Below are 72089 nucleotides of genomic sequence, written 5' to 3' on the forward strand. Positions count from 1 at the left end.
AGCTCAGCACCGGGTAAGTTCTGGTGCCATGGAGGTGGGACACACAGGGACACCTGTGGGAGAACCTATCAAAAGCCTGGGAGTGGGAGGGTTGAGCCAGTGAAGGTGACAAAGCACCTGAAACTTGGGGTGCGAATGCTGCAGTGTGTGATGCTGTATGCCGTTTTTTGGTTTTTTTTTTTTTTTTTTTTTTTTTTTTTTTTTTTGGCTTTTTTTCCCTTTATTCCCCCTCAGGCCATAACATGATGCCATTTTGGACTTTCCCTCCAGTATCCATGGCAACCAGAACAGAACAACACAGTGGGTACACAGGCCTGTGGTAATGCTATGAAGCTATTAACACTCCCTAGATGAAGGAGAGGCTCAGGAAAGCCTCACCTGAGATTCTCCCTATTGTGCCTCCAACCTTCCTCCGGTTGGAAGCAATCTTGGGAGACAGCAGAGTGTATAGGAAGTGGAAGGTTAATTGAAACTGCACCTGCATAATACAGTTTCCAAGAGGTCACCCTTCATGATGGGTGGGACTTTGCACTGATGCTGCTTGCTGTCCTTGCCGTATGTAATCCTTCACTTGTGCTCTATCAAGAAAAGCCCAAGAAATGCACTGCTTTCACCAAGATGAACTTGGATGAATTCTTACTCTGACTGTCGTTAATGGCCATTTGGGACAAGTAGATACTGTTTGCTTGTTCCCAGGGAAAGGTAAAGTAACAACACAACCTTCTGTACAGTCTGGGAGGCACAGGGATGCCTTGAGATACCTAATAACTGTTAGCTGGGGTCCAGGTCCCCTGCACTAAGTCCACATTTCATAAAACTGATTTTTTTTTTTGAGAGTGTTCAATGCTCTGGAGGACTGCATTTCACTATTTGGGAGAAGGATGATTGCAGCCCCTGTGTGGACCCAGAAACACCATGTCCATGTCAGGAACCACCATCCATCACAGATTGATAAATGACACATCTTGGAGTAGAAATGTAGCACCCTCTGTTTTGTTAGAGCAATTTGGGACTGGGGAGGGGGGCACATTGGCATATTAAAATCATGTAAGGGAAACCAAGCTAAGAACTTATCGGATACAAGAGACCAAGGAAGGGTACACCCTCCTTACCCAGCCCCTGTGAAATGATGGACACCCAACACTATCATGCTGTGGCCCATTTGATATATTGTGTATGTTAAGGATAGAGAACTGTCCCTGATTGGCCCCCACTGTTGGTATTGCCTACTCACTACCTGTCCATCTACCCTTTCACCCATCTAGATCGGACCCTCCATTTCCTGCTCTCGGACCCTGACTTGATGATTTCCACCTGGCATCTGGAACTTTGCTCTCAAACCAGCAGTTCCCTCTCAGCATGGCCTGATTTGTCATCAACGCAGACTCTCAGCCCACTTGCAAAATCTCTTGAACCTTGCTGCAACCTCTTTAACTTGTATTATACAAACCACACATATGCATACCAACATATTTACTATGTGACATGTGATATGAAAGTTGGTATTAGTAATGAAGATTAGAATACAAGAACCAGCATTCACCTGAGCCAGAATCCCAAGGTAGGTGGAGATTTGCCAGATTTCTGTCCCTAAAGCTGCAGATTCTTGTGAGTCTATTGTGATTCAATAATCTCTGACACGGTGGAAAGAAACCAGTGTTCTCACCCCTGTTGCTGGCATGGTACTCTCAGGGCAGAGGGCCACTGCTGGGGAGAGAGCTGCTTTGATGCATGGAGTGAATTTTCGATGGAATGGGTTGTCTCTTTACTCGGTCTCCAGGCTGCAGCTGACGGGAAGCTGAGAGTCTGGGGAATGAATGGGTGTGTAATGTTTACATTTTCAGAGCAGGCTGGTGGACTAGGATAGCATACAGCTTTGCTGCAAGGAACACTTGACTTGGGGCGTTGGCACTTAGGAAGCCTGGCCCCAACTCAAAGCCAGCAACTGCAGAGATGGGAGGGACCTTTGCTCCCAAGGTCCTGTTACTCCTGCAGTAAGTGGGGATTGGGGCTTTAGGTTTTCTTTGTCTTAGGTTTGCTTCTTCCCCACCTGTGTATCTCAAACATCTCACAAAAGAGACATGGGCTGCCCAGGTCGGGAGCACAGCCATGACTCAGTTAGTACTCTATGTAAAACCATAGTTTAGCTGGAGATTCAGGACTGTGTCTGGAGTAAAGGATGAGACCTTCAGGTCAGCTTAGCCAACTGAACTTTTTAAAGTGCTTTTTCTTTTTAGAATTATCACAGTGGTTAAAATATAAACACCACAAACACCCTTGGGGTTTCATTTCTCATGGCATCACCCAGGAGGCAATGTGGGCTGGGTGTGTGATATGCAGTTAGTGTGAGGAATGATGGGAGGTTGTAAAGATGTATACAGTTGTTCACCGAAGCCCATGTATGAAGAAACCACACTCATCTATTGGAGTTTCAGAAATAAATGTGCTACAAAATGCACAGAATTGCTACTGTTTACTTCTAGGTTCATTTTTGTGTCTTCTACTCCCACTTACCAGGATTTTCTTTATGAAGACATTGGGAAGGATTTGTATTAGACTCTATGGCTTTCATATAATAAAAGGGAGGGATGTTGGAAGGGCACTGGTCAGATTAATGTTTTAAGTGAAGACTACCCTAATGCAAACTGCCACCACTTCAGGAATTCTGCCAGGCCTGCGCACAAGAGATCACAGCTGGGCCTGCTGACTACCTTCCTTCATAGAAGGTGGAGGTGGCAGGGTCTGAGACCCTCACAACAATATCCAGTCACCCTTCCCTATGAGTCATATGCAACCCTGCCCTCATTACACCTGGTCCTCAAGGAGGAGCCAGAAGATATTGGTAGGGAAGGGGTTGTATCTGCACAGCCATGAGGAAGCAGTCATCAGTACTGGGTGTATACCTTCCAAAATCATCCATGCTCCTGCCTGTAACTGTTGCCCATTGCTCTGTGAGTAAGCCTAATAAACTCACTGGTTCCTGTCTTGGGTTTCTATGGTTGTGATAAAGCACAATGATTAAAAGCAATCTGGAGAAGAAAAGTTCATTTCCCTTATTGTACCATCTCACGGGTCCTCATCAAAGGAAGTGAAGGAAAAAGCTCAAGCAGTGTGGGGTGCTGCTTACTATCTTGTCCTTCACTGTTTCCTCAGCCTGCTTGCTTGCTTTTTCTTCTCCCTTTTTTTTTCTCTTAATGAAAAGATTCCCTTCTCACACAATATATCCTAATTATAATTTCCCCTCCCTCTACTTCTCCCAGTTTCTCCCCTCCTCATCCACTCCCTTTCTCTCATTAGAAACTATCATATAAAGTTAGACATGGCAATCCAACAGGAGGAGAAGAGTTTCAAGAGCAGCCATGATATATAACCATAAGCAAAACAGAAACCTCTCTGTGCATGCAATTTTTTTGAAGTCTATACAGTGACAATAATGATCTATTTTCATAGGATTTCTATGAAGATTAGGAGAATTACAAGCTTAGAACAATGGTTGATGCATCGTGTATAAGTTGAAGGCATGACCGCTCTGCAGTATGGGTGCATATTGTAGGTATGAGAGAACAGTCAGAGGCATCTGGAAGAGTCCAGAGCAGAGAAAGAAGTAGACAACATATGGCCAGCAGACTAGATATGGCCAGGGCTATCTTGCAAGAGGGGAGGACAGCAGGGATAACAAATAGAGAAAGCACAGTGGGAGAAGCCGGAACAGAGCACACTGGAAACTGAGATTAGCAGAGTTATAAGGAGAATGAGTACCTGGGGCGGGAGAAGTCCGTGAGCTGAAGAAAGTTTGGTTGCTGTTAGGGTAGGGTGATGAGAAGGACTAGGATGCTAGCATCAACTCTGAAATGTGTAACAGATGCTTGTGACACTGAGGGAACTTGGAGGCCAGCATGGGCTTTGATATGCTGATAGGTGCCACAGATAGCCATATGTCCCTTCTGCCAGAGGTAAGGGGAATACTTCCTTTTGGTAGAAGGGAACAGGTTTCACAAGATCCTGAAGCATGCTTGCTTTTATTTAACTTTCAGAAATCCTTCTATAGTCCAGGTTGAGCTCATTTCTGCCTTTTGGACTGTCTTTTGGAGTTTGAGGAATTTCAGTTTCCTTTAAACCTAATGCCCCCCCCTCTCTCTGTGTGTGTGTGCGTGTGTGTGTATGTATGTGTGTATTCTATTTACTTTGAAATTTAATCCATATATCCTTTGTTGTTTTCACATATATCTTTTGGTTGTGTTGTCTCTTGTGGAATTAATGTGGTTAACAAATTTGAGTTGGTGATGGCTAACTTCTGTGTATCTATTAGCTGTGGCTAAGAGATACAGTTTGAAATTCATACCCATTGAGGTAGCATAAGTCTACAGCATTCTCTGGCTTGTTTTTGCTCATAAATAGAATCTAGCCTATACATGGAACAGAGCCCTTTTTCTACTAGCTGGCACATAAGGTGACATTTGAAGGGTGCTAAGACCCGTGCGTGTCAAACGGCTTCTGCTACCCACCACATCCTGCTGCCAACATCAGCTATCCCATCCTCTCCATGCCCTGTGTTGCCCACTAGACTGCAATGACCAAGTTGTACCCACAGTTCAGGGCAATTGGAAGGTACTGCTTCCAGAAGGGTGGCCATGACCTGTAGAACTCACACACACAAGTTCACTTTCCAAAACCTTTTCATTCCAATTCCAATATTTTCATGTGCACCTTGGGGGGGGGTCTTGGTAATATTCTCACCATTTAGAACTGAGGAGAGAGGGTGAAAGAGTTGACATTCATCTTTTGCTGAGCAACCGGTAACCATCCAGTAGTGTCTCCACTGGGGCTCAACATGGAGGACCCAAATGTAGAGACATTTACCATTTGGCTTCAGCTTCACTTTCTTCCCATCCCTTGAAGGGTAGAAATTGGGTTTGCGCTTTCTGGGTCCTAGAGTGACTGTCATGCTGAAGGGATAGTGAACTTCCCAGACAAGTATGGAGAACAGCTGAACCTCAGAAGGGGCATGAGATGGAAGAGGGTAGCACTTCATGGTTTGAATGACCAAAACGTAGACATCCAGTTCTCAACCATGATAACAATGACAGTAAGGAAAGGTGGGCCCTGACAACAGGTGCCACTTCCAGGTGAACCCTGAAGAAGACTAAAGGTGCAGCCCATTGGGGTGGGGCAAGCCTTAACAGTCCCACAGCCCATGAACCTGACCAAACTCCCCAGGTACTGCGCTGCCTCCCCATTGTCATTGGACTTGCTGATTATCCAAACACTGTCCCCTTCTACTCGCTGCATAATGCACCTAGTAAGTTATTCATCTTACAATGTGTTTTAGGACTGGAAAAGCCATAGAGAAATTTTAGTCCCACATGCTTCCCTAAACTGGCAACCAATATTGCATCCTTATTGGCCATTTGTGTTTTCCCACCATTCATCCTGGTCTCTCCCATTTTCTCATCCTAGTCTGTCTTGAATGCCTGCCTCCCGTCACACAGTTTCTCAGGAATACTGTGTTGGCAGAACATCCTTCCCAGCCCTCATTTCACAGCAAGTGGATGCCACTAGAAACTCTTTCCTCCACCACATGCTGTGAGGATGCACAACCCATCTGTACCCTGAAGCACCCTAGCTAGAGGTGGGCATGACATCCAAGCTCAGGTGGCTGAACTGTCCTTGGGCTGAGTCCTGGGGCAGGGAAAAAAGGAGAGTTCCTTCACTGGGCAGCAATGCTGTAGAGACAATAAAGACTTAACCCCAGCTCCTCTCCTTTCCCAGGACCCACCCACATTCTCCTCCTTGACTCTCTAAGTACCCGTGCTCCATCCCACCCCATATCCCCCAGGTTGCTTTGTCTTGCCCAGAGTCAATTTATGTTTCCAACCTAGGATCTCGTAATTGATATGATGCTCCAGACATATCAGAGCAAAATCATCTTTTCCCTGTATTCATGTAGCCTGGATACGTTAAAATGTCTGTTGTGTGCAACAGTGCCACAGTAAGGAAAAGCACAGGCCCTTTTTGGCTCTCCTGGATCCATGACTTTCTATAAACTTAGGGCAGAATGCTAATTAGATATCTCCGGCCCTCTGTGTTTCCATTTGATTTTAACAGCTTTTATGTCCCAGATTTGAGAAAGATGTACAATGAGCAAGTATTTATCTTCATGAGAATTTATGTAGAGTCTAGAACTTAATAAATTCCCCCGTGATGTTAGGCAGTATGTTCCCCATTATCTGATGAGTGCATATTAAGTCAGAATGAACAGGCTGGATGCTCAGTGTCGGAAGAGCTCCCTCATCGAGCCACTGCACCAACGTTGTGTGTGTTCCATGGTGCTTCTATTTCCCGGCAATAAAACACTGCGAAGCAGATGGATTGTGACTTAATGACTATATAAAGCACTATGGAAGGAATCCTTAGATAAAAGGTGCCCCTGGGCATTTTTATCACATGATGAGCCATTGAGGGTTATTACAGGACAGGTTTTATATTTTTAATATATTTAAAAGCTTTTTTTGACAACAAGTAAAATGAGGAAAACAAAGTAGTTTTTGAGCAGAACCCCATAAACAGTGCTATAATTACCTCCTGGCTTGAACTGTCTGTCCTGTTATAGTCAACCCATGGCATGAAGAATTTGAAAGATAAAAGCCCTCTTTTTTTCCCCTGAGCCTTGAATTTCAATAATCTCACTCTGATAAAGGAGCCCATGCCAAGCCAGTTTCTGTGATTTGAACGAGTTGGTGCCCTCATACGTGGATGGCAGAGCATTCATTTTTATATAAGCACCAGCCAGAATCAATGTCTGTTCTCAACTGGGTTGCTTTTTAGAGTGTCTCAGTCTCCAGGAACTACCCAAAGACACCAAGGTCATCTACTTACTCTGTGAAAAGAGCATCTCTCCTTTCAGTCATTAAAGAGAACACTATGGAAATAACCACAATTATGTGCAATGCACTTTTGGGAGCAGCAGTTTAGAATTGGACTTGGGTTTTATTTATGTCTGGCACTTATTAGCTATGTGGTCTTGACAAATTCCTTTTAGTAAGGCAAAAAGATACATAATTTACAAGCCACCATATGAGGAGTATCTAACCCAGTACCTAGTGGGGAATATATGCCTCTCTTCTAGCTTTTTGATGAAAGACTGTCTAACCTTCACATGATTCTAAAGCCCTGGGTTTTCGGACTATTCTCTTGGAGGTCAAATTAAGTTTATAAGATATAAAAGAGTTAAAATTTCAACTGTTGCTCAGGATGCCCAACAGAATTAACAGGGACTTCTGAACAGTTTCCTTACTCAAATCTCCCACTTAGGAAATCCATGCTGTAATGAGAAATAATGAGACCAAAACCAGAACCCAGGAAAGCTGTTCCCCAATCTGCTGCTCCAAGAGCTGCAAGTGAGAGCCAAACAAGTCCACAACCTTCTGCTGCCCCCTGGAGGCTACCTGTGGAAAAGAAAAGTCCAGGGCCTCACTCCTACAAGTGTTGGGGAGTGGAGGGGTGGGGGGATTTATCACCAATTTCCACTTACCAGATACTAATATGCATGTATATTTGGATTTTCTCATGCAGAAGCTTTATCTGTCCTTTTTGTTTTCTCTCCCTTTTTTTTCATTTGTCTTTCTGTGTTGATTAATTTTCTACGACTTGAGATACTTGGCTCCTTTATAAGAAATAACAAGAATTAAGAAGAGGTCATACTCTAGGAGGTGTAAATCAAAACCATGAGACACTGTTTTAAATGTGCTAGAATAGGGTTGATAAATGGCAGGTGCTGGTGAGGCTGGGGGTTTCTGATACTCCTGTATACTGTTACACCATTTGTAGGAACAGACAACAAACAATACACCACCAGCAGCAGCAGCAACAACAACAAAGACAACCAGTGGTTTTTTTTTCTATTCTACTTTGTCCACATACTCCATCTAAAACAAGAATAACAAAATAAATAGCAAGAATGGGTAACTACACACACATTCTAGCAGCAATGTTCACAGTACTTGAAGGCAGAGGAAGCCAAATAGCATCCACAAATGCAGATAAAACAAATGTGTCAAATCCACAATAGAATGTTACTCAGCCTTTCAAATGAAGGATGTTCTGGCATGTACAGTAGCATGCTCAAACTTTGAAGATGCTAAGTGACATTTACCAGCCCCAAAGGACAAGCATGATACATTTCTACTCATGTAGAATACTCACAGAAGCCAAATTCCTAAGGAAAAAAGCTGAAAGGCTGTCAGAGAGGATGAACTAGAACCAGAAAGAAAGGGCATAAAAAAGTGCTGAGTTTAAAAAAAAAAAAAAACAAAAAACAAAACAAAAACTTCTAATAGAGATAATAATTCCACAGAATGTCTGATTATGAGGCAACCCAATAACATTTTTCCATATCATCTTGAAATCAGTAAGGAGCATAAGCCACCCATAATCCATATCCACAGAATAACTGTGAGTCAGAGATTACTGTGAGTGTTGATTTGCATGGTTTAGGGAAATTAGCACCTGGAGACCAGAGCCAGTTCCAGAATCCATATTATACAACAGAACCAGGCAAACACAGGGGGTAAACTCTAGACTTGGGGAAAATATGTCCATACTACAGTTAGTCCAACCACTGGCTACAAAATGATGTATTTGTATTAGTCAGCTGTGCACTGCTGTGGCACACTGGAGGTAATCAATTTTAAAACAGAAAAGTTTATTTGGCTCATCATTTTTAGAGTTAAGTTCACAATTGATTGCCTTCATTGCTTTTGGGATTGTGATGAAGCATACATTGGCTTGTATGGGGATGTATAGAGTTCATAGGTAGAATGTTTGTGCTGACACAAACGTACAAGCACACACACACACACACACACACACACACACACACACTGAGGGGATGCTCAGGGTCTCACTAGCTCTTCAAGGATGTGTTTGTAATAACCAGATAACTTCCTAGTAGACCCCACCAGTCAAGGGCTCCAGTATTCTAGAACTGTACCAAGCTGGCACTGGCCCTTTAACACATCATCTTTGGGTGGTATTTGGGGTCTAAACTATAGCACAATGTGATGCTATTTATGGTAAATTTTAAAATGCATAATAATAGTTATAAATTAAAGGTAAAAGTCCATAGACAGTCAACTTAAAAGCCATAACAGTAAGGACAAATACTAAATCCTTCTCTGGGTATAAGGAAAATGGAATAAACAGGAAGGAACACACAGGTGCTTCCCAAAATACACATAGGTGTTTCATTTCCTTTAAGAAACATGAACCAAAATAGGTAAATTAGACTTTAGCAAAGTTTGGAGGACTATACTGGTTTTAATATACTTTATTTTTTATTTTTTTCAATGCTTTGTCGCATTTCATATGTATTTACATTTCTTTAAGATTACATATCAGTGCAGGGCAGCCTAGGGTATGCTTGGAGAAGAAAGGGTTTTCGAGTGAGGAAAGAAGTCAGACATTGCATTGCTGCCGGGCTTAAGACATTGCTAAAAGCTGGTCTCCATACACTTGATCAATTGAAGATACATGATACAAAGGCAAGGGTGTGATAGGATGGCCACTCGCCATCATGGAGTCCAGAGGAAGAGGAGAGTATGGAAAGCAATGCAAAGAACGCGGTGGTGGATATTTTGAGTTTGCAGTGTTGATTAACAGATGGTAGTCTTGGAAGTGGCTGGGACTATGAGCTTGATTTTCTGAGTGTGGGTAGGTAGGTTAGATCTTCAGAGTTAGAGGTCATAAAGGAGGTGATTGTCTGGGCCTTAGGTTACACTAGTTTGACATTCAACAATGCTCCATGTTTGCTCCTGGCATGGGAAGAGCATCCAATTGAGGTGTGTCAAAATGTGACAAATGTTACCTTCACTGATTTATTTAATTGTGTTTATATTTATTTAGATCTGGGAGAGATGAGATATTGTCAAGGTCCCAGACAATCTGTCCCACAAGCTTTCTCACCACAATGCCTGCCCAAAGTATAGCAGTGCTGAAGGCCAGCTCTGAGAGCTGGTCTCTTTGGAACTAGAATTCCCTAGCCTGGGTGAGTTACACAAATGCTGCTTTCAGAGTTGCCCTGTACTGGCTTAAACATGCTGGGTTTGCCCATCTTCTCATCCTGATAATTTCATCTTGGAATTCCTATCTTATCAGTGAAAGTGTGACAGTATGTCACACTTCAGAGAGACAGTAAAGAACTCACAGGGCAGGAGTGACACATAAGAAAGTGGCTATTGTGCCTTGTGCTCCTTTATAATATACAATGTATATATATTGGTGCAAAACTATGACTCCTTCTTAAAGGATATAAAAGAGTCTAGACAAATATGGATGACTTAAGTGAACCTGGAGAGCATGTTTTGCCATGAAGGAGTAGAGACAAACTTTTATAGCAATAATGGTCTCTCTCTCTCTCTCTCTCTCTCTCTCTCTCTCTCTCTCTGTGTGTGTGTGTGTGTGTGTGTGTGTGTGTGTGTGTGTGTGTGATATCACATACATTCACTAAGCTCTTTGGTGAATGCATGAGGAAAGCTGGTGACAGCGAGGCGCTTACCTGTTTTCTACAGGCTTCAGGCATTTTAGCATTCTTAGCCTTAGGGTCAGTGGAAGCTAGAGGCTTCCTAATAGTCACTGGGCTTGCCAGTCAGACAGAGGCAAAAGTAAGTGGATAGTAAGGGACTAAGGCAGCCCAGGATAATTTGGCTCTTATCCTGAAACATCCGATTTCTCTACATTGGCAATGGTGGTGTTCTACTCCATTGAGGTTGACTGTCAGCAGGATCTCTCACACAGCTATAGCTTCTTCAGAGAACTTTAGTTCTCTACACAGTAACACTCCACAGCTCTCATCATATAACCAGAACTGTCTTGGAGTGTTGCTGGAGTCCCAAGTGTTCTGAGCCCACCAGAATTACGTGCTCTTCCATATCAACTCATCTCAGAGTGACTGGCAATCAGGATAGCCCATGCTTTGCATTTGAACCTGAGTGTTTTGAACAAGAAAAACAATGGTGTGCTAAGAAACCTGAATAGTCAAAGACTCTCACTATACCCCTTTCTTTTCAAATTGCTGCTTTGTATTAGCTTAAAATTACAATAAAGTTTGTGATACAAAAAAAGGGATTGAAGGGGCAACTCATATTTCCCTTTCCTCCAATGTCTTTCTTACTTGCTAATAAAGTCAAACTAAAGGATATTGGCAGCGTGTGTACAAAACGGAGTGAATAAAATAAAAGCAATGCTTTTCCATAGGCAGAGAGGCTGTGCTTTAATCTGCTATTTTAGCCAGCGAATGCAGCTCCACAGTTACTGGCCTGATTCTCTGGCAACAGGCTGGCCACTCAGTCCCTGGACTGGAGGGAATTCTGTTCCCACATGCACTGGCTTTGTTGTTGCTGCCAAATATAGCTTTTAACTAAATCTCTATTGTTCTATTTGTCAATAAGACTCAGGAGTCAAAGGCTGGAATGAAAACTTGCTAGCTCAGAGAAGTTGAGTAGCAGCTAGCAGACCCTTCTCTCTTTGCCAGCATCCTTCCACTCTGCCAAAAAAAAAAAAAAAAAAAAAAAAACTCATACTATACTAAGAGTTGGCATTCTGGCATAATGCTGGCCCAGCCCCTGTCAGCTGGAAGGATGTGTTTGCCAGCATTCAGGCAAATACTTAGTCAGCCCAAGCACCCTATGGCTGTGCGTACTACATCATGTGCTGTGTGACTATGCCATGTTTTTGTGGCTGCATAAGGCTCTGGTAAGCAAACTCAGCCTGCCCCCCCCCTCTTCACCACTTCCCTTTCTCAGGTGGACCCTCATGGCTCCTCACTCCCTATCAAGAAGCTTCCATATGGGCTTGTTGTATTTCATGATTTGTTCTCGCTGCTGCTGTTAAACTACAACACTAAATCCCTCCCTATTGCTTCCTGTGTACCTCTCTAGTGTCTTACAGACACCCTCTGATGGTCTGTGGTTACTCTCTATCAACTAGTTGCTAATTTGGCCTCCTGACCCAAGGTTGATTTTATTTAATCAAAGTAAATGCAAGTCCCTCCTTCCTTAAAAATTTATCTTGTCAGTCAAGAAATAAAAAAAAAAAATGATTATACATGTCTTAATACATTATAACCCATAACATAATTTTAAAGAAACATACTGGCAATTTTTTTCCTATTTTTTTGAATGAAAGGGGCCACATTTTAATGGTGGTGTAAGCCCTACAGATCACATAGCTAGGTAGGTTTCTTTTTCTTCTAACCGGGACACACATGTCCCTCTTACTTATTTAAGCAACCCAGAGCTTTTTGTTCTTTCACAGTCACTAGTCTACAATATGTTGCTAAAGAAATGAACACAGTAGAGATGGAAACAGTCAGGGAGTAGGAGCTGACATTGGAGCACATAGTGGTTCAGAGAGGCTTAAACATCTTGCTGAGGTTTTAGACTGTGTGATGAGAATCCAATGTACTCTGACCCCACACTGCACAGTAGAGATGGACATGAAGTAGTCAGTTTCTGCACACTGGGACACTCTATCCATCCCCTCTTTCTCTTCCTGTCTGGCCTAAGACATGGCATAGGAGCAGGACAGAGAATCTGCCCTCATTCTCAACCTGAACTACCCACACTCAATCAATTACTGAATCTCCCTGCTTCTTTTCAAAGACAGACATTCTCCTATCTGCTGTGAGCCTGTCCTTCACTCCTTCACCCTCTGCTTAGCTGGGCTTCTACCCCGTCTCAAGCGAAGATACAGGGGACTTTCAGCAAGCAACCGAGACTGAAAACGTGATTGTTTTCATTATGGTATTAAGTCATGTCATCCCCATGAGACTGGGAACTATTTTGTACTTTTGAAGTCAGTCTGTGTGACCCTAAAATGTTTTTTTTTCAATCTATTCCAGCAGTGCAAGAATTTGCAAAACATCTAGCAGCAAGCACCATCTCAACTCCATTGCAAAGGGGATCAGAAGCTTCAGGGCTCCAGGAACCATGCTATCTCCCCCTGGTGGTTGAGATAATACAGCCACTTTCCCAGGTTTTTGATGTCCCCCCCCCTCCCATTTTATTCTCAACACGTCTGATACAAGATGTTCTCTTATAGATGAAATCTTTAAATTCATACATACAGTATTAGTCCATAAAGTGTATTATGTGTTCTCTTTGGTTCAATTGTAGGTGTTCATTCCAATATAGTTCTAGGGAACTATTTATTCCTTTGATTTTTTTTTTTTTAAGGCTGGCCCTAATGTAAAGATTCTGGGCTTCACTTTGAAAATTAGTATGGTGGTTCCTCATGAAAATGGGGATCAGTCTACCACAAGATCCAGCAATTCCACTCTTAGGCATATACCCAAAAGATGCACATTCATACAACAAGGACATCTGTTCTACTATGTTCATAGCAGCATTATTTGTAATAGCCAGAACCTGAAATCAAGAATGGATGGAGAGAATGTGGTACATTTACACAATGGAGTACTACTCAGTGGGGGGGAGAACAAAACAAAACAACAAAAAATAATGCAGTCTTGAAATTTGCAGGCAAATGGATGGGACTAGAAGAAACCATCGTTGAGTGGGGTAACCAAGTTACAAAAAGACAAACATGGTCTCAAATATGGATTTTAGACATAGAGCAAAGGATTGCCAGCCTACAGTCCACACGGCCAGAAAAGCTAGGAAACAAGGAGGACCCTAAGAGAGACATACATGGTCCCCTGGAGAAGGGGAAAGGGAAAAGATCGCCTGAGCAAATTGGGGGAGTGGGGGAGAGGAGAGGAAGTTAGGAGAAAGAAAAGGGAAGAAGAGAAGTAGAGAGGAGAGCATGAGGGAGCAGGAAAATTGAGTCAGGAAAAGAATAGAGGAGAACAAGAAAAGAGATACCATAATAGAGGGAGCCATTATAAGTTTAAAGAGAAATCTGACACTAGGGAAATGTCCAGAGAGCTACAAAAAAAAGACCCCAACTAACAATCTCAGCAATAGTGGAGAGACTACCTTAAATGCCTTTCCCTGATAATGAGATTGATGACTACCTTATATGCCATCATAGAGCCTTAATCCAGTCAGTAGCTGATGGAAGCAGAAGCAGACACACACAGCTAAGCACTGAGCTGAACTCCTGGAATCCAGTTGCAGAGAGGGAGGAGTGATGAGCAAAGGGGTCAAAACCAGGCTGGAGAAACCAACAGAGAAGCTGACCTGAACAAGGGGAAGCTCATGGACCCCAGACTGACAGCTGGGAAAACAGCATAGGACCAACCCAGATCTCCTGAATGTGGGTGTTAGTCAGGAGGACTGGGCAGTCTATGGAGCCTCTGGTAGTGGATCAGTATTTATCCCTAGTTAAAAAAAAAAAAATGGACTTTGGGAGCTCATTCCACATAGAGGGATTCTTCTGGACTTCATAGGTGAATAGGAAGGACATAAAACCCCCAGAACTTATGTCAACTATTCATGAATGTGTAGGTGTACATTCTACTTGGAGAAGTAGTCATTCCCATCAGATTCTTGGAGATCCATGATCTCTGCCAACGAAAAGGAATTCAGTTGCATGTGGATACAGGTAGAGAGCAAGAGCCAAATAGGTTCCTTGTAACCTTTCTTTTAAAAGCTGCCTTGAGTCACTTTGAAGGGTCTACTTCTTCAAGGAAGCAACTACAAACTACAGCTAAGTTATCTATCCAGATTAAAACTTTACAGTTACTTAACTATAAATGAATGACCTCGCCAGCCTTATAGATACTCCCAAGTTAAAGTCACAAATACACAAAACCTGTGAAGTAATTGAGCACTTTTGTAAATCAGATCTAATTAACTAAAGTTATATTGAATGGTAAAACCATCACCTCCTTTATATTTAATTAACACCGCTTACTTTAATTATTTTAATCTCTATAGAGCTTTCAGGAAATTGCTCATTTTTATCAAAAGAAGAGAGAAGCAAGGGTTTCCATTGTGATATAACCACTCTTTATGTTTTATAATGCTGAATTCTTGTTATAATTGTGTCAAACCCACATAGTATACACCATGATTTCTACACATAAAGTAGGTCTGTCAGTTGTAAGTAAGTAATGCTGACCATAGGGAGGCTGTTCATACATGGAAGCAAGAGATATATGAAACACCTCCCTCTTTTCTGTTCAATATTGCAGTGGGCCTAAAATTGCTTTTGAAATAAGATGTACTGATGAGGAAGGAAGGGAGGAATTTTTAACTTCACCTGATTGCTAAGAACATACCTTTATTAAATTTACTATAAAGAATGAATTTATGAAGACCTAGCTAATCAGTTCCAGGAACAGGCAGCACATAGCCACCTAAATTCATGGTTAAATCTCCCAATTGATAGAGTAAACTGCTGACAACAGAAACGTTTGTATTGACTGAGCACTATGGTTTGATTAAGTTTGCTCATTTATTTTATAAATCTGCTGTAAAACCATTAGGAGAGTTTTATTACTCAAATTATGAGGCTGAGTCAGAGTGGCCTTTAAAATCTATAAATTAATTAGAACTCTATTTCAAGAGCTCTGAGACTAGCCAGCCCTTTCATTTAATGAATATATTTCCTTTCTCTATTACAAATAAATTGTGATTTAGTTCACAATTTCTCCAGCTTGCCATCACTCACATGCATGGTACTTGCATAGATTAGCAAATATAATTACACATTTACTGTCCATAGTAGATGAGAAAAGCTTATATAAGCATATTATAGAAGAGACTGGAGGCAATAAGAGCATTCTGCACTCGGGGTGTGATTTAAAGCATGTCCAAGCAAAGGTGGAGTTCTGAACTGTCTTTCCTCTACATTAAATACTTTTTGCTTCACTTAAGACTTCATGGACATGTATGAGTTCTCCAGGAAAGCATGCTTGTAGGCTTTCTTTTCCATCTACAGCCTCATATGCCAGTTTGGCTTGCTGCTTTTTTCTAATTGCACACAAAACCCTAAGTGATGGAGTAAATGTAACTGGGGCAGGCTGACTTCCCTGCTTCTCTCCCTGGGTTGTTCCAAAGTTAGGTATAGGATCATGCCTTAAACTGGGAGGTGGATTTCCATCTTGGCACACAATAAGAAGCTATGAGTGGCTAGTACTGCCACCAAAGAGGGCAGGATGAAGAATGAGAAGAGCTGGCTCTAATGGCCTCTTGGGCCACTACATGTAGTTACCCTCCATTAAAACCTTAATTGTCCTTTTCATAAAAGCAATGACTTTCTATATGAGCAACATTTGTTTCTCATATAAGTTAAGAGTCTTGCTTTCTGACTTTTTGACCTAAAAATATCTTGAATTGTGGTTACGAATGTGTCTCCTTGTTTTGTATCTTAGTTCACAGGTTAGGCATTTTGGAAGTAATTAGGAATGGATGAGTTTTTCTGGGTTGCAGCCCATTAACAGCATTAAATGGCTTTATAAGGTATAGACAAACCTGAGCTGGCACACTTGCCACCTTGACATGCTTTGGCCTCTGCCATATTGTGACATCTCAAGAGCACCTGACATTTCAGGGCTGGGCATCTCAGTTCCCTGCAGCATGGTTTCTTTATAAATTTTTCCCCATGGTATTTGATTCTAGCAACATAAACTGGACAATTACACTCAGTAAGAGACAAGACACCCTTTCTTTTTTTTTTTTTTTTTTTTTTTTTTTGACACAAGATATTCTCAGCAAAACCCCAAATATGACCCCATAAACCAATATCATTGAGAAAAATTAACTGATAAGGAGAAACCAATTTCAGTCTTGTGTAATTTGAAAGAAGTACTTATTCACTCTTCTCTTACATTTTCATAGGAAAAGGAGACAACGGCAATTGGATCCCAGAACTCAGACATTATTTTCTTTTTTTAAACACATTCTAGTTCTTCATTTCAGCTTGACGCCATCCTTGCAGACTAACAGATCTTCTCCATTTGGAGATAATAAATCCACTACCTGTTCCAGAACTGCATCACAGCAGCTTGCTATGATATTTACAGGAGAGACTGTATTTACCTAGCTTCATTTACCCTGGCTATATCTTGCTGGGTCATGTTGCTAGAAGGAGCTTTCTCCTTGGTTCTTGTCTTGGAGGAAATAATTCAGCCAAAATGTATCATTTAGGCAGAAGCTCATTCAGCAGAAGAAAACAAAGTGATGTTGGTTGGAGCAGGCTGAAGCCAACTGGCGGCAGCAGCCCAATGGGCTCTACATTGTAGGGTTTAAAGATGCCCTTAGGATCTTCACAAGGCAGACAGCATATGATGCCCCCCCTTCTCATTCCACATCATGATGGACCAGGTCTCCCTGTTAGGGTATTTCTTTCTATCATCCTGTTAAAAAGCTAACAAGAGGAGTCAAAACCACAAAGCAAACGAGATTATTATGAAGAGAGGGTCTTTGGAGGATGTTGGTCCTTTGTGGGTATATGTTACAAGTAAGGTTTTTCCCCCAGCCTGGTCTCACTGTGGCGTCAGCCCCAAATAACACACAGATACCCTGTATTAGATGTAATTCTGTTGGCCAGTTACTTGTTTCTTATCGGCTAGCTCTGCCTTAAGTATTAACCCATTTATATTAATCTAAGTATTTCCACGTGGTCTCATCTTACCAGAGAGTCTGCTCTCCCCCATCTCTCCTTGTTGACTTCTCCCTACTACTTCCTCAAATCTCCTTGTCTCCTAGTCCCACCTATCTTGCTTTCCTATTGGCCAACAATGCTTTATTCATTAACCAGTATGAGAAACATATTTACAGAATGATATCTCCCTCATCTCCTCTTTTCTGTGCTGCAACGTGGCTAATAAGGACTTCCACTTAAAATTTAACAAAAGCTTAAAAAGGGTTTTACAAACAAAAGAACAAAGACAAGCAAGACTTCTTGCTAACATCATTTTTCTGGGTTGCACTTTGTTTTGTAAGAGACAAGCAAAGATTTGTGTGGATGCTTTAAGGGAGGTTTCCTGACTCAGCATAAGTGGCAAAATACCTCAAGGCTTTTAAAGAATTCTGCTAACAACTGAATGTTGTGTATGAGAGCTGACAATGACAGTGACCACATCTCCAAGCTGGCAACATGCTGCTGGATGGCAGCACAGACCAAGACAGTGAGCACAGCTCTCAATGCTGGTGGTAAAATAGCTGCCGCCATGTTGGATAGACCGAAGCTAAAACTGTGAATTTCATTTTATCAATGTTGTTGTTTACCAGATAAAAGACTTGTGGCCAGAAAAAGATACAAATTTACAGTAAAGACAGATTCACATTAAGAAAAAGCACTAAAGGTTTACAGTGTGTTCTAAAACATATGTAGGCTTGGGAGAGAAAAAGAATAAAATGGTTTTAAAAAGACAGAGAGGAGCTGGGTGTGGTGGCACAAGCCTTTAATCCCAGCACTCAGGAGACAGAGGCAAGCAGATCTCTGTGATTGCGAAGTAAACCTGGTATGCAGAGTGAATTCCAGGACAGATAAAAGTTACACAGAGAAACCCTGTCTCAAAAAGATGGAGAGAATCTGGATACTGTATGGTATATTGTCTTTGTATTGTTTGACTGCTGAGGAAATAACAACAACTCTTAAAACAAATGCTGCTGGATCAATCCAATTTATATATTTTAAAAATGCTTTGACTCTGAAATTTAAGTTCAAGGGCAAGTTACTGGGGAAAAGGATTTCTATTTTGGTTTCCACAGAAAATGAAAAGCTGTAGATTCCTTCCAGACTAATACGGTTTGATCAAGCCAGACCCCCTGAAGCAGCGTTCCTGATGATCCAACATTCAAAACAGCTTCAACAAGGCAGCCTTGCAGACTACAGCTAGGATTTCTGCATCTTCTTAGGATCCCCAATGACAGCACCCCCTACCAGCAGGAAGCAGTTTGGAAAGAACAATGCCCAAATTCCCAAAATTGTCTATAAATGTTTGTTTTCATTTATATGGGGTTGGTTATAAATGGTTAATGACCACACCCAATATTTTTAAAGGTAAAAAGGGAATTATGGTATAGATATGAATACTTTGTTTTGGAATGGATTTTCATTTATTGATACAATTTAAGGCCAATTTTGTGATATGTATATTTCTCTTGCTTAGGTATTGTGTTTATATAACTCATTTAGAAATGTAATGTATAATTTAGTACAGATTATAGATAGTTGCCTATGATAGTCAAAGCTTAGAGTTAAGTTAGTTTTTCAAGATACACAGAGATGTATTTAAGATAGGCCTTTCAAAGACCTACAGAATATGGCATTTAAAATTGTTTAGGGTTTTTCTTACAGTGAGACATAAATGCTCCTGGCAACACCACCTGCGTCAGAAAGGAATATGGACATCAAAGAAACACGTTATGAAGTTTACTTCCAATATGGCAAGACTAGCCATTTGGACAAGATACTGCTCTTGTCTGGACTGTTTGATGTTATGCTGTATAAACTGGACATGTAGGACCCACAGAAAAGTGACTGCTGATTCAAGATGGACATTGATACAGAGTTCCTGCTTCATGGAAGAGTCTGCCAGACAGTCTGCAGGACACAGAGCAAAATGACTGACAAACTTCCAATACAAGAAGACAGTTTAAAGTTTCCTGCTTTGCTGAAGAGTCTGCCAGACACACTATGGCCTATGGGCTGAAGATGGAAAATTACAGAAGAACTTCGGGTGACTGACCAGGCAGTGAGTTGTCTCTGTCATTTCTAGAATTTATATATTATCCTTCGGTGGTCTTTGAGGGATTTGAAGACAAATAGTTATGGTCATAGTTTTCCTTAGTTAGGATTAAAGATAAGGTACATATAGGACGTTAGACTCAAAAAGATAGGATAGATGATGAAATATTTTCTTTAATTCTTGCTAAATGTTAATGAACTAATTGTTCATTGTTAACTGTGATTCTTATTTGATAACTGTTGTGTGATATATTTTGTTATACTATGGTTAAAACCCTTCTTTTTATTTTAGACAGAAAGATGATGGGAGATGTCATTCTGTAAATATGTTTCTCTTATTGGTTAATGAATAAAGAATAAAGCACTGTTGGCCAATAGGAAAGGAAGATAGGAGGGACTAGGAGACAAGGAGGAAAGAGGAAGTAGTAAGGAGGAGTTAGCATGGGGAGACCTGGGAGAGCACAACACCAGCCCCTCTCCGGTAAGATGAGACCATGTGGAAATACTTAGATTAATAGAAATGGGTTAATACTTAAGACAGAGCTAGCCAATAAGAAACAAGTAACTGGCCGACAGCATTATGTCAAATACAGAGTCTCGGTGTGTTTATTGGGGCTGCCACCGCAGTGGGTCCAGGCTGGCAGAAAAACCTTACTTGTAACAGGTATACATGTGCAACAATTGAGAACATGCCCTGGTGTCTGGTTTCTGATGTAGTGGGAACAACCATACTGCAGCTTCAAGGAGATTTAGGTACCAAGGGGTATCTGACTGGAGCTACAGCTGCTGTTTACCATGCTTTTCTCACCCCTGATTATGTGCCTACTTGATCTCGCCTTCATCTCAGTAATGTGCTCATCTCTGTGATGAAGAGCCTGTCTCTTGTGATTGACAGTCCCAATAAAGCATCCAAGGAACTGGGGCTAACAGATGACAAGGAGAAGCAATTTCTCTAGTGGAAAAACAAGTAGTCTAAACTTTAAGTTAAGGGGTTCAGATTCACTACTTGTGCTTATCTCTGCTCCTTTCCAATATCCCACTAAGATGAAGGAATAAACCAGCTTAGGAAAATATGAAATTGGAAGTAGTATTAGTGGGCAAGAAAGCATGCCAGGATTTTGGAAGGCCGAAAACAAATGAAGGAACAGAAACCTGGGAGGCTCCTAATTGAAGGGAGCACCAAGGGCTGAACACACTGAGTGGGAAAAGATCCACATCGACCCAGAACCACAGGAAGAAGATATTCAAGAAGAGTAAGAACAGGCCACATTAAAAGGATTGGAAGCTGAGAGTGACATTGGATATGACTTAGTCAGAGGTTTTGCTAATTAGCGGACAGTAGAGTAGCTCCTTCAAAAGGACAAGGTAAGATATGTGTGACTCTCATAGTCCCCCACCCCATACACAGAGTACAGAACACAGTCGTGTGTATCTACGTAGAATACACTTCATACCTTTCACTAAAGAATGAGCCCCACAAAAATTAGGAGTGAAATCAAGTATGGTAGTTCATATATGTCATCCAGCTGTGGCACAAGAATTCTGAGTTCAAGGTCAACCTAAGCTACATAGCGACTCTCTGTTTAAGAAAAGAAAAATTGAAGTAAGCCTGGAAAAAGAAAACATAAAATCCGAAGGCAAGTAGAGCAAACCTGAGCAAATCTGAAAGAAGCTGAAAGGTGCTCCAGAAAGCTTGCTATGTGGTCCATATTGGAGTGAGATGTCTGGGAGACTGCCATTGGATGTCTTCAGGGGACAGAGAGGCTACTTGTTAAGACAGCTGAGTTTATGGAGCCTTTTGGTTGGGGATAGAATGGGAGAACTCATGGATAGGGAATGCTATAAGTGAAAAACTTAAGGTAAAAACTGCCAAAAATGTGAAATGTATCTTAGTATATAGTTTTACTAGATGTTGACTTGACTAAAATTAAGATGTATAATAGCTACTTTTAAATTTCTGTGACAAAATAACACCACCAAGGAAACTTTCAAAAGAAAGCATTTAATTTGAGTCTCAAGGATCCAGAGGGTAGTAGAGTTTATGACTATCATGTTGCAGAGCATGGCAGCAGGCAGGCAAGCATAGCATTGAAGCAGTAGTTGAGAGATTACATCTGATCCACAAGCAAAGGGCAGGCAGGGAGAGAATTAACTGGAAATGGCATGGGCTTTTGAAACCAGAAAGACCACCCCCGGTGACACACCTCCTCCAACAAGGCCACACCTCCTAATCCTTCCCAAAGAGTTCCAGCAACTGAGGATCAATCATTCAAATATGTAAGCCTAAGGGGGGGGGCATGCTCATTCAAACCACCTCATTTGGTATAATCCTAGCACTCTGGAGGAAGAGGCAGATGGATCTCTGTGATTTCAAGACTAGCCTGGTCTACATAATGAGTTCCGGACCACCAGGGCTACACAGTGAGACCTTGTTGAGAAAGAGAGTGGGGACTGATTTTGATTCTAGAGGTCAGGAAGATAGCTCATCATGTAAAGGCAGTGCAGCTTGATGACCTAAGCAGGATCCCAGAACCCACATGATGGTGGAAAAGAAATTGCTCCTTTAGTTTCTCTTCTGATTCTCACACACACACACACACACACACACACACACACACACACACACACACACACAAATTTGAAAATAATAAAAGAAGAGATTGAGTCTATCAGATGTCTCAAATTAATAACATGAGAAAATGGGAACTTAGGTTTTCATTTAGAAATATGGACTTGAAAATAGAAGAATCTGTTTTGTTTGTTTTGTTTTAAATCAATGTCCTTTTAGCCCAAGGACTTATTTGTCATTTTAAAAGCTTATTGATAGCTTTTAATTTTAAAGCTAGTTTTGTATATTCCTGTTTTTTATTTCATGAGTGTTTTAAAGTAATACAATCAAACATCAAAGTGATCAGTCAAAACCTATCTTTTCACAGCCATTTCACTCATCTGCACTAGATAATAAATCTCTGAAAATAAGCCATCCTAACAGACCCTTTCTATTAAAGTGTATGCAGGCATTATTGACAGTATCCAAGGACAAATGCTTTTGTTGATTCTAGCAGTGTCATTTAATCCAATGTATATGTCTGAAGTCTCACTCTGTGTTATGGGATGCTCTACTGTGTGGCTCAGAGCAGATTTGTGCAACTTCTGACTCTATGAGCAAAGCCCTGGGACACTTCACAGAGAAGAGGGTCCTGAGAAATTGCCTTCTTGAAATCTTGTGGATTTTTTAACCACATAAATCCTGGGTTTAAGAAATTGTACAAATAAGCCCCCAATAGACCAGGAACTTAGCTCAGAAAGTACTTCAAATCCTTCAGACAGAAGGAACTGCAAATCCTTTAGGTTTTATTAGAGAGCTTAAGAAGAGGGGATGTGTTTAAATCTGTGAATTACACTGCAGAATTAAATCAGCTTGGGAAATTCTTGCCACAGTGCTGTTCCCAGGGGAGCTCATTCATGCTGCCAACACTATGTCACTAGGAAAACATAGCAACTGGCCTTCCTTTTCCACCTTTGTCTCCTGCAGCATGGGCCCCAGAAGACTCTGAAAATGCACTGTATCTGGAAAAAAGTGAAATCTTTAGCCAATATAAGTTTTATACCATGTCTCTGAAGCTCAGAAGCAAGGCGGATGCTTGGCACATAGTGGCTTGTACAACAGCACAGTGAGGCAATGGCCAGTGCACCACTGTGCCATCTCTGTCTCTGCATCCCCATCAGGATGTCTCACAGTGTGCTCTTCAGTCATCTCTGGATCCTCTAAAATCAAATCAAGACTGCCAATCTGTGGGAGAACTTGTCAGTCAAATGACCAATAGCTTGCTTTTATGGTCTGTCACTCCTCCCATTTAAAACTAGGGAGATAAAATGCTTAGTCCCTCCCCTAACGTGTCTATATCTGGAGCATCCAGTTTAGAAGCATAGACCTCTGCGTAACACAGGTTCATTGACTCGTCATTTCTACCCTTTCATGATTTTATCCCCTCTGACCCTAGAACAGATGAACAGATCTTCCTGTTAAAGTGGGACACACACACACACACACACACACACACACACACACACACACACACACTTATCTACTCAGTATTCCTTCCAGCTGTAACATAGAGAATCTAAAGTATTTTCAGAGATCAATGGCTGGCTGGTGAGAAAAGTTAAGTGACTTGGGATTTTTGTCTGGTGGTTTTGCTTCTTATCTATCTCAATTGTTTTTTGTGAAAAAAAAAATATTATTTTTATACACAGAAAATAATGAAGACATTTTAGAGCATTAAAAGAAAGTAGAAAGAAGGTAGAAAATGATGACAAGTCATACTCCACTAAGGATGGAAGAATGATTTTCATAAACAGGGAATTGATGGGAGATGTCATTCTGTATATATGTTTCTCTTACTGGTTAATGAATAAAGCCCTGTTGGCCAATAGGAAAGCAAGATAGGTGGGACTAGGAGACGAGGAGTATTCTGGGAGATGAAGTAGAGAGGAGTCAAGATGTAGGACATGGCAGAAGTAAGAGGCCGGGACCCTTTCTCCCATAAGATAAGACCATGTGGAAAACTTAGATTGATAGAAATGGGTTAATATTTAAGACAGAGCTAGCCAATAAAAATGCTAGCAACAGGTCAACAATTTCAAAATTAATATAGCATCTGCATGTTTCTTTAAGCTGTGAAGGGCAGGGCAGTGGGACCTGCCAAGCCAGAAAGCTAATCGTAACAGGGAATGTGTTACCTGACTCAGAGAGGAGTTCTCACTCATTTAAGAGATGATATTTGCATTAAGATTCAAAAAAGCAAAAAAAGTAAAATAAAACTGGTTACCCTGGGGGAAAGAGATGAGTCATTCCAAGCAAAAAGAGCAAATGCAAAATTCCCATGGAGGGATAAATCTTGTGCAGCTGTGGAAGAGAAAAGCTAGCTGTGGTTGGAGACTCAAGGAGGGAAGATGCAGTGTAAAATCCCAGAGCTGGTAGGAATCCAGTCATGTGGGTCTTATGTCTCCAGAAAAGCACTGTGCATTCTGATTCCCAAAACCCACATAGATGACATGTGGATGTGGAGGTCCATCTACGATTCCAGCCTTAGCAGGCAAAGACGGGAGACCCTAGATCAAGCTGGCTGGGTAGATATCCCTGTCTTAGAACTCTGCATTTGAGAGATCATACTCAATGAATAAGGTAGAAAAGTGATCCAGAATGGTTCCTCACACCAACCTCTGGCACGTGAACACACAAGCAACATAAACTTCCACACATGCAAATGCAAAATGCATTTAAACACACACACAATGGAGAATTTTAAAAAGACACTGTGGGATGTGGGATCCCAGAGCCACTTTCCAACACACACACACACACACACACACACAGAGAGAGAGAGAGAGAGAGAGAGAGAGAGAGAGAGAGAGAGAGAGAGAGAGAGAGAGAGAAGACAACTCAGTCTGTTGTGTGGATTAGGGTACAGCTCAGGAAGACAGGATGAGTATTTGTACTAGACACCAGTGGGAATCAGGAGACGTGACTGTGTTTGTGCAGAGTTTGAAGCTAGATCTGCTAGCACTTGGAAAAGGGTAAGTTATGGGGAGCCAAGGTAATGAGCAAGTGTCCCTGTAACCAGAGATAGGAAGCCTTCAGAAGTTGCCAGGTGAATCTGACAATTAGGCCATTGGATAGACACAACTAGAGGTGAGAAGACTGAGGTAGAGAGAGATGAAGTTCTGATTATTAGGCACACTAGGGAATCACCTACTGAGAGACTAGAGAAAGAGAGAAGACCTGTGGACAAGACCTGCTCACTCAACTTTAAAAATCATGCACAGAAGAGGCTGAACCACCTGGCTAACCTGATCCTACTTGAGGACATTCATACTAGGTGTACTGTCTGGCTTTATGTCAACTTGGTACAAGCTAGGGTCATCAAAGAGGAGGGTGCCTCAATTGAGAAAATGCCTCCAAAAGATCCTGCTGCAACATGTTTTCTTAATTAGTGATCAATAGGAGAGGGCCCAGTTCATTGTAGGTGGTGCTATCCCAGGGCTGGGTTCTATAAAGAAATCAGGTTGAGCAAGCCATAAGGAGCAATCCCGTAAGCAGTACCCCTCCATGGCCTCTTCATCAGCTCCTGCCTCCAGGTTCCTGCCTTGTTTGAGTTCCTGTCCTGACTTCTTCAATAATGAACAGTGCTGTAGAAATGTAAGCCAAATAAACACTTTCCTCCCCCACCCCACCCCCAATTTGCTTTTTTCATGGTGTTTCATCACAGTATAGAAACACTAAGACACGAAGTTATAAGGTTTTTGTTTGTTTGGTGGTAGTGTGGGTTAAAGCCATTGTGTATGCTTTAAGTAGTTACCTGCCTAGATGAGAAATCCTCTGATGTCAAAAGCAATCTTGTCCTGAATTTGAGAGTTATGTGAGAAACGGTTCCAGGAACTAAAGTTACATAGTTTTCACAACATCATATCCATACCTGAAAATGCTTCATTTCCCTGAACTTTTAGCTAAATGAGCTGAAGCCATTTAGCTAGGCCAACTAAAATTCCTGGACTTTTAACTGAAAGAGCCATGCACATAAATTTGTACATGCCAACAGTATATGGCAGCTAATAGACATTAAAATGAGGAGTAAGCTGAATCTAGGTACAGTGCTATGTAGTCATAACACAGTTGGCTAAACTATGTGTTATATTTAGGGAACACAAATGAAGTGCTCACTCAGACTATAGCATTAGTAATGTAGTAAAAAGCTATTTAGGGACTCTGTAGCCGACAGAGATGAGAGTTTCTCTCTAGTTACACCACACACACACACACACACACACACACACACACACACACACACACAGAGTCAATTGTTTTCAGGCAGGAGATAGCAGGCATCACAGGAGAGTGATTTCTGAAGGACAATATCAATGTGATAAGCCCTACACATGCAGAGCTCACTGTCTAGAAAACCTTCCCAAGAGGCAATGTGGAGAGGACCAACCCAGGAAGAGGCCAACAGTCTCCTGAGTTATGGACAGGATTTGGAGTTTGGAGGGAAGGGGTCTGGAGTTCAGTCAAGGAACTAGAGAGGTGGTTGTGTTACCCACCGCCCTATGGCTGATAACTCACAGAAACTGCCTCTCTGGAACTCTGGTGAAATTTCCATCTCACCTATACTCTCTTACCCCTCAAGACCTTGTGCAGTTTAGGAAGGGTTATATGGGGGTGGGTGAACCCTGTTAGAGGTCTGATGACCTCCATGTTTTGGAGGTCTTGTGAAAGGTTCCTGCAGGAAATCATGTCTCCTCTAATTTCAAGAGACCATACAATTTCGATGTCCATACAATGCCTGAAGGACAGACTTCTACCACAAGTCTAAACATTGAAAGCATAGTTCCATGGAAAAGCATTTTTTAAGAACATGAATAGGCTGAATGTGGTAGTAATGTCTTGATTCCTAGCACACTAAAGGTAGAGGCAGGCAGAGTTTTGAGTTCCAGGTCAGTTAGGTCTATGTAGTAAGACCTGTCTCAAAGATCAAAAGAACAACAAAAACATGAATAAGAGATGAGGATGTAGCTCAATGGATAGAATGCTTGCTTAGCATACTTGAGGCCCTGGATTTGATGCTCAGCACCATGCAAACCAGGCCCGTTGGCACATGCCTGTGATCTTATCCCTTGGTCATCAGATACAAGAGGATCAGAAGTTTGAGGCCAACCTGAGCTATTAAAGTTCCTATCCAGAAGCCAACCAAGTAAAATTCTCAATGTCTGGCATATAATCAAAAATTAATAAGCATTCAAGCAAATAAGAAAATAAGTCCCTTAATAAGTAAAGCTATCAATCAAAATAGAAACAGATGTAGAACTTGCAAACAAACATTAAAGTAATTATCATAACTCATTCCATATGTTCACAAATCTTGGGGAAAACAAGCACAAGTAGGAAAAGATGAGAAAAACATCAAAATTGGTTGTCCAGATATCAACAATACAATGTCAGAGACTAAAAACGCATTAAAATAAAGCACACTCAAAGAACCTGGCAATGCCTTTGACATGAGTTTCCACTGGACTAGGCAGACCCCTTCAGCTCCATTTCCTCATTTATAGACCGTGGGTGATAATAGCATATCACCTAATCTTTTTGCCCCCATGACTAAATATCTGATAGGGACTTGAGGAGGAAAGGTTGGTTTTGTTGAGTGTTTTCTGGGTTTCAGGTGGAGAGAAGGTCATGCCAGAGCAAAGAGAACTCCTTCTTGGAGACAGGAAACAGTGAGAGGAGGGGAGACAGGGAGAAATTTCTGCATTTGCTGGCTTTCTCCTTCCTCAGATTTATTCCACCCAGGCCTGCAGTATAGGGGATGGAGCCTCGCACATTAAGGATGAGTCTTCTTTGAAAGCATCCTTACTCATGACATGTTCAGTGTGGCGCTTCATAGATGTCCTAGGTGTTTCTCAAGCCAATCAGATTGGCAATCTAATCATTACCTAGTGTGGGTTATTTTGAGAGGCTGGCTCTAAACAAACTAGCATAGTCACTGACACCTACAAATGACAAATCACTCATTTAGATAATAACGGTAGTGTCTTGCTTCTTCACATGTCACAAACACTTGCTCTGCTCTGCTCTGCTCTGCTCTGCTCTGCTCTGCTCTGCTCTGCTCTGCTCTGCTCTGCTCTGCTCTGCTCCACTCAGGCTTGATTCCCAGTTGTCAACTGCCTCTCGAAACAACCAAGCAGTATTCAAGCTGGCAGAGCCTCCATTCGTCATCATCAGCTGGCTCTGGTGATAGTGCCCACTCCTCCCAAAGGCCAGTGTAATGCCTGCTTCTTTCCCCTCGTGGTTTATTCTGTCCTGCTATTTATCAAATTCATTCTCCTCTGACAACAGGGAACCTTGAAAGTCCTCCAGTTCAGACACTCAAACTCCACCTGTGATAGGCATGAGGAAGAACTTACTGGTTTTTTTTTTTTTCTGTTAGAAATTTTCTTTAAATAAAGCTATAACATTCACAAGCCGGTTTCATAAGTGTTTGTTGCCAACCTGAATTTTAATTGCCCAGTGAATTTAACTAAATCCTAGAATGTAAGCTATTATATTTTAGCTATGATGTACAGTATATAAACATTACAGTGTAATCATAATAGATAAAATTAATATTATGTAATGCCATGCAATTCTACCCTGTGTATAAATACTAATAAAAAGTAATGAGCCAACTGCATCCATAACAGATATAATTTCAATGTTTTATTTGCCAAGAAAGTTTTCCATATGTGAGATTCTTAGAACTCTCCTGGAATATTTACCACTGACATGATTTTACAAAGGACAAAACTGAGCTTCAGAAAATATAAGTAATTTGATATTCACGTTCTCCAGAAGGGGCTGATTCCAATTATTCTGGATTCCAATTCATATCCTTCCAACTCAAAAATCAGTGTTCTTACTCATTCTGTTACACAGGACTAAAATGAGGTAGGAGCCATGAATCAAACTATCACCTTTATTCCACTTTGGCTGCATACTTATTGCTAAGGCACAAGACAGAAAAATCTACAGTATTAAATAATGGTCCTGGTGATGTACAGATAGAAGCAAATCCAAGAGAGAGAATAGCTACACTATATGCTATACTTTGAATCATCTATGAAAGTGAAACAAGTATGAAGTCCAACTGTAGTTAGAAATCAATTTTCCTCCTAGTTTTTTTTTTTTTTTTTTTGGTAGTTTCTCTTTGCCTGCTCTTTAGACTATCCTAATCTGCTTTCCTGCTGTGATTTATTTCCAGTAATTTAGAGTCCAAATAACAGCAACCTCACACCTGGTGGGTTACGTAGCTATGCATGCTGGGAATGGTAAGAGCTGTGAGAAACGGGAAGTGCATTACAAGCCATCATCACTTCAAAATGAAGACATGAGCTCTACTGATGGTAGGAACTGGCCAGAGGCAATAGCATCAAAACCACAGGAGCACGCTCACAAGCAAAGGCACACTCAGTCAGTAGCTGGATGGTGGGACATTTTGATGTGAAACATGTTTTATTTAAACAGCAGCTTTCATTTGTTGATTGTGTGCTTTCAATCATAAAATACACACTTGTTAATTTTTCCTGTAAATGTGCTCATTATCCAGTCAGGCATCAGATCAGTATAGAGAATGACATAAATAAATTAATTAATTAATAGTTCACAGTCTCAAAACCTCCATTGTCTGTTATAAACATTAAATATGTGAATGCTTTGAATCCCACCAGCCAAACATAGCCATGACTATATACCTGTATATAAACAAAGTTGGGCCTATTATTTACTACAGTAAGGAAGACTAGGCCATGGTGAGCAAAAAGGAGTCTCAGAGGACAACATAGACAGATTTGTAACTGGGCTTTGGTTTGTACTAGATAATTTGGGGGAAAGTGGATCAGGTACTGTCTGAATCTATTAGATTTCAAACATTTTTGTTTTTTTAAGGGAGGAGATAATGGAACAGGGTTACATCTGTAGTTCCTTTAATTTGGAAAGGATGAGTGAAAACTTCTGTGGTTAGCACCATATTCTTGGTTTTTGCCTATACTGAGCCATTTATATGGGGAATTCCTGGTTTTGTGTTGAATTCTGAAGTGGATTAGCCATGGTATAACATGTTTTCTTCCTCAAGACTAAGTTCTAGTATGTCTTGGTGGGTGCCCATTACAAGAATGCTCATGTATGGGCTAGTTTGAAAGCCAGTTGGATTCTACTTCTGAATAGGTGCCCACCAGAAAGGAATTCATGTGAATGTTGTCTTGAAATTTCATGGTCAAAAGGAAAGGACAATGGTCATTTTCGTGCCAAAACCAAAAGCTTGAATACACAAGTCAAGGTGCAAGACAGGGAACTTTGACTAGTTTAATCTATTGGGTGAGTTGAGAAGGTAAAGTTGAGAAGCTACAGTTATGTCATGAATTGGTTAATATGGTAATAAGCACCCATCAAAAATGACTTGAGGGATGGGAAGATAGTTCAGTGAATAAAGCATTGCTGTGCAAGTATGAGAACCAGAGTTGGGATTCCCAGAACCCATGTAAAAGCTGGGTGGGCATGGGAGCCTGCTTGTAACCCCATACCCAGGAGAGAGAGAGAGAGAGAGAGAGAGAGAGAGAGAGAGAGAGAGAAAGCCACACAAAAAAGAGAGTTATGATTAAGTGACATTGAATAAATGGATGTATCAAAGAACATAAAATTTTTAAAGATTTAAATCAGAACAGTATAACCAAATTTATGTTTCAAAATGTGATTTTAGCAGCAGTATGGTTGGTTGCCTATTTGAGGTGAATAGACATTTGTTCACATTTCCTCAGGAAAAGTCTTACAAAACAGCATATAATAAGAAATGGGCCCATCAACTGTCAATAGAATCAGACCCTCCAACCTCCTCTTAGATCTCAGTTGACCACAGTAGTCCCTGGACAGCTTCATTTCATGGGAGACTCAAACCCAGAACCACCTAGGTAAGCTGCCCACAAATGTCTGATCCACAGATATGTGAGATAATAAATATTTGGGGCTTTACATTGTTAAGTTTTAGATTAACATGTTTCATAGCAATAGAAACCTGATACAAGTTTTTTTTTCAGGCTTATTACAAATGAAAATCACATAAACATCCATATACAAGTCATTGTATGGCATAAAAATCTGTATGCATGTGTTTGTGCACTGTATGTTTTCATTTATTTGGAGTTACTGTTTTATCTCATTTTTTATTTTCTGTCAAGTTTTTTCAACAAGGTCATAATCTTCAGGTATTTACTTAATATTCCAAATGCTCAGCCCCATGTTAATTGTCTAGTAGGTGATCAATATTTTCAATTGAGATAAATTGAGTGCAATAACAAGTGCTCAGGTGACTTTCAGTAGTCAAGGAACTGAGAAGGAGATTCAATGTTGCAGCTGGGTTCACTGACTGACCTTCTGTATCCCCATCCTATGAAAAAAATGAATCGATCTGCTTTAGGAGTAAGGTTTTTTCACCCGCCGCTGGTCTTGTCCCGCCGCCTTGCCAGCCCCAAATAACGCACAGAGACTCTGTATTTGATTTTTTTTTTTTTTAGACAGAAAAGAGGAGATGATGGGAGATGTCATTCTGTATATATGTTTCTCATACTGGTTAATGAATAAAGCACTGTTGGCCAATAGGAAAGGAAGATAAGCGGGACTAGGAGACAAGGAGGAAGGAGAAAGTAGTAAGGAGGAGTCATCATGGAGAGACTGGGGAGACCAGACGCCTGCCCCACTCCCCGGTAAGGTGAAAGCATGTGGAAATATTAGATTAACAGAAATGGGTTAATACTTAAGACAAAGCTAGCCAATAAGAAACAAGTAACTGGCCAACAGCATTATATCAAATACATAGTCTTTGTGTGTTAATTGGGGCAGGCGCAGTGGCAGGACTAGACCAGGTGGTGGGAGGAAAAACCTTACTCCTTACAAGTAATCTTCCAGGGTCTACCTGTCTCTGCCTCCTCGGTGCTAGGGTTGCAGAGATGATGGGGGAAGACCTTCTGTATAAATGCTTCTCTTATTGGTTGATGACTGGTCAATAGAGGCAGGAAGATGGGCAGGGATAGGAGATGAGGAGAATTCTGGGAAAGATAGGTAGAGACTTTGAGAGAGATGCCATGTAACTGCCAAAGGAGTAACAGGTCTGGGCATTCTCTGGTAAATCAAAACCACATGGAAATGCATAAATTTATATAAATGGGTTAATAATTAAGAAGGAAATAGCCAATAAGAAGCCCTAGCCACAGGCCAACAGTTTAATAATTAATATAAGTCTCTGTGTATTTATATGGGGACTAAATGGCTTCAGGACCAGGCTAGAAAAAGAAATTCCAGCAACACAGAGGGGTGCCACCACAACCAGATCTTGAGTGGGTTCTGACAACCCCAAATCATGGCCTCATGTTTATGCAGCAAGAATTTCTCCTACCAAGGCATCCTGTCAACCCCACAGTTGATCTTTTATATCTATATACCCTACATCTTCACAATCAACCACATCTACATCCATATGGAAAATACTCATTGAGAAAATGCATATGTACCAAATTACCTAAACAACATAGAATAACAACTAACTTATATAATATTTGCAGAGCAGTATGCATGATCTGCACACAATTTAAATTATACATGACTATGTGCTTAGGTTATGTGAAAACTATGTCATTTTCTACAAGAGGTTTAAACATCAATGGAATTTGGTGTCATGGTGGGGCTAGGGAGGATGCATCTTAGAACCAGTCATCCACAAATAGTAAGGGGTTGCTGTAACTTTTGTTGGAGAAAAGAAAGAAAAATTCTCAATGGTTTATCCGACCCCTTAGATGACCAATATTGGTCATTTTAATAATTTTTTTTTTCATAAGGTAGCTCTCATTCATACTGGAAGACTGAGAAAGCATGCCCATTCTGCGGTTGGTTGGTTAGGGAGTTAAGTGGGGCAGAAAGGAGCAAAGACAGTGAGTTGAGGAGACATCAGAGCTGCTGATCACTTTCCTGCCTCTAAAGCCCAGGCTCAAGACTCCAAGAGCTACTGAAACATCTGATTACTCAGAACTACTGGTGTGCATCCCTCAACGCATTCCCCCAACAACTTTCATATATAAAGGAAGAAAAGAATAGGGCTGCAAGCAAAATGTGGGTAGATATTGGGAGCTTAGCTCCCCAAGTCCGAATACCAGAAAATCCTTCAACACCTAGTACAGGAGTGATGAAGTTATAAGAGCATTGATGAACCAACAGAGCATCCTGATTCTTGCTTTGAGTCCAGAGCAAAATGGCTAATACCACAATTGCCAATATAGATATCAAGAAGAAGGGGTATCAGGAATAAGTCCCCAGTGGTCCACGGGATACTAGAATCTAAGTCAAGCATATATGACACAGAAGCTATTATTCTTACTGAGTAAGAACTGGAATAAACAAGACCTTGCTATACCAGTTTATAACTGCCTTCATTTGCTACAGATGCTATATGACAACCCTTTGGGCCAAGAACAACTGGTCCCTTTTCTAGTGTCTTCATGTGATTTTTTTTTTCTTTATCCATGCATGTCTCTGTGTCCTCATTGCCTCTTTTTATGAAGACATCAGTCTTCAAGGCCCACTCTGTAACCTCATTTAACCTTACTGATTGAAGAAGTGCCTTATCTCCAAAATAGTAACATTCTGAGGTCCTGGGGTTAGCACATGAGTGCTGGGGGCAGAGGAGCAGGGTCCTTTAGCTCATAACAATAAACACACAGAAATTAGAGTTAGAATATTATAATTCATACCATGTTTTCTTAATCTGGATAACATGGTGTTATGTCAAGAGTGTAATTTCAGAAGTTAACACTCTACATAAGACATTCCCACTTCTTCAGAAAAAAAAATAATCACAGAAAAATATTATCCTAGAACTATTTATTCCTTCTTGTTAGTGAGCCTTTTTTTTTTTAAGTTGTTCTGATTGTTATTTTATTTCTTCATTATAGGTTCCACATAATAGACAAAGGTTTTTGATAATACATTGTTATCTTTGCTGAAGATGATGATATGATCATTTAAACAACACAAATGTGTACATATATGAGACTGAGGTTTCTATATCCTATAAACACCTCTTTGGGTTTAAAAGGGAAAAAAGCAATACACTAACAATTCAACTGTAATGCTCAGAAAAACACCAGTTTCCTTAGCAAATATGTGTGCCCTGTACATTGACCTATCATCCAGGACAGCAATGAGCTGGGGAAGCCAAGAGCAGCTAGCTCCCCAAACCAGCTCAGAACACCCTCCCCACTCAGAGCCTCCTCAAGGTGCTCTTATCTTCATCACAGGAAGACAGCAGTCACCCCAAAAGACAGGAAGAGCAAATAAACACTTGTAAAATTCAAGTGTCTTCCTCAGTATGCACACCCAGCATCTCAGAAACTCCATGAAAGCATTCTACCATTCTCTAGACTGCTCCTTGCATTTTATCAAGAAAAGGAACCAGGTGCCTGGGATAACAAAGTATTTTACCAGAAGGGATGTAAACAACGCTACTTGATAAAAATAAGAATAAGGAAAAAGCAGCTATCTTAAAGAAAAAGTGTGTTCTACTCACACTAAAATATCACACCAATGCACAACATACTGCAAAACTGCAATACAATATGGTCAAACACAATGTTCGAATATTAAACTGTTTTAGCACAGGAAATTCATCTTCTGAAAGACAAACTGGGCTCTTATTTTGTAGCTACCTTTGTGTAACTTTAAAAATTGCTGTCCCTCAACAAGGTCTGACACTGATCTTGATACTTAGTAGGAAGTTTGCTATGAGGCTCGGCTCAACAGTCAGCTTTGGAAATAAATCTCCCAGTGCTCATCTTCAGAATTCATCCGAGGACTGGGCATCATCTTCGTCCCTCACTTCTCGGTATCTCTCTGCAGACTCCCCTTCTGGATTGTAGCACTGCATTTTAATACTCGGTCTCTCAGCTAGTTTCTGTGCTGCGAGCTTTGCTTGCATCTCCTCGTAATTCTGTTTCTGCTCCTTCTGCAGGGCCAGTGACTCTTCTATGGAGAGCAGCTGTGCAGGCAGGTGGTGAACAGGAGGAAACACGCTGCTGTGATGTCATCAAGATGTTACCTAGCCCTGCGCATGTTCTTCAGAGGAAGCAGGAGACTCGCCCCTCTGAAAATGACTTGGTGAGTCACTCTGTTGTGTGGGTAACACGTTGGTCTTAAACTTATGAGGAGGGGACACTGGGTTTTTGACTCGCATTTCTAGCACTTCCATGTAATGAGGCCTCTTGGGAGTCCTCACTCCGGAGCTCTGGCACGTTCTCAGAACTGCTGTTTTCTTCTGAGGGTTCACTCTGGTCTGCAATTGTGATCTTTTGCAACTTAGTGATAAACAGACTGTCAACGCTGCTGGAAATGTCTTCCACTTGACTTGAAATAGGGCGCTGGGGGAGATGTTTGTTGACGTCAGATGAGGGTGCCCTGGCTCTACTGCCGGAACTGGGCCGGTGTTCACTGTGCAGTCAGCCTCCAAAGTCTCTTCACTGCCTTTGTGAGTGAGATGTACAGGTTCTTGTGTTTCTGAGGTTGTTTTAGATGGTTTGATGTCTACAGAGGAACAGTCAAGAACTAATGATGAAGTATCAAGCATCAGGTCAGAATCCTGGGCCTTGTCTATGTGGATATCAACTCTTGTGGTTGATTTTTGCCTTAGCTTACAGTCTACACTAACAGTCAAACAGTTCACTTATCCCTTTAACTTCTTCATGTTCTGCAATGGCAGCTTTCAGTTTGGCAATGGTGTCCAAGATAATTTTACCTTTGTTGGGCAATTTGCAAATGAATGTTTCCTTGTGCAAAAGTCTCTCCTGGCGCCTCAACCTCTCCCGCAGCTCCCCCTAACTCTAGTGAGCCTTTTTAAAAGACAAATTCCTGCTCTTTCCTTTTGCGGCCATCATTGGATCGCAGCCGCCAAAATGTTCAATCCCTTCGTAACTTCTGACCGAAACAAGAACCGCAAATGGCATTTAAATGCATCTTCTCACATTTGGAGTAAGATCATGTCTTCCCCTCTTTCCAAAGAGCTGAGGCAGAAGTACAATGTTGGATCTATGCCCATTCAAAAGGGTGATGAAGTACAGGTTGTCCGAGCACACCACCAAGGTCAGCAGATTGGCAAAGTGGTTCAGGTGTACAGAAAGAAATATGTCATCTACACTGAACGAGTGAAGCAAGAAAAGGCTAAAGGCACAACTGTCCATGTGGGCATCCACCCCAGCAAGGTGGTTATCACCAGGCTAAAGATGGCTAAAGATCCTGGAAAGGAAAGCCATGTCTCGACAAGTAGGAAAGGAGAAGTGCAAAGGCAGGGAAGAAAAAACGATTGAGAAGATGCAGGATTAGGGGCGTCTCATACATAGCTTTCTTAAAGACTATTTAAGTAAAATAAATATAAAAGACAAATTCCTAGGCTAACAAGATGACTCAGCTAGTAAACTCACTTGCCACCAAGCTTATGACCTGAGTTCAAACCCCCCAGGGTCCCACAAGGTTGAAAAAGAGAACTGACTCCCATAAATTTTCCTCTGACCTCCGCATACACTGTAGCAAGCACGCGCGCACACACACACACACACACACACACACACACACACACACACACAGGAAATTTAAAATGTAATAAAAATAGATTCCTAAGCACTATCTCTCTATTGAGTCTGCACGCAGAATGAGTGATTCTATGCAATAGCAAGAGCTATTCAAGGAAGATGGTAGGTTTTTCCCTGGCCACTGCAGGGAAGCATCATTATTTTTTACTTTTTTTGCTCTATTTTTGTTTTCAGTTTCCTTTGGGAAATTACTGACTCCCTTCCATGCCATAAGGCAAGAGTCTCTATGCTTCTTTAGCCCAGAGGTACTCAGGAACCAAAGACAGTTAGCTAATTCCTCCCAAGACTTTCCATTTTAAGTGCAAAGAAGGAAAACACAATTGGGGCTGCCTCCTGAGAACACTGTGGACCATACCACCAGATTCCTGGAGATAGTCCTGTTGTCCTCCAAGTCTGGTACTAAGCCTCTTTGTTCACATTAGCCAAAATTGATTCCTTTGGTTAAGCTTGTGACTTGTGACTAATCCAGTCCTTGAACACTAAACGGGGTAACCAACGACTTAGCCCAATAAAGTAGATGTAGCCCAGGTTCAAGTACAGATTGTGGCACCTATAATTATTATCTCTTAGTTAGGAACTGTCCATAAACTTCTTAGAAAAGCAAAAACATGAACTGCAATTTATCAAGAGATGTAGAGTGGAGGAACTGTGTGTGAGTTAGCAGAGAGCAATGGCTAGGAAAAAAAAACTTTCTTTCTTTAAAAACAGTGGAAACCAATTGTCTAAGTTTTAACTGTCTTGTGGCTTTTAAAGGTCAACACCTGGACCTAAAGACTGTTTTCAGGCTTGAGATAATAGGACTTTAGCTTCAGAGTGAGAAAACCCACAGAAATAAGCAAAATATCCTTAAGAAACCCAAGTATACATAGTTGGAGTCTAAGCCAATTGTTACTATTATATGTAGACTAACATCATGTCAGGTGGTGTTTGCATTCATCAGTTTTGTGTCACACTGTCCATTGTGGTGACAAAGAACTTAAGATGGACAACTTGGACAAGATAGTAAAGGCTTCCTTTTGGCTCATGGTTTTAGCCCCTGCTTACATTGCTTTGCACCTGTGACAACACAGTGAGTCATGATGGAAGCATAACAAAGAGGAGGCTAGTCACCTCACAATAGCCTGGGTTCGGAGAGAGAGAGGGAGAGAGAGAGAGACCCATTCCAATACAATCTTCAAGGGTACACCTCCAAAAATTTATCTTCTTTCAAGTAAGCCCTTCCTCAAAGTTCCTGCCATCTCCAATAGCAATAAACCTTCAACACATGGGTCTTTGAGGGACATTTCATATTTAAGCTACAGCATGAAACAAAGAATCTAAACTTAAAAAAGAAGAAAGGTTTATCTTAGCTCACAGTCCAGAGGTTCAGTCTACAGATTATTAGTTCTGTTGATTTGGGGACTGTGGCAAATAGAGTGCATGATAGGCTTTGGAGATGGTCCAGCCCTTAAAGGTGTAGGCTCACAGTTGTCTTAAGTTCACCAGGAAGTGCTTCATGTGGGAGCAAACTGCTCTCCTTATAACCATCAAGAAGTAAAAAAGAAGGGCTGGAGTGATGGCTCAGAGGTTAAGAGCACTGACTGCTCTTCCAGAGGACCTAGGTTCAATTTCCATCACCAACATGGTGGCTCACCCTCTTCTGATATGTAAGCATACATGCAGGCAGAACACTGTATACATAATAAATAAATTAAGGAGGAAGAGAAGGAGGAGAAGACAAAGAAGAAGAATAAGAGGAGGAGAAGGAGCAGAAAGGGAGCTGCTATCTGAGAAAATTTCCTCTGAGGACAGGTGACAAATGACCTAAAACCTCCAACTAGACCCCACCTCTTGTACTTTTCTACTATTTCCAAATAGAGTGCTGAGTCAGGTGCCAACCCTTTAACACATGGATCTTTGAGGAACACTCCAAATCCAAAACACCATCAAGAGAGTCAGAAGTCAAACAGAGGAGAAATAGATCAGAGTTATACTTAACCTACTTCTAGAAACTACTATGAAGCCCAGTAGTCTAGAGTCCAAATCTTCTTGCATTTTATCTTCAGCAAACAACACATCATAGATTTCAAAACAAGTGCCTTGACTTCTATGGGCTTCTAATGTAGACAGCTGGGCCTACTAACAATCACACTACTATGGGATAGTGGTGGCTCCCAGATGGAATATGGGATAAAGTCCATCAAAGGATGCATGGACTTCTCAGGCAAGACATTAAAGAGATGGGTGCTTAGTTCAGTTCGGAGTAAGAACATATCTCTGAGACAAGTCTACTCTGTTTCAGAAAATAAATTATGTTTTGTTTAATAACACAGAGCAATTAGGAGTGAAGCCAGACTAGAGGCACTGGAGGCTTTTGAAGATGTGACTGGAAAGTGTGCAGTGGCTGATCATTTTCTTCTCCAGAGGAAACAATTAGGAAAAATAAGCAAGTTCTCAGAATCCAACTTCTTCATGGTCCAGAGATTAAATTTATAGAAAATGCAATCTACAAAAGCAAGCCTGACTTTAGCAGAGAACAAAAGGGTTTAAGACAGATAAAAGACTTTAGGTCAGTGTTCAGTAGAAAAAGAGAGAATAAAGGGACGTTATTACCATTGTGAAGAAAGCATTAGGTAAAAGTGCAGGGTAAACTCAGGAAAATAAGTTGCTTCTGACATTTTCTGAAATCCCTTTCAGTTTGCAACAATCATTTTTTTTTTTAAATTCCATTTACAACCCAGGAGATCCTTATGATAAGCAAGCCTACAGTCTCCCATGCTATTACATGCCTTCAATTTTCCAACATTTTCCCTGTAGAGACACTAAAAACTCCCTGTGGGCTTCAAAATATCTTAAGTACCTTAGTCATACAATTTTCAATTTGAACTGCTATCACTTGTAAGCTTTTATGATTCAAAAAACCATATAGTATGACATTTCAAAACAGCCCCAAAGACTATCATAACATTTCTGTAATCATTTAACCCAATCATGTATTCTAATACCCCAAAAATGTACCTGATTTCAAAAGCCGTGTTTCCCCATGGCAGAGCACTTGTTTCAAAGAAATGCAAAAGTGTCTCACAGGACACTGAATGTACAGATAGCTGCTTAGGTGATAGTGGCTAACAGTGTTGCAGACAAACATTAAAACACCAGATCCCCCCTGTACCACTTTGGAAAATGAGATCAAGGCTAGTATAGCTAACTAACCAATGCATGGGTGTTTCAAATATAAAGGGCACAATGTGGTGATTTGTAGCATGAATAATAAAAACTCAGAGACAAATATTGGTGTTAAAAACAAAGCAGCCAGCCACTAGCTCTTACCGCTATCTCAGACTGAAAGGGTGATCTTATCTCTACAAGTCCTCAAATTGAATCTGACTGCATCTTTCTCCACCAAACTTCAAACTGCTCTGACTAGACATCTCCTGTCTCCTCCTACCTTATATTCCTCTCTAGTGCTGGGATTAAAAGTGTGTCATCCCAAAGGTTTGAGCTCTGTTTCTCTTTTAGACTGACCCACTCTCATGTAGCTCAGAGTAGCCTTGAACTCACAGAGATCCATCTGCCTCTATCTCCTGAATGCTGGGATTAAAGGTGTGGCCACCATTGCCTGTCCTTTATAGATAATTATAGCGTAGGTGTGTAGTTAACTAGTGACTTAGTGTATGTGTGTGGCTAACTTGTGGCTTAGCTCTGCACTCTGCTCTTCAGGCAAACTTTGTTAGATTACAAACAAAATGCCACCACAGTGATCTCCTGCAGAAAGTAGGAACCAGAGAATTTCCTTGACATTGTCTTCTTCCATGCACATCAGTTTATTCTAAAACGGTTCTTCGGATACCCATGAATCATTTATATCAAAATAACCTGGGGGTAGGGGACAGTGCTTAGTCAAAAAGGCATTTCTCCTTGTCCTCTCTGCTATTGACTGGATAACAATCTTTGATTTGCTTCTTATGCATACTAGAATCTACAAACCATGATTGCTGAGAAATCATTTTGTACTGAGCTCATTTTGTATATAAAATAGTACTGAAAATGTGAACTCTAGTGATTTTCATGGTAATAAACATTTCTAGCTAGCTATGTCCACATGATGTGGTAGTTTTGATGTGAAGGATTTCCCAAGGGCTTGTATTTGGATATTTACCTCCAGTGGGTGGTACTCTTGTGGAAGGTGGTAGAAACTTCCTGGGGTGGCCCCTCCCTCTCTGGCAGAAGTGGGTCACTGGGAGTGGGCCTTCAGATTTTATAACACAGCCCTACTTCCTGTCTGCTCTCTTTATGACTAGCTACCTCACCCTGGTGCCACCACATTTTCTGCCATGCTCTGCTATAGCCTTTCAAACTGTGACCAGAATAAGGCCCTATCCCCTTAAGTTGCTTCTACCTGGTATTTTTCATTGCAATGAAAAAAACGAACTGATTCAGATCTCAACATTTAGTGGAGGGGAACCACCCACTGCCTACATGCTTAAGAAGTAAATTATTTCATTATGGTATTTGTTGAAGTCAGCGAGCCATCAGGATAAACGTTAATTTCCTCAGTTCTTGTCATTTAAGGTTTGATGGGATTGATTCTCCATGGAGGAGTTTATTACTGATCCATCTTTTCTGTTTAAAAACATTCTCTTAAATATTAAAGTTAAGATGTAACCTACCCCAGGAAGGAGAATTGACATAAAAGCCAAAACAAGCCCAGGTATCAATAAATCTTAGAAAGAATAAAGTGTGTTTTGCTGACAGGATATTTTTAACTCATATTACATATTATATAAAGTACCAAATTTTACATACTACACTCTGATAGGTATTTAGTAGGCCCCAGCTCCCCCTACAACATGTATGTAGTGCCCATGCTATAATCTGTTCCACTAATTGGGCGAAGGCCTAGAGATTTAAATAAAAGACAAGACAGTGGGTCATTCGTGCAACAGGAATGCTGAATGCCAAATGCCGTTTTTTGAGGGGAAGGAGCGGGCTTATATACTGAATCACAGCACAGTGGAAAACAACCAAGGGTCAAGCATGCAAGCTCTTGGGCTTAGTTCCTCCCCAGCAGGTGTGTGTTAGCAAATTAGGCAGAGTACCAGTAACAACTGTGGGGCAAGATGTTCCAGCCAACAGCTTCAGGCTTGCTGAAGGTGCCTAGGGGGTCCACACAGGGCCCTACATATATACTTTGGAAGGGAAGGTTAGTAGGGAAAGGAATAGACATATTCATGATGGAATGAATGACATTTACATCCCCTGCATTCCCTGCTGCCAGGAGGCTGTCACTCACTGTTTCAGATGTAGATTCCCAGAAGGATAGGCATTTATTGGATAGGCAGACACCTCTGAGTTCAAGGAAATGTATAAGCTGAGCCCAGTACCTCTGCAATATTCTGTGGTCAAGATAACTGAGTGGGAGATTATGGCCAGCTACAGGGGAGCTGAATAAGCCTGTGACAGAGATGCCATCTTGAAGACTCTGAAAGAGTAAGTTGGATTTTCTAAAACTCCCAGTGGGGTGTCCTACAGTCCCCGAGGTCTATAAGTGCCTACAGACATTCTCTCCTTTGACTTGAGCTGAAGACAGGGCCTTTATTCTTGTTGTCCTGAGGAACACAATGCTCTTGAGAGAATACGATATGAACTGTTGTGAGAATCACTTCCAGTGGGGCATTGTGAAGTCATTTGGTTCCATCCAAAGTCTGGCCAGTCTAAAGCTGCTTCTGTGTCTTCATCGTCAAAAAAACCTATGTCATTTTGTTTTCTAAAATAACGTGAGTTTACTCTGGGAAGCCACTTTAGGAGCAGTTTTAACCAACAGGCTTAATGGATGAGATAGTGGCACACTTCTGTGTGTGAATGAACTCCTTAGAAACACTTCAGTATTCATTGATAGCTATGCTTTCCTTCCACCAAGACTCATACGCCCCCCGAGAAGCACTGGATGCTACATGTCAGATCTCATGACCGTCTCTGAAAGCCATGGCTCTTCCACGTAAGTTATTGAGGTAGTTTCAAGTGCCATGACTCCAATTGCCTCTTGTTTCTCTGTAATATTCTTCTGCTCAAATGTTTGGAAGAAAGGCTGCTTATTGTTCCCTCTAGTGGCGACTGAGACATTCACTTCAAAAACTCTTCTTTCATTCTTTGCCCTTCTACAGTCAATTTAAATGCAGTTTAAAAATATTTTATCCACCTTGCATGAAGTACAAATGATAGCACCATTTACATTACATTGTCATGGTGTTGCTAAATAGTTATTTTCTTTATGCTTTGTTTACCCAAAGCTTACTAACTTTAAAATTTTTAAATGTACTCCTTCCAGTCTGAAATATTATCTGTAACTCTATGATTCCAAAAATATCATTTAGATTTGAGTCCAGGGATCTTTTTGCTCATGCTTAGTTGTGGCTGCTTCTCATTTTCTGGGAATTTACATTTCACATGAAATAAGTCACTCTTGGGATTTCTGATTCTATTATATTCCTAGAACTGGGCTCTCTCTCTCCCTCCTTTTTCCCGTCCTTCCTCACTCCCCACTTCTTCCCATCCCAAATGAGCATGGCTAAGGATGGGGCTCTCATTTTGTCTCCTTTCTTCCCAGGTAGAAGTTTAATAAAGAGTTTTCTTCTAACATGTTTGCTTCCAAATGCTAATGAGCAGTATAGTTTGTGGCAGAGGGTGAGGAAGAACAGTTGAGAAAAACAAAGGAGATAATTAAGCAGAACAGGTGGCTCTCCACAAAAACTTGAAATTAGGACTTGTCTTCACCTGAGCGCAATCAAGAGATAACTGTTAATTAAAATGACTTTGATAGATAGTTTTGTAAAATGTCTTGTTCCTAGATGAAAAGACTCAGTATTTTAAGATGCCAATTTCTCCAAATTAATCTGTAAATTCAATAGCATCCCAATAGAACGCAATAAACTTTAGCAATTGTTCTTGAAGTTTATCTGAAATAATATGCAAGCAAAAATAGCCAAAAACAGCAACACCAAAGAATAATAAAGGTAGTAGAGGGAAAGGCTATGTTTAATATGTTTTTAATGGGGTTATGAAGGCACAATACTGTGATGAAATCAGCAAAAGAAAGGTGTGCCAATGAAGCAAGAAAAGAAAGTAAGAGTGTGGGAGCTTAGTAAGGCTAACATTTGCAATTTAAATTGGTAAGAAAAAAGGGAGCAGATAAACTCACTAGCCCTTTGAAGAAAAGCCTCCCCCAAACCATTCAACTTCTCTCCTCATGTCTCAGTAGGTCTGCAGGTTAAAATTTAAAGCACTGTGGACAGCTGAAAACAAGTAGGAATGAGTGTGTTAATAAATAACAAAGGGAAAGGGGCATTCATGAACACAATACAAAACCCAGGGAAATATCTATTATGATACCATACAGGTTTGACTTTTGAAGTCGCTTTAAAAAACATGTGCACAATTATGGCCAGAAGACACTAGTTTTAGAAACAAAAGAAAGGGGAAAAAATTTCCCGAATATTCTTGAAGACAAAGTGATGGCATTGTAATTTGCACAGACCAAGTCATTAAGAAAAAGATGTCACAGTGGGGAAGTGACACAAAGGACATAAACAGGAAAGCCACAGGAGAAACAATTACAGAGGACCACAAATGATGAAAGGCTCTCAGCTCTCACTAATGGCGGGACCCAAACTCAACTGCAAAACTGAAGAATTTGTCATGAAAATTTGTCCGTACATGTTGAAGCAAGGATCTCCGGTACTGTAAGTAGGAGTGCAAATTAACACAGTCTTATTTGAGGTAAATTTGGCATCATTCATCACAGTTTTTAATCAGGCAATTCCATTTCTGTGTTTTTGAAGTTTTGTCTGACAGGAGCATCTCACAAGAATGAGCGTGTGTGTGTGTGTGTGTGTGTGTGTGTGTGTGTGTGTGTGTGTGTGTGTGCGTGCATGCATGCGCACACACACACGTGTACACATGTACCAAAATATCACTACATCACAATATGGCAATTCCTAAACAACACTACACAGGATTACTGTATGATCCAGTAACCTACTGTGGTTTGAATATAAAAAGTCCTGTGTAGGCTCATGTGTTTGAACATGTAGTCCCCAGCTGATAGTCTCATTTGGGGAGCTTGTGGGACCTTGTCTTGGTGAGGGAAGCATGTCACTGCTTCCTTTGTGTAGATGAAATCTGAGCATCCTGCTTCCAGACAGGCTTGCCTCCTGCTCCTGCCTCCATGCCTTCCCAACATGGTAGGCTTTATCCCATCTGGTACAATAAGCTAAAATAAATCTTCCCCCCCCACACACACACACACATTCCATAGTTTTTCTTTTCCAGGGCATTCCATCACAACACAAAAATAACTAATATAGAATTCAAAAAGACACCTGTGCCTCCATGTTCACAGCAGCATTATCTATAACTACAAAGTTGGAACTCACTGCTCTGCAACCATCTCCACTATCTAGCTTCAGGAATTTTCCATGTGTTATCCAACTGACATTCTGTGCTCGTTAAACATCAGCTAATCATTCCTTCTGCACCCATCATTTGGAAATCATAGCTCTACCTTCTGGTACTCTAGGAACCTCACCTGAACAGATTCATACACTATTCTCGTGACTGGATCATGTTACTTAACATAGTGTCTTGAAGGTCATCAATGACATTGTATGTATATTTCCTTCTTTTTGAAGCCATATAATAGTTCAGTTTTGTATGGGCTGCATTTTTTAATTATCTAACTATCAATAGATACAGGAGTTGCTCACCTCCATCTAGTTCACCAAGTCCTCATTTTTTTCCCAAGACAAGTATTTCTGAATATGACTGACAACAGATAATTTTGTTCCTTTACATTTTCACCTTTTAATTCAATTGTGTATTAAGTTATTTTTCTGAACAAACAATAGCCTTAATCCATGATGAACTTTTAGGTCAACAAATAAGATGACAGAATATTCCCAACATTTTATGTGATATAAATGATAGAAAAAGATACACCCAGTAGAAGATGATTTACTGTAAAAAACATCTCTAATAGAGTTAACCATTCATTCCCTTCATTTCCTTCATTGTGTATGTTCATTGTTTTTGTTTGTTTGTTTGTTTTGCATTTTTGCTATAGGAATTTGTCACTTTCCACAGGAACATCAAAGGTGTGGCAAACATGGTTACTGCCTTTTCTACACTCACCTTTCAGGTCTTGCAGTCTAACAGCCAAGTCTGTCAAGGTACAGTTGGGCAGTGCCTTACCCATGGGCATTATATCTGTCCGAGACATCTATCTGTATTATCAAAGCATAAAGGCCAGCACCATCTTAACCAGAGCAGCTGTGACTGCTTGAAACAGACCTTGAGATCAGGCCTATAGACATCCCCTAATAGAGGAGAGGACAGAGGAGGATCATCAGACTCTCACCAAGTATCTCTAACCTGTAGACATCCCCTCATAGAGGAGAGGACAGAGAAGGATCATCAGACTCTCACCAATTATCTCTAACCTGTAGACATCCCCTCATAGAGGAGAGGACAGAGGAGGATCATTAGACTCTCACTAATTATCTCCAACCTGTAGACATCCCCTCATAGAGGAGGGGACAAAGGAGGGTCACCAGACTCTCACTGATTATCTCAGACACTCTCCTGCACTTTTCTTATAGTTGTTTGTATTTCTGCCCCAGCTACACATGGTCTCTGGAAATGATTGACTATAAAGTGTTACAAGCACTTTCCTGTCAGCCTGGTCCCAGAGCCATATCAGTCCCAAAATACACACAGACTCTATTAGTTATAAAGCGTTTGGCCAATGGCTAGAGCTTCTTATTGGCTAGCTCTGTCTTAAATATTAACTCATTTCTATCAATCTAAATGTTTCCACATGGTCTTACCGGAGAGAAAGAGAATCCGGACTCTTATACCTCTCAAGGCCTACATCTTGAATCCTCTCTACATCTCTCAGAATCCTCCTTGTCTCCCCATCTTGCTAGTTCTGCCCATCTTGCTTTCCTATTGGCCAACAGGGCTTTATTCATTAACCAATAAAAGAAACATATATACAGAATGCCATCTCCCATCAATAAAATAAATGGAAGGATAACTAAAGAGGACTTCCATGTACATGACTATAGAAAGGTTGCCATCCTTGCTGGAGTAAGGATTTTCCATAGCTGTCTGAGGGTCACTTGCACTCTTGTTAGTAACTCCTCCCACACTCTGAAAGCAAAGCCCCAAAACACCCCCATGTTTCTTCAGAGACAGGCAGGACTGTTCTCTGGCCTGTTCTTGGTGCTGTATCTGAGTGAAGAGGTCCACTTTTGTTTGCATCTTTCCAAGAAAATTTCCCACAACCACCTGCAGTGTCTGTTCCTGTTGAACTTGTTTTAAATATCTGTGACACATTTTTCCCAGTGGCAATAGACCCACTTTATATCTCCCACAACCACAAGCTACCATCAATTCAAGGTTTTACTGTCTCTCTATGAGTTCCGAATAAGAATCAACATTTTTTTCCCTTGCCATTCACACTATAATTTATCTTTTGTGAGGCTTTAATTGCACAGTTTGAACACTTCCCTCTGGAGCTATGACATCAAAACACGAGACATGGTGTAGGAGATGACTTCCTGCTTGCATGTTCTGATGAGAACACCAGGGATTTTTAATTCTACCAGCCCAACCCCCCAGATTTGAAGTATAAATTTAGGTCATTTAATTATATTTATGAAATGAGGTGAGTTGCTGGCAATAGTAGGTCTCTGCGGTTGGAAAGCCAACTTTCATCTCTTGGTTAAAAAGTAGAGCAGTTCCTTGTTAATAATATTAGCAAGTTCTATTTATAGCATGTTATACATTCCCAAATAGTGATGTCCTAATTTTGACTTCCTAGCAAGAGGCAATAGTTAACTCATTCTTATTCTTAAATATATTGAGAAGGCAGCAGGCCACATATTTAGGAAGAGAGAGTGCATTCTAACCACCTTTAGAAAAATCTGAATGGAATTAAACTAAATTGCTAAGATACTTTCAGTCACCAGGCAGTAGTGGTGGTGCACACAGGAGGCAGAAGCAGGCAAATCTCTGCGAGTTTGAGGCCAACCTGATCTACAAATTGAGGTCCAGAACAGCCAAGGCTACACAGAGAAACCCTGTCTTGGAAAACAAAACAACAAAAAGTCGCTTTCAGTTATGCCCCTGCTAGAAATGGTTAATCACAGTTTTATATTTCAATCAGACATCACAGGTCTATGTGAAATATTTGACTGTCAAATATTTATGTTCTGGAGTTATTCATGTCCCTTTCTTTATAGACCCTTCTCTATGTATTTCTGCCACAAATGTAAAACTAAAATTCCAGCCTATCTCTCTACGTTTGACTCTTCTGGTGAGGAGATGTAAATTGCCCAAGCTCTAAGTTTAAGGCTTCTAAGATAAATCATGAGGCATTTATAAATCTCGTAACTTCAAAAGCAAGAGAATGATGTTTGTGCACTTGGTTTGTTACGAACCTGAGGAGAAGGTTGCCCTAGAGGCAACAAGACCACCTAACAGCCTCAGGGTTTGCATACATCAGAATAAACAACAATTTGAACATAAATATGAGAGCAGATAGTTCACAGCAAGAGCTACTGGGTTTTTTTTCCTGCCCCAGTCCATCTATCTCTGGGTGAAAACTAGAAAGGCTACTTCCTGCCATGTTCCTAAATCACTTCAAAGGGTTACAACATCATCCTTTGATGTTTCGATAGAAGCAAACCATATTTCAATTTAAAAAGATGGAAATATTAGAATGCCTCAAGCTAGGCATTTGCCTGTCTGACACCACATCAGACACCTGTTGACCAATGCACTTACAGCCTGCTCTCCTATTGGCTTCCTCTTTGTAAGAAGGGCTCACCATTCTTCTCCCTGCTCCCACAGAGGTGCTGGCTATAGTTGCAGGGCAGAAGACAAATGAGCTATGCTCCTTGTTGATTTCCTGCTGAAGGCCAGGAGGTCCTAGGCACTATCCTCAGGTAAACAGTCTCTTTAAGGGTAGTCAGAAATCTAATCTTCAGGAGGTGCCTTCAGATATGCCTGCTTCCAAACTCCCCAGGTTTTGAGCTTTAAAAAATATATTGTGCCCAGTGGTGGTGGCCTATGCCTTTAATCTTAGCACTTGGGAGGCAGAGACAGGTGGATCTATGTGAGTTCCCAGGCCAGATCACTTTACAGAGTGAGTAACAGGACAGATTCCAAAGCTACACAGAGAAACCCTGTCTCAAAAACTGGGAAAAAATGTGTTGTTGTTTTTGATTATGTGTATGTTCTTGTATGTACAGTTGTCTGATAGGCCAGAGGACTCAGATGGATAGCCTGGATCAGGAGTTATAAAGGGTGGTAAGCTACCTGACTTGGGTGCTAAGAATCCAATGTAGGTCCTCTGACAAAGCATACAACACTCTTTTTTTGTTTTGTTTTGTTTTATGAGACAGGGTTTCTCTGTATTGCTTTGGAGTCTATCCTGGAACTAGCTCTGTTCCAGGATCTCTAGATCAGGCTGGCCTTGAACTCACAAAGATCTGCCTGCCTCTGCCTCCGGAGTGCTGGGACTAAAGGCATGCACCACCAATGCGTGGCTTGCAGACAACACTGTTGATCATTGAACCATCTCTCGGCCCAGTTCAAGCTTTCAGACTAAAGTTTAATCAGGAAGACTGGCAAACTTTAGAGCCATCTTCATAGCCACCAAGAACTCAATGTTGTTAGTTTGTTGCTTGACAGTTTCTTCTGTAATGTCCCATAGAGAGGTAGTCCATTCTCTCTCCAATGATCCTTCTCAGTTCTTATTTATCAGTTGGGCTTCCAATGCCCCAGCCCCCAGCCTACCTATTCTGGAGCTATTTAAGTCCTCTATGTGGTCTCCTAGAATGCTTATTTCCTTCAGCCACTGAAATGTGTAGCTATACATTATCTTATGTTATATAATGTTCATTCCACCCAATCCATCTTGGTGAACCAATGAATTCATTGGGATTATCTTCAGGAACATGTCAGTGACTTACAGATAGCTTCAGCCAGAGTGTGCCCCTCCCCACCTAGAAATGTTCACCTCTTATATATATATCTGGGGTAGGGGAGACAGTTCATGAGTCTTCCCCCTCCCACATGGGATGTTAATGCACTCAGTCTCCAGATAGCCTTATACAGGTCAACCACAGATGCTCTGATTCATGATGGAGAAACCTTGAAGGAAGGATTCACACAACTGTTTACTGTGTTAGTTTTTTAGAGTGAAGAGAAAACATTTTCTTCCTGATTTCCCCCATCCCTTTTCAAGGCATTCTTAGACTACATGAGAAGTTCACTGTTGCTCTCACTGTCTTTTTGAGCAAAGCTGTAAGGGCCCTTTACATTTGTCTTCTAAAATAGTCAGAAGTCTTATACCTCTGCCCTCCCCCTAGTGGAATTACTAAATAAATTATGGTTTGCTCATGGGGGAAAATGTCAAGTATACCACATTAATAATATTTTAAAAACAAACATATACAGACAATTATATAATTGATGACTATAAATATTAAGTATATAAAGATGAACATTAACATAATTTTGCAAGAAAATGCTCACAACATGGTGTTTAGTAACATGGTGGATGTAAGAGCTTTTGCACAATTAATAACACTTTTTTAAAAATCAAAATTAGAAAACAGAATCTCAGTCCTGCTCATCTCCAGGGACTATATAAAAGGTAGCACTGTTTTTCTTTATAATTCTATTTCTCTCTTTTATGGCCATGTATTGCCTTTAAAATAAAAAATAAAAAGCCAACCCCTTAAGGTATAGTAAAATGTAAAGGTTCACAAGGAGGGCTAACTCCCCAGCCCTAGCAGGAAAGAGAAAGAGCTTGACTTGCCCTATCCTGTAACAGCCATGTCCACCTCTTTCCAGGAGTGAAGCAGTCTCCATCCTGGCTCTTTGTCAGCATTAGGTTCCTCAGTTTTCAGAAGAAACCATCAGTTTCATCCGGGGCTCCTCCACTGGCTGATAGGTGTGTCTTTCATCAGCATCCTGGATGATCCATGTCTGAGCTGTACCTTAGAGAACACAACCTTGAACTCTTCTCAAAGCAACTATACTGAGGAGAGGATGCAGAGAGAGGCCACCAAAGAGATGCCATGCAGTGGAGGGAGGAGTAGCAGGTTGGGACCCTTCTCCAGTAAGATAAGACCATGTGGAAATACTTAGATGAATAGAAATGGCTTAATAATTAAGAGAGAGATAGCCAATAAGAAGCCCGAGCCATGGGCCAAACAGTTTAATCATTAATATGTCTCCATGTGCTTATATGGGGCTAATGGGCAGCAGGACCAGACAGGAAAGAAACTCCATCTACACAACTAAAAAGCCAGTGGGTTGATGTGTGTGTGTGGGGGGGGAGTAGAACTCCCAGATGGCCCTAGGTTGGTGTGGGGGGGAGGGGAGGTTAGAACTCCCAGATGGCTCTAGGTTGGTGTGTTTGGGGGTCTGGGGGGGTTAACTCCCAGATGGACTTTTAGTCTCATTCTTTGGAACTTGACATTTCATCCCCAAACCATTTTTCTTCTAGTAGCATGTGGTGATCTACAAAATAATGGGTTTTCATACATGCATGTACTCTGATTGTATTTACCCTTTATTTCTCTCATTCCCCCCTCCCTCTCCAAATTCCCTTCCCTGTCCCTAATAGTCTCCTTTAGTCAACCTCCCATATTTATAGTTTTCCTCACACCCCAGATTTCAGATGTGAGAGAAAACTCATAAGACTTGACTTGTCTATCTACCTTATGCAAGATGACAATGTCCAGTGTCATCCATTGTCTTGAAAATGGCATCATTTTGTTCAGCCTGTGGTTGACCTAATATGCCTTTGTGTATGTACCACAACTTTATCCATCTGTGGGATCACAGTCAAAACAATGCCGCATGGTGAACAATGTCTTGGGAAACTGTAAGAGAGGCTCCAGGAAAAAGAAACAGAGGCCTTTTTTTTTTTTTTTTTTAACCTCAAGTGCATTTTGTTCCCTAGATTGTTCTTAGATGTGATTCTGTGCCTACTGTTACAAACACTTACATTTAATTTATAAGATATGTTTATTCTGGTTGGATCTCAGAACACAGCTATAGAACCCAATCTTGTCAGAGTGCCCTGAATCTGGATATGGCCTTCTGCCTTGCTTTCATGCTTTCCCAGATATAATCATAGTGCTTGTGCCAGGCAATTTTGTTTAAATTGATCTGTCCTGAGAAAGCTCTGGGAAAGGCTGCTGTGTTCTGTTAATATTTACTATGTGCCTACTGGCATTTATTTGCATGTTTTTCTGAACTAAGCGTTCCTTGGACCACTGATTTCTTCGTTACATTAGTGTATAAAAGTACACTGAAACCGAAATAAGGCTCAGTTTGAATAAATAAAGGTGTGAAGCAATAGACTGTAGTGGACCCCATTTTTCCAGGTAGGTCCACAGACAAGATCTGCATAGGCTGATGGAAAGGCGACACCCTCCAGCCATTTATTTCTTGGTGATTACCCAGATCCCACGAGTTGTCTGACATGAATCGTGTTGTCATAAGCATGGCTGGGCTGACACTTACATTATATAGTGGCTTTGATTGTTTCATGAGCGGTATCTGGGCAATATAGCTCAGAATTTAGCCTTTTGAGGAACTTCCATACTGATTGTCATAGTATCTGATCAGTTTACATTCCCACCAGCAGCCAATAAGGGCTCTTCTCTCTGCACACCCTTGCCAGCATATTTATCATTTGCTCTCCTGGTGACAGCCATTCTGGCTGCTGTGAGTGGAATGCCAGTGGAGTCTAGCTCACATTTCCAAAATGGCTAAAGGAGCACCTTTTTTTAAATTATTATTTTAATTTTAGTTTTTCAAGACAGGGTTTCTCTGTGTAACAGCCCTGGCTGGCCTGGAGCTCCATCTATAGACCAGGCAGGCAGGCCTTGACCTCACAGAGATCCTCCTGTGTCTGCCTCCCGAGGGCTGAGATTAAAGGCATGCACCACCACCACTCAGCTAAAGAAACATTTTAAAATAGGTTTGGTTGTTATTTGCCTTTCTTCATTTGGTGTCTGTGTAGTTCATGTGTCTGTTTATTGATGATTGATTGTTCTCTCAGTGTTTAACTGTTTTGGAGTTCTTTGCACATCCTGTCCAATAGTCCCTTGTCAGGTGAACAGCTCACAGAAGTTTTCTACCATTCTGAAGGCATTGTCTTTAACTCCCTTTGCTGTAGAGAAACTTTTAAATTTCATAAATCCCACCCATCAGTTATTGCTAGTGTGTACTGAGCTATTGGAATGCTGCTAGAAAGGCATTTGCCCATGCCTATGTCTGTTTTCTTCTAATACCTTCAGTTTCCATAGTCTTTGATCCATTTAGAATGGATCTGTTGTTATTTTTGCATTTAATTTTTTCACACTTGAATATTAAGCTCTATTCCACAGCCGCACTATTGAGCTCCTTATAGAATTGCTTTTAATGGGATGCATCTGCCCACATAACCACCAGTGTGCATTGAGAAGCCACATGTAGCATCCTTATGAAAGCCATGGTTGTGCTGTATGTTTTCACTACGTGACTTCATCTAAAGAGGAAATGTCTCCTGGTCAAAACCCACCATTATTCTTCTAAACAATAAGCCTTAAAACAAAAACAAAGACAAAACCCCTCTATGTATTCTGTAATTTACACTTACAAATTATGCAGCAAATACACTTCCCTGCCTTTGCTTCTGTTAAGCTATAAGCAAATATTCAGCATTTCTATTGAAAAGGTCCAGGTATGCTTGTGGTATGTTGGTCCCCGGGTTTTCCCTGGGACTAATACCTTGCAATAATTTTTCAATGTTTTTTTTTTTTTTTTTACATTCCTTCAAAGATTTCTGGAACCAAAAAGATGGGGAAATGTTTTAACAAATAGGAATAAAGGACAGGAAGCAAACAAGAAGGAAGAAAAGAATGCGTGCATGTACGCAGACAGGCAGGCAAGAAGGAAGGAAGGAAGAGAAGGGATGCACTGGTGGGAACTCCAGGCTATGATTTCATAGAAATGGAATGTGGAAAGGTGTTTTACTCCTCTGTTTTTCCAGAAAAACCCACCATAATTTAAAAGGAACAGACATGATGAAAACCCAGCAAATGGAAGACTTTTCTCAGGTCTTGATTTTAAGAAGTACTGTCAGAGTCTGAGTAGTTCTGAGATGACTTAGTGTGGAGACTTTCTTACAGAACTGGCCAACAGCTCTGAGGGACCATGGAGTGTAGAAAAAAGTGGTGTGGTGTCTTAGGGACCATTCTATTGTTGTGAAGAGACACCATGACCAGGGAAACTCTTATAAAAAGGAAGCATTTAACTGAGGGCTTGCTTACAGTTTCAGATGCTTAGTCCATTATCTAAACAACAGCAGCAGAGAGCAGGCAGGGATGGCTCTAAAGCATTAGCTGAGAGTTATACCCTGATCCACAAGCAGAGAGGGACAGAGACTTTTGAAACATCAAAGCCTCCAACAAAGCCACACCTCCTAATCTTTCTAATCCTTCTCAAACGGTGCCACTCCCTGGTGACTAAGCATTCAAATAGATGAGCCTGTGGCAGCCATTATTACCCAACCCACAAAAAGTGACTTTGTTCTGAGTTTTGTTTTGGGTTTTTGTTTTTGGCGGGTTTCAAGTTTATGTTCTGTGTTATATCTTTCCTCAGCCTTCATTTGTAGACCCATGAATGTGGGAAAGCAAAGCCAGGCTAAACATCAGAGCAAAGGAGTGTGGACTCTGCCAACCACCAGCAGGTGACCATGGGATTAAGGCCACTTCTTTCATGGGATTTGGATATGGCCTCTCAGAACCTGCCATATGTGTACCTCAGAAGATCTCTGCCATTTCATCAAACTCCCCCTAGTCCTCCAGGATTTCCATCATCTGTTATTTTCATTCAGTATGATATTGTGGTGTCTTCCATCATCTGCCATCTCTTTGCTTTCATTCACTGTTATGTTGTGGTGTCTTGACCTTCCCTGTAGACTTGCTTTGAGCTCTACCTTGATTGTTAACTGGGCTCTCTGCTAACTTTCCCTCCAGAACGGTTTACATCTAAGCTGCTGCATCATAGAAGGGGGGCAGAAGTCTGTGGGCCATAGCACCAACCAAGTGAGGAAACAGACTCATTAACCTAGAACTTGGAAGGATGCTCAAAAAAAACGGAGCAAATTCAGAGGCTCAGAAAGCAGCCAAGAAGTCCACGAAGAGGAAAAGGCACAGAGTCCATCCCCACAGTGGGGAGGATCTGGTCCCACGAGTCAGAGGGGAAGGCATGGAAAGTGCCTCTAGTTAGCAGCAGGAAGACAGCTCCTAAGATGATTTTGATGCCTCAATAGAAAGGAAGAGAGACAATAAAAGTGAAATTCTGTACTTCTGGAACTCTTGCTTCAGCAATTGATCTTTAAATATTTACTGCTCAAACTGAAGTCTGGATGGATATGAACTTTACATTTTATGTTTCTCAAAGGTCATTGAATTAAAAGTCAACTTTTTAAAGTTAAGAAAATGAAGCATAACAGCATGTGCTAGAAAACCCTGATAATACAAACACTTTTAAAATTTATGATGGTGGCAGGTTCTGGTGAATCAATAATAAGTAAATATAAAAGTGGTTGGAAATATAGGTATTGGTGGTACCCAAACACAAAGAGGCTTCCTATAAAATAAATCATGAGTATGACATTACAAAAGCTTCCTCACATTCAGCCTGAACCTCCAATGATCATGCCAGCTTCAATTCAAATAATAATATAATTCTTATTATAAATGTATCATCTTATATACTCTGGTGAGACCCATAGAGGAAGGACATAATTATCCCATATTTCAAATAAGAAAAGTGTCAAGGAAATTAGATAATTTCTCTAAGATTATACTACTATAGTAAGAACAGAGGCCTAGTCTATTAGAATGCAAAGCCACTCGTAATACTTCCCTTAGCCCGACACAGTAGCAAATGCCTGTAACTCTGGTAATCATGGATAAGTGCTAGATCATGGCCAGCTTACTACATAGCAAAAACCTACCCAGGGAAAGTAAAAAGGAAGAAGAGGGATGGGAGGAGGACGAGAGGGAGAAGGAAGAATGGTAGGAAGGAAAACAGAATACTGTACAGCAGACCATTCTCTACATCGGCTTTCTTGTCCTCACCTACCGTGAAAAACTCACACATACAATCTAGAGTTGTGATCACCACCATTCACCCATTGTAAAACTGAGCAGGCACAAAGTAACCAGAGCCTTAGATTTCCTTAGCTCTGGTGCTGGAGAGATGGCTCAGCAGTTAAGAGCACTGGCTGCTCCTCCAGAGGACCCAGGTGTGATTCCCAGCATCCACATGGTACCTCCCAATCATTTTTAACTCCAGTTCTGATGGTATCTGACTCCCTCTTCTGGCCTCTGTGGGTACTGTATTCACGTGCTTCATAGACATGCATGCAGGCAAAACACCCACATATAAAAAAGAAAAAAACATTCCCTAACTGTAAATAACACAAGACAACAATGCCAACTTACTGTGTTAGCACATTCGTAAGAAAAGACACATAAAAGTAGGGATGATGCCTGTCTCATAGTAGGCAGTTATTGAGTATCAAGACACGGCTTGTCTGCCCCTTACATGCATTGAAATGCACTGACATGTATTCATTTATTTATTTATGTGTTCCCTTAGAGACAGGTTTCACCATGTAGCCCAGGCTGGCCTTTCACTCTCAGTTCCTTGCCCAGCCTCCCACATACTGGGATTGCAGTATTAGTATCTGAATCGGCACACCTGCTGATATTTGACACATCTATGTGTGCTGTGGTTCTCCAGTTAGATTAAAAAATCCCACAGTTCATACTTGTTTCGTGTTAGCTAGCATGCAGTGAGTTCCAAGTTCTGTAAATCAGATTTGCACTGCAATACGAGAGGAAGTCCACTAGGTCACTATGGGACAACTTGGGGAACGCTTGACCCATCCAAGAATAGCGGTGTTGTGAACCTGGATTCCTTCTCTTGGCTCCATCACCTGTGGGTCCTGCTTTGTCCCTAGTTACATCCCCTTCCATCTTGCCCATGTGAAGGAGGACTATGGTGACCACAATTAAGAGTGCTAGCCTGCCTGAAAATGCCTTCAATCCCAGCACTCGGGAACCAGAGGCAGGTGGATCTCTGAGTTCAAGGCTAGCCTGGCCTACAAACTACACAAAGAAACCCTGTCTTGAAGGAAAAAAAATAGCACTAGCCCACATTACATATATCTGGGAGGGGAAGGCAGGTGGCTGCCTACGTTTGATTATTTCCCATACCACTATCCAGGATTCCCTTGTATTTCATGGGCTCACACTGGCCTCAGCTGCTCAACCCGAGTCATTCACTAAAAGTTGAAATCTCAGGGTTGACTTTATTAATCATTTCAAGGGAAACAGAATCAATTCACTCCCATCTCAAACCTTTGTACCTTCAGGTTCACTGACTATGCCTGATTGATTGAACAAGGGTACACTAGAAACATCTGGAAAAATGGCAATGAATTTGCCTAGGAATAAGCCAGGGCTGCCTGATTTCAGAGTTTGCAATGCGGATTGTTCACTGGTCACCTGGGACCACCCTATTTCGGCACTAATTGGCTTAGATCCCTGAAATCGCCTCTCAAGTGCAGATGGTATAGGCAGAGAAAAATCAAAGCACTTAACAGTATCACCTACAACAGGCCCCTCAAGAGCTCACTTAAGCCCTGCATACCCACTGCATTAAGTAACACTGAATGAAGTACATAGCAGTTGATCGCTACTCAGAGCTCTCCAATCCTCCTGATATCATCCAAGCAAAAGCCAGTTTACTGCCGGGAGTCTTTAAAACTCTAACACCAGCTAATCTCCCTGCAACAATTATAGAGGGAGTCTTAGGTTCCGAGCTTGGAAGGGCAGCAATCTGATCTTTTCCCACACTGGTGTGTTTTCCTTTCGTTTAATTTTACAGTTGCTTTGTTCTTTGCTGAGCAATATTGGTCTTTCCATTTAAATTCCCTCTAGAAACAAGTCTGCTCAAGGAAAAGAAAGCTGTTTATAGGACTGATTTGGCAAAGAGAGCTTGCCTGGATATGTTGAGAATTATGATAATAATATGTATCAGTACATGAATATGGCAATGACGTGAGAATGTTGTGAAGATAGTAGTTTTGAAGAGCATTTACCTGGGATAATTAGAGAACAGTTGCGGATGTTTAATTTGAGAATCCAGGGGTGTCTAGCAAGAGGGCAATTATTCTAGGAGCCACCAGAGGGCACTGTGTCAGCAACTTTAAAACTTCGAAACAGCATCGGGTCGCCTGGGCTTAGGCCCTAGTTCCTCTAAGAGTGGTGGGCAGAGGGCAGTATCAACACCAGGGTGACTGTTAGAGATGCTGATTCTAGGGTCCCACAGAAACCTAGTGAGTCCGAATCTGCTTTCCATCAAGAGTTCCTAGGTCACTGGGGTGTCCTTTGTAGTTTGGACGCCCTGGGCCACACTGACCTTCGGGATGGCAGCTGCACTCTCGGGAACAGGGCTGACATATCTGCATTTGAAGAACTGTATTTGCCTGTGGGTTCTACAGCCACACGACTTGGTTTAGAATCCAACTCCTTTCTCTGACAGCGGGATTTTCAACGCGCGGAGAGTGGTTCTGAGGAATAGATGTACAGAAAATGGCTGCGTACATGAATCATTTGGGTGCAGGGAAGTTGTTTTATGAGTCATAGTGTTTTTGTTTCTGCTATTCTTTACTTTGGTGGCTTTGGTGACTCACACATACACAGGAGAAATGATTCCTGTTGTTTTCAGTGAGCTTTCTGCAGTCTGTCCCCATATTCTGGTGTCTGCTGTGTATACAATGGAGAAACAGCTCACTAGTGTGAGCAAGGATTTCACATCCTCACCATTTTACTGACTTCACGACACAAAAGATTCACACACACACACACACACACACACACACACACACTCACATTCGAAACAAAAGGGACAAAGCATAGCAGTATTCCTGGCCTAAAACATCAATAAGCTGCTTCAACCAAATATTAAAAATGACTTTTATAATTTGAGATGTGGCATTGACACCCCAAAGAATTCTCCAATATTTTCTCCTTTAATAGGTACAAGGACCGGAAATTGGAAAATGAGTAGAATCCTCCAAAGTGTATAAAATACAAGGCCCCTACCTCTGTGTGCTTTGGTTTTCCACCGTTCATTTCAATTGGATTTACAGTTGAGTGGTTTCCGGCTGAGTTCTGGTGCCTGAAAAGATGAGAGGCCTGAGGAGTCTAAGTGCTGGGGTGGATCTCCAGGGTCCCACCCTTGAAACTTCACCAGGCAACTGATGTTGGGAAACCAAGTTTTCCTTATCATTCAGTTTTAGAGCAGGATATTCTTTCCTCTTTTCAAATATACACTTTTCCTGATTTTTTTTTTCCCATTTTTTTTTTTCTTCTCATTTGGTCAGCACGTATTTGTGAGCACCTTCTAGGTGCAAGGACTGTAGAAGGATAATCAAGGCCACACTGTAGAACCATAGTTCTCAACCTTCCTGATGCTGTGACCCTTTAATACAGTTCCTAGTGTTGTGGTGACCCCAACCATAAAGTTATTTTTGTTGCTACTTCATAACTGTAATTTTGCTACTGTTATGAATCATAATGTAAATATCTATGTTTTCGGATGGCCTTAGGTGACCCCTGTGAAAGGGTCTTTGACTCCCAAAGGGGTCACAACCCACATTGAGAACCACTGCTCTAGAAGAAGGGACTTCTAAAATGTGAATGAGGTTACAGACGAAGAACAGCCAAACAAAGACTATTTCAAAGTTCCAGAAAAAGAGAGAAGATAATTCAGTTGTGAGGAAAGTGGACAGCTTAGAGCCAGCCATTAGGCAAAGATTCTGGAGCAAGCTATGAATGTGATGACATTTCCTCCAAGCCTTACAGGGGGAAGAAAAACAAAAGCAAAAACTAATCAGTGGATACCTAAGGGGAAAAAACCCCAAGGCAAGATGGAGTTTGGTGTACTTGAGAAGCCAGAAGACTTAGAATGCCTTCTGGTGAAGGTAGAGAGCTGGTGAAGGTAGAATAGGGCATAAGAAAATACATTGCTAATGATTCAGTGGCTGCCCAAGGTGTGGGCACCCAGAGATGTGAGCCCAGAGGCCTTGGGACACACTATGATATCTCTTGCTTGTACTACCTAAAGTAAACTAGATGCTGTTGGGAGAGGAAGCTGCCTTTCATAATGGGGCTGGCTGGCTGGGTTTCTCTGGTGCTCACACACCACTGTGTATAGAAACAGGCTGAGTCTATCTTTTTGTGTTGCATGTCTTTCCCACCATGGGTTGTTTTTGGACACTAACTCATGATGGCTCCTGGAGAAAATATCACAACATAGAAATCAAGTCCACTCCTCAAAAGTCTTGGATATGAAAATGTATAGACCTAGCAGCAACTGTTGTAATTACCTTCAGTTGTAAATCTGTTTTTTCTCAAAGTACCATCATTCTTCATAATGAGTTCTATAATTTCCCCGTAGACTACGACCCATTTCAGCTGAAGTGCGGAAACAAAGCACCAACAGTTGATCACTGCCTGTAATTTGCATTGCTCTTTATCCAAGAAAATATTCCTTCTTATTAGCCAGATTGAGACCTATTATGAATGTCAATGTAACTTAATTAAAGCATAATATTGATCATAATACCACTCTCCAGACTCAAATGCCCTCCCCAATGATGCTTACTTACCTAAACCTTCACTGATGAAGTACGAAAATAAATCAGAAAAAGGCATTTTTGATGAGTTATAGAGATTTAACCAAAGTCTTTCTTAATGAAAAAATAATAGAGAGTAGGAGAGGAATTGTATCTGCTAAATTATACACATGAAAGGACTTCAGTAAAATAAGAAATGTGTTTTTCTACCTTTCTATCTGTCAGGCAGTATTTATTAAACTCCTAAGTACTCAATTCACTGTGTAATATAAATGTTAGCTCACACAAGGAGTTCATACTCTGTTAATTTCCCCAATTTTGTTTATTATGATTTAAAGTGAATAGAGCATTAGATTAAGTTTACATTCTTATGTTTCTGGTTTAATATTTATATATGGAACACACAGGAAACTGAGGTGACTTCTATAATCATGGAGATGGTCACATTTTTTTTCAGGAATAAAACCAGTTTGGTTAGGCAGGAAGAGGTCCTGAACTGGGTTGGGGAATGTGGGTCAATGGGAGGTTGAGTGTTAAGATAATGGAGCGTTGAAGCCCTTTCCATGTAAGGTTCTCTTATGTGTGTGAGAGGATGTTGTAGTTTATTTGGAGATTCTTGGTTGGAGTTCTGTGTAGTTGTTCCAGAAATGACTGGGTTGTCATCATCTCGGAGTTAAACAGGGAGAAAGAGATGACTCAGATTTGAAAGAAAAGAAAAGGCAACAACAGACAAGAAAAGGAGTTCCTGCCTGGGGATTCCCAGAGCACTTAGATACATGCTGTGCTTGCCACAGTCTCCTGGAATGAGGGCCTAAATGATGGCCTTGATGTAAAGGTCCCCTGAACTATTAGAAGTCTATGGACACTTAGCTTGCACTGAAATGCCAGGGGTACAAATAGCAAAGAGCAGCCCACACTGGATTAAACAATAGCTGGGGATTTGGGGCTCACAACACTAAGATTCTGGGTGAGTTGCTAAGGAAAGGTTCTCAAGCCATAAATTCTGTTTCCTGTGAGACTCCAGAATGATGTCACACAATGGCTGAAGCTTCTCTATGGCTACCTGCTTCAAACTCACACCCCGGTGAGAAAAACAGACCTGCTCCCAGCCAATGTCCAAGGACAGTTCCAATGATGGCTACTACTAGCCTGAGCAGGTGGGTCTGCAGTGCCCAGTCTGGGTTCACTGGGGCTGGATATGGCGGAACTATGAGCAAGCTGTGAGGATGTTTGAAAGGTAATTTTGAAGACCTTTATAAAAACCTAGCTATAGCCAGGCAGTTGTGGCACATGCCTTTAATCCCAGTACTCAATATAGACAGAGGCAAGTGGATCTTTGTGAGTTTGAAGCCAGCCTGGTCTACAGAGGGAATTCTAGGACAGGTTCCAAAGCTCCAGAGAAACACTGTCTCAAAAATAAATAAATAAATAAATAATAAACAAAATAAACAAAGCCTAGCTAAACCTCAGAATTTAGACATCAGGAACAGTTTAAGGTCTATAAAAACAAAATTGCTCAACTGCTCAAGAAAACCTAATTTTAATTCTCTTTCCATAGCTGTTATATAATAAAATTATTTTTAATTTAACTGTATCATTTTCTCCTCTGAGCTAAGATTTAGTGATGTTGTGTTGTTGTTATTGTTTAGAATAAGTTCTCACAATGTAGCTCAGCCTGATTCAGGGTTTACATATCTTCTGCTCAGACCTAATGACAGTTCTGAAGGGTTTTTCTAATTATTTTTATCAATAAAAATCAGGAGTCACATATTGGGGTAAGAACCTGAATGATCAGAGAAGTGAGGAAGCAGTCAGTGACCTCCTCTCTCTTCTGCTCCTCCATCCAAAAGGGCTGAGATCCTCTCTCAGCCCCGCCTTACTACTTCCTGTCTATGGTTAATTGTGGTCAGATAGTGGCTCCTCCACCCTCTGACTCAGAGCAAACTGTATTGTCAGAATGCGATCAAAACATCACACCGCACAGCACATTTAAATGAGACTCGCCATACTCAGCTGAGCATTATTGATTTGACTGAGCTTTGAAAATTTTGGGGACATAAAGAACTCATCAGTCCAGAAGCTGGATACTAGAAGAATCTGGAAGTCTTTCAGTGACAGAGATCTGGGCTTTGGCCTTTCCATCTCCATCCGAATCTAAGGCTCACCGCCAGCCTTGCAGCAGGAGCCCAGCTGGGAAACTCCAAAGGATTTTCCAGGCCTCCCTCTGGGCATCCTTGCACCGTTTCTGCAAGGCTCTCCCAATAAATACCAAAAGCCTGAGTAGCGGGAACTCCTGCCAGCAGCTCACAGTTGGAACTATGCTTTAGCCAGCAATGTTTCCCAGATGTGCAGACTCAGTGTGCAGGGACATCTGCTAACAGGGTAGGTGTTTATCCTGATAACTGAAGAGGGTGTATGGCAAACGCCCTTCTGGATATGAACGAAGGAATCCTGTGGAATTTGTTTAACGTGATGATAACCTGATGAAGAAAATACTAGAGAGTTTGAGAATGCAGGAGACCTTGGGCTTGGTCACACATTGGCGTTAGATTCTCCCTTCCTTCCAGGTCAGCTGCAGGAGGGTTAGGGAGACACTGTTTATATGTAATTTCAAAAGTCTGAAAGTACTTGTCTAGGGTGACATGGGAGTCCTTTTCTTTTTTCCTTTTGACTTGTGCTGAGATTTCCCAGCCTGATGTTTCCTATTTAATGCTCCCCGGACTACACCTGGTAGAACTTTCTTTATTGTCCAATTAGCAAGACCTTTACCGACTAAAAACATGGATATTTGCATTTTAAAGAATGCTAACCGCCTTCATTATGAACAGAGACCGGAAAGCAGGAGAAAAGTCAGGTGGAAATGCATTATTTATGTGGGTTTGTTTTTAATTGATTGATTTGAATAATTTCCAGCACTCTGGTGCAGACTGACAGCATATGCTATTTGGTAGCTTTTGTAGATTAGCTTTTCTAAAGGAGGGCAGCTTTTCATCTGGGAATGTTGACCTTGGGCAGAAGAATAGATTATGCTGTAAACCTGCCTCTGCTGTTCTTTAAAAAAAAAAAAAAAATCTGCCTTGCAGGTCTTGAAATTCCTACCCCTGTACCTTCCTACTTAGAATTCATGTCCAGGAGCACCCTCCTGAAACATAAATATTATTCAGGAAAGATGTGTATTTAGTCCACTCACATCTGGTTTACATAGAATGTCTCCTTGAGTTTAATTCTTTGTCCTGCACTTTCTGGTTGGAGGCGGTACCTAAGATTTCTTTATCCACACCATCTGAATTCTTTATGTTGGGATTAATCCTCAGTCCGATTGACTGGATAAAATTATAACACACTGGCACATTTATGTAACTAATCCCTGAAGCATGTGACACAAAACACAATTATATATGGATGATGCTGCGAATGTAATTATAACCTCTCTGGTAATTGTCATGCATCTCAGTCCTGAGCTCAGTGCTGAATCCTCTTCTCACTACTCACCATTTCCTAGCAAAAAGGAATGCTACCCAGTTGCTAGGAAACTCGGCAGTATTGTCTGTGCCCTCTACTTTCTGCACTCTCCTGGCTTTCTTCTTGCAGTCTAATTATAATTGTTTTCCTTCTGAAGGCTGTCTCTCCATTCATGGCTGCCATTGCCATCCGATAACTGTCAGTGCTATTGTCACTATTGAATTCAGTGATGAGAAGCTACAATTTGCTCATCCTTCAACAGAATAGAAAATTGATGTGTCCTTATGAGGTATCTGCATGCTGTCAGAGAATCCATTTTTCTCTCAGAGGTCACATTCCAAAGAAAGTTCAATGCTTGGCACCCCTCCCGCCTCGAAAAGTCCCCCATCCCTCTGACTCCTGCTATATAATCCCTTTCCTAGAAGACAGACGCTTGGGTCTGTATTATAGTTATGTTTTGTGTATGATGATAACATTTGACAGAAAGTGATGAAATCACTCTGCCAGTAAAACCAAAACAACATACACACACATAATAAACAACACAACAATGCCAGAAACTACATTTATGTGTGGACCCATTGTGTGTTGGGCATTAATCAGTGATTTATATACATTATTATGTTCATTCTTTCTAAATTCTATAAGGTGACTAAGGAGGCTCTCAAGTCTCAGAGCCAAGACTCGGTAAGTGTGGATGACAGAACCAAAATTCCTTCACTTAAGAGTATATGACGTGGTAATAACTTAATAACAACTAATCAATAAATGTAAGATAAAGATTGAATTCAGAAATGCCCAAGTAAGGGAAAGCATTGAATTTAGGCAGAAGTTTCTGTCCTGCCCTGTCCCATAGTCATTTAGTCCCAAATAAACACACAGAGGCTTATATAAATTGCTTGGCCTGTTGTTCAGGCTTATAACTAACAAGCTCTTGTAACTTAAATTAATCCATAATTCTTATCTATGTTTAGCCATGTGGCTTGATGGCTTGATCCTTTTCTCAGTGAGGCACCCTCATCTTGCTTCCTTTGCATCTGCTGCATCTCACCCTCTGCCTTCCTCTTCCTAGAATACTCTTAGCCTGGTAGTCTCACCTGTCCTTCCTGCCTGGCTACTGGCCAGTCAGAATTTTATTAAACCAATATGAGCGACAAATCTTTACAGAGAACAAGAACATTATCCCACATCAATAGACTCTTAACCCAAAACTGAGTCCTTGACTTATCCATTGGAATTGTTCTTTAACTGCTATTTCAGAGAAGTGATGGAGCTAGACCCATGTCTTTATATTCTGTTGTTTGCCCATATACATTTCAATGTCCACCTCCCCATTGTCATTTAACAGGGCGCTATCCAGTATAGACATAGACAGTGCATATTTTCTTCAACCTGAAGTCAGAATCTGTTTCTGTCACCTGCCAGAGGGGGAAAAAATTGTCCTGAGCAAAATTATCTTGCTAGCTACATTTATCTGGCTATATTTGCCTTATCTTATCATCCTTTCTATTACACACATTTGTTAAAATGCCCAAGCTTCTTACCCCAGTAGCCTGTGATTTCCTGAGTGCCAAATTCTGTCATTGCTTTTCCTGAGAGTGTTGAGTACCTTGTATATACTGAACTGGGTGTTAAGTAAGTGCATAATACAGTTTTCAAATGGTTAGCTATAGTGTTCTAGCCTTATGAGAACTAATGACATTGTAGTGAAGGCATAATCTCCCCCCACCTCCACAAAAAGCCATCTCACAGTTGAGTTTTTCCTGCCCTTCATGCTTTTCTTCAAGAGGCCAGGAGTCTGTTCTTTCTGTAAGACTATATAACTCCTCAAAAACTGGATTTGTGCCTGCTGTTTGTTTCAAGAGAAGACATGAATGAATGGCAGGGATGCTGGGCACAGAGTTGGTTTTACTGGCTCAAGGATGGGATGAGTAGAACAAACTCTGTGCTACAGATGATTAGTAGCTTTATTTCAACATGGATGGTATTTTGTGAACTTGTATGATCTGCTCCTCTTAAACAAATAGCTATTCTGCAAGCATAAATTAGTCCCACAATGAGGCAAGGGATGTCCATTACCTAACTATTTGGACACAAAGAGTTATGAAACAAATAGAGTAAGGTTAGCTGAATTTTTCTTCACAAATTTGTAGTTGTTCACTATGGAAAGAAGAGGTAGAAGATAAAGATAGAAGAGGAGCATCTAATTTAATTGGGTGGTTATTCATTTAATTCTCTTTGTTCTTTCTTTCCTATTACACCTCATCTTGGAATTGTTTTATAAAGGGAACAAAATTAGAGAGACACATTGACAGAGAATTAACAAGAAAAGGCCCACCTGGAATCAACACAAAAATCAAAAGGTGGGATGCTGGAGAGATGGCTCAGTGATTAAAAGGACTGGCTCTTCTTCCAGAGGACCTGGGTTCAACTCCCAGCACCCACATGGCAGCTCACAACTGCCTGCAGTCCCAATTCCAGGGCACCCAGCATCCTCACAGAGACATGCATGCAGACAAAATATTGGTGCACATAAAATAAAAATAAATTATTAAAAAAATACAGGAAAAGGACAATGAACATTCTCTGTTTAAAATCTAGATTTATGTTGTTTTTTTTTTTGTTGTTGTTGTTCATGGCTTTGAACTTTAAACTTCATGGAATTAATCTGGGTTTGGTTGACATGTCTCTAGATGAAAAGGACAGGCACATTTCTGTTTTTAATTGTTTTGCTGTCACTTATTTGGTGAGTGGCCTCTTACATCATCCCTTTTTAACTATCAAATTCATAGAGTCCCAGTAGTGGCAGGTGAAGAATGTGTGTCAGGCGTCACACAGGACTCTGTCCTGCTCTATCCAATGCTTCCATCCATTTATGAGGAGTTCTGGGTGACTAGGTTTCTTTCTGTCTCCTGGCTGTGCTTAAACTTTACTTTCCAGACTGTAGTGTGAACTTTCAAGAAGCCTGTGAGACTCATGTTGGCTCAGACCCTGTGTGTGTGCTACTATTTCCTACTGGACTCCAAAGCAAATTCTCCCATCAGTCATTCCTGTCAGCCTATTTGCACTTGGACTGCATCTCAATACCACAGACCAGACATCAGAGCTAATGCAGTCTCCGTTAGCACAAAACGTTTTTTGCCAATATATACTGTTGATTAAGCTGGCACTTTCATTTTCTTGAATTATTGTAAATACTATATTACTAACCAAATTGTTCCAGGATTTCTTTTCTACATGATGGGATGGTCCCTTTAGTGCATTTTTCTCTTAAATTATAAAATGATATTCATTCACTGTGGCTAGGAGGATTTTTTTTCATGAAGGAAAAAGCCCTCCCAGTAGGAATTCTAGTCTTGGCTTATTTTATACCTCATCTCACAGAAATGAGCAAAAATTTAATCTAGGAACTTTATAAATAAAAATGTGAAACCAGAAATCACAAGAAAAAGCATGTAGGCTTAGATTTTTATTAACTTTTGTATGCACCTGCTTCATGCATTCTTTGGGCATTTTTTTTTAACCAGTGAGATCAGAAATGCAGTATTTGTTACCGTTGATGTCTAGAATGTGTGCTTCTTTCTCCATGTTGCTTAAAATAGATGCTGCCTGTCATGAGTGATCAGCTCCTAGAAGCAAAATACAAATATCAGGTTCTTATAATAGCATCAAATGATTTCTCTGATATTGTTTCTTAATGTGTTCATTTGCCTCCAGTTAGAATGTAGAAGCTTCTGGCAACAATATAGACCACATCCATTTCTATGCACAATGATCCTGAGGAACAAGACAGTTCTAACATTAAGATGATATCCCTCTCTCACTGGGCATCAACCCTAGACAAAGAACTGCAGACAACCAGACTACTGAGGAATTCTGAGAGTGGGAGGAATAGTCTTCCCCAGAGAAGACTCCTATAATTGATTACCAAAACCAGAATAGTCTTCCCCAGAGAAGACTCCTATAATTGATTACCAAAACCAAGTAGTCAGCCCTGGAATCATATGCAAACAAGTACCATCATACAGAATGAGCAGGTATATTTATTTATACATACATACACACAACACACACACACACACTCACACACAAAGAACGGTACCTCTCTATGCCAGTTTTCTTTTGTCAGTTTTGCCAAAGATCTCATTTTATTAGGTTAGACATAGTTAAAGGACATTGCTGGTTATTAGAGGTAGGAAATACAGGACCCAACATCATACCTTGACAGTGGTCAATTATTACTGTGTGTCCACTAATTAGTTTTATGGCAGAGCTTGAAAACCATGTCTCTAGGCAAATCTCAGTAAGTTGCAGTAGCAATCTAGTGCCTTGCCTATGCCATCACCAGGTGGTAATCTTTCTTAAACCCACAACAGACCAACAGAGTAACTGAAACATGGATAAAGTCCAGGAACCAAAGGTATGTCTAGATCACCTTGATATTCCTGCTGGAAAAATAGATCATACTTATGAATGCTAAGTCAAGATGTGGGGTGGAGGTAGTTTTCTATATAAAGAAACCTAAACATTGGGGAAACACAAAGGATGCAGCAACAGACTAAAACCTTTTTCAGGGCTAGATAAGCTTAGTGGAAGAGTCAAAGAAAGGTAGGAAGCAAGAAGTGGTTGGTAACAGACAGCTCAAGAGAAAAACAAGGGTACCAAGAAGAAAGAAACAGATCTATTCACCAAAAGGCTTTGTTTTCACAGAAAATTCAACTAACTTGGGTGAAGCTGAGGTGCAGGAGAGAAAAGTTTCAAACTAAGGGAAAGGAAGTTTTATTATTTGTTTTATTTAAAGCAGAGTCTTTCTGGGCAGTCCTGCCTGGCCTGGAACTCACTCTATAGACCAGGATGACCTCAAACTCCCAGAGATCTGCCTGCTTCTGCCTCCTGAGTGCTGGGATTAAAGGCATGCATCCAAAAGGAAGTTTAGAGATAGTATTCTGGGAAGCTGAAGACTTTTCACTGAATCATTTCTGTTTCCCTCAGAAGTTGAAGAAAAATTCATTTAATAAATATAAATGGATGATATATAAAACTTATTGGAGCAAATAGTACAACTAAGAAAAATAAAAAAAAAATATTTCATAGGATGTTGTCCCCTGGCTATGCCATGGCCATTACCCTCTGTCAACTGCTATGGTTGCCAAAGGAGACCTGAACTGTTTGTATCTATTAACTTTCTATCATGGGGAGAGGGGGGAAGTGGCTCAAAGACCCTGCCATGGTGATGTCTTGCTTATACAAATAAAGCCTGTCTGATGGTCAAAGAATGGAGCTTGCCACTAGCTAACCACAGAGGCCTGAAGATCTGTACAGACAGACAGGAAGTGAGGTAGCTGGGCAGAAACAGGATATAAACAGGAGAAACAGGAACTTACTCTCTTGTCTGCTGAGACACTAAGGAGCTAAGGTGTGGTGGTTTGCTCCTTCTCTGTGATCTCTTAGCATTTTCCTCTATTTCTGATGCCATGTTTTTATTACTTAGACCATTTAAGAACTCCATTTATACCCTGCCCCTCCTCAAGGGTTTTTATACAGTTATTATTAGTTGCTGGCTGGGTGGGGTCTCATGAGATCCTCCCTCCCCACCTCCTGCATATTTACACAATTAATGGTTGCTGGGGTGGAGAGACAGAGCATGTGTATTTCTTCAGTGTTTAGCTATTAAGAAGTTGCCCATGCCTCTGTAAGTAATACAAGTTAAACTCATTTGGCCACCAACTGCACTGGAACCGAATCATTAGTTTCTCTTGTCAGTATCATGTCTGCGGTGAATAGACGTTTGTTCATCTCCCAGGAAAATTTCTCACCAAAGAGGGTACTCAGAAACCAAATGATGCTAGAAAATATAAGTTATAAGAGTACCATGCTACATCATGATACAAGTTTCTGCAGCTGCCTGCTTGTAAAGGAACATGGAAAGATCAGAATGGATTTACCTTTTTATGTGTGATATAATATCTCCATTAAAAAAAAATTCACCAGAAACCATGGATGACAAAGTTGTACTTTGTAACCCTTAAAAAAATCAAGAAAGTACTCAATATAATTTAAGTAAGGCATCAGCTGACATCGGTGCCATGTGCCATGTCACTGACTCTGCTGATAACCATGTAACTGCAGTTGGTAGCTAGTTCATCTCCCCACCTTACTGGAATTCAACCCTGTATATTTGAAAGTTGAAAAGCCTGAGTAGAGATGATATATCTTTGAGCTGGTGACAGATGATTGTTTACAGTGATCTCTATTTTTTTAACCTTAGTTTTATTTTATGTATATGGTTGTTTTGCCTACATGTGACTGTGCACCAGTTCTGGGCAGAGCCCACAAAAGCCAAAAAAGGGTGTCAAATCACTTAAGACTGGATACAGACACTTGTGAGCTGCCATGTTAGTGCTGGGAATCAAACCTGGCTCCTCTGGAAAAGCAGCCAGTTCTCTTATCTGCTGAGCCTTCTCTCCAACCATTCAGTGCTCTCTTTAGATATATTGACTTTGATATGCGGGCATCTGTCCAAGTTTCCTTTCTATTGCTGTGGTAAATACCATGACAAAAAGAAACTTGGAGTGGGTAATAGTGGCACATGCCTTTAATCCTAGCACTTGGGAGGCAGAAGCAGGCAGATCTCTGTGAGTTCAAGGCCAGCATAGTCTCTATAAAGTGATCTCCAGGACAGCCAGAGCTACAAAAAAAAAAAAAAAAAAAAACCCTGTCTTCAAAAACAAAAAATGGGGTGGGGGGGGGAGCAAAGAAAAGAAAAGAAAGGAAGGAATAAAGAGAAAGAAACTCAAGAAGGACTTTATTCTGTCATCTTATAACTTGTAGTACACCAGGAAGGGAAACCAGAGCAAAAGCTCAAAGCTGGAGCGGGCACCTGGAGGCAGGAAATGAAGCAGAGGCTATGGAAGGACTGCTTACTGGCTTATTCCTCATGAATTGCTCATCTTGCCTTTTTTTCTAATACATCCCATGGCCACCTGCCCAGGGGTGGCACTGTCCACGGTGAGCTGGGCCCTCCCACATTCATAATTATTTAAGAAGATGCCCCACAGACACGCCTAAGGGCTGTTTGGATGGTGGTGTTTTTTCCGTTTGAGGGTCCCTCTTCTCAGAAGAGCCCAGCTTGTGTCACATTCACACACACACACACACACACACACACACACACACACACACACACACAATGATTCAACACAGCATCTGAGGGAAGTGGGTGGCTTGTAGAGAGCAGGGCAGATTTGGAACTTGAGGGAAGTGAGGCATGGAGACAAATGATACAAGACAGAGATCACCACTAGGCAAAATGTAGGCCACAAGACAAGAAGTTGGAGGGAGAGAGACCAGAACTGCAAAGTCATCAGTAAGATAGGAAGAAACCAGGACAACGGAGCAATCAGATAAGAGAAACAAGGGAAATTTTGAGTGTGCTAGCCTGTGGAAAGAAGACAGTAATCCTTGGGTTTGGCAATGGAGAGAGCACTTGAAAACAGTCATTTCAGTAGAATAAGGACCAAAACCCAGTGGCAAATAGATTATGGAACTAACCAGTAAATGTATCCTTTGGGGACATTTGCTGTGACTTTACAGCAAAATTACTGGCTTTGGGGGGTGGGGTGGGGACTGTGGTTACAAAGCCATAGGTTTTATCCTGTGAGGAAGTATGCCCTCCAAATTCAATTCAAACATGCTCTAGCCAAGTGTTATGTATTGTTACTTCTGCCTGCCTGCCTGCCGGGTCTTTGAAAAAGTCTTCACTTCTATGTTATCTCCTTCCTCCCTGTTTAAAGTTTCTTCATCATCGTAGCCACAGAAACTGCAATTGTCTATGTCGGGTCAGTCCCAGGTTATAATGACTAAAACAGCACCCTCTCCTTCCTAAATTTTTGAACTGTATCAAATTATATTCTGGGATGGATTTTTGAGGCCTGATCTAAGTGTTTCATGTTACAAGTGGGGAGACTGAGGCACCCTTCAGTGACTGATCCTGAAA

At 41.1% G+C, this 72089-nt stretch overlaps 2 pseudogenes; one reads left to right on the forward strand and one right to left on the reverse strand.

Moving 5' to 3' along the window:
* Nucleotides 1-35022: 35022 nt before the first annotated feature.
* Nucleotides 35023-36003, reverse strand: LOC127222083 (DNA-directed RNA polymerase II subunit GRINL1A-like; annotated as a pseudogene).
* Nucleotides 36004-36174: 171 nt separating this feature from the next.
* On the forward strand, nt 36175-36601 carry LOC127221872 (60S ribosomal protein L26-like; annotated as a pseudogene).
* The last annotated feature ends 35488 nt before the right edge of the window (nt 36602-72089 follow it).

The sequence above is a fragment of the Phodopus roborovskii genome, unplaced genomic scaffold (genome assembly GCF_943737965.1).
Source record: "Phodopus roborovskii unplaced genomic scaffold, PHOROB, whole genome shotgun sequence".
Classification (NCBI taxonomy): Eukaryota; Metazoa; Chordata; class Mammalia; order Rodentia; family Cricetidae; genus Phodopus; species Phodopus roborovskii.